We start from the raw sequence: 72089 nt of genomic DNA on the forward strand, positions 1-72089 counted from the left end.
ACATCTGGCTTTTCAACCTAAATTAGAAAACGAGGCTTCAACAGACGAACAGGTTCCTTAAGTGAGATTCTGGATATTCATCTTATTTAAAATTCAAGTGTTGGATGTGACCACCAGCAGGAAATGGCCCTCAAATCTAAATTTAAACTTAAGAGACAAACGGGACCTTGACCGAATGGCTTTTCTACATTTACTTTAAACTTGTTTTGATCTCCTTTCACTCTCATCGCTTTGCATTTAGTACGAGTCACAGCACATTCAGATTAGTGGATGTATGCACATGCTGTCAAGTTACATAACCTGTGGATATTCATGTCATGAAATTCAATCAGCTCCCTCTCCCCACTATTCAGAAATCCCCAAATATCACAGTGCTGCTGAAACATGAGAGAGATTACAAAAAAATAAAATATAAATTCTAATATACTGTAATAAACTACAAAATAACCTCTTGAATAAAAGGTTAATATATGAGATTTTGTCATTGCTTATTTTATGAGGGGTTAATGTAGTTCCAGCTCTCCAGATGTTTTCAGCTGCACCAAGATGATTATGTATTTATAGTATTGAGCGTCTAGACATGGGATGAGCTTTAGGGTCTTCAGGGACTTTGACTTTAGTGACTATCCCCCCACAGAAAAATATTGACCACCTAAGCAATGAATAATGTTGGACATACCTGAATAAAGTCCCAAGATTGCTTCTGAATAACTTATATTTCCCTATATTCCTGAAAGGAACTTCTTTTTACTTATTTATGTCTGAAAAACCAACTCATATCCACCATCTGAAGAAAATTCAAGCTGCATTTTGTATTTGTGTCCTTAAATACTCTTAGACGTCTTTTATCTCTCCACATTTCTCTCAGTGGTTTTTTCTTGTCCTTCCTTCTCACAGGGCAGAGAAGAAGGAGAGGTCGAGGTTAAAGACGGTCAGAGTGTCGAGGTCTCAGGATAGATCGGTGAGTAGCAACTTATCATATAAACCCTTAAAATCAGGACTGGGTCTCACAAAGGTCAGCAAAATGACAATTAAAGTACAACTTTCTCAACCTGACAAAAGAAATGTGGTACTAACCTGTTGGGTTCATTACAAATATCGCTCACAACTTTTTTGGAAAATCAGCAGTTTTTTACACCATGAAAGTAACACAAAACACATGATTAAAGTAAAAAAAGTCTCTGTCATGTTGTGTGTGTGTTTCTCTATGTTTGATCAGGGTAGACAACATCACAGTTAGAGGCAAAAGTCATCTGTAGATCTTTTTTTTTTTTGTTAGTTTGGAAAAACCGCTGACTACATCAACAAGCTCTGCAGGCGTGTCATCAATCCCTGCTGTTCAATATAACAGGACAGACGTCAGAAGAAATAACAAGTCTGTCTTTTCATCCAGAGCATCTGGACAAGACTAAAGGTTATTACTGGAAAAAATGATAAAACATTTATAAGAGAGTGCTCTTACTCAATGTGTGCCATAAATTGCAGGTACATGTTGGTAAAATTATAACAATCAACAATCTCACAACTATAATGTGTTGTCTCAAACCTCAAGACACTCTTAAGAAACTTTAATATTAGATTTTCAATGAACTTAACTTATCAGAGGAAAATTAATGAGAATGTGTTAAGATGTTGTTAAGGTGCAAAAGGAGGTGAGACATTGTGTTATTTGCAGTGGAAAGTCATTTTTCATCATGTAAATGTAAATGACTGTGTTATTAATCAATCATATTATGAGATCTCGAGAGCTTATTATGTTAAATATTCATTAAATCTAAATATAGCTTTATGAATACTTGATTTTTAATCCAATATTTAAAAGGTGTGACTAGAAAAGAAACACATTTAATTGTTTATTTGGCTGCAGCAAAAGAAGAAACCTTTATGCTGTGCTTTCTATATGCCACTGAGACTAAAACAACGGTAATTAAAAACCTTAAAAAAACAAACTAAAAGCCAAGCAATGAAATAATGAAGTTTGCAGCACAGACCCAAAAGCAAGTCAGTGTGTAATTAAGAACAGTGGTAGACAGATTACTTTGTTGAAATCACTGGAAATGTATTCCACAGTAGCACAAAAGCTAAAAGCATCTTTAATTGATTTGTTTTTAATCCTGCCAACAAAAATAAATCTAAAAACCCTGAGAGGTCAAGCTCGGATAGATTTTACTTCAAGTATTTATAAGCAGTATTTAAACAGGTAATAAATGGTTTATAACACACTATAATGTAGTTGTAAGCAGATATACGTGTGTATTAATATAATAGTCAACAGCTATAAGTCCTCCTGTTGGCACCTACAAATGGAGGTAACAGATAATGGATTACAGGTGTAATGATATAAGATATGTCCTCATAGAGCAGTATACATTAATGCCTGTATACTGCCCCTGAATGCTAAATGGGGGGATGTAAATTGTTTATCTGGTTTTATTATAGATGGGCAGCATTTAGTTATTTAAAAACTAAATCTTTGATAGACTGAAAGCCGGTGGTTGAGATTGTTGTCATGACTCATCAGCAATGTTTTAATTAGCTGTAAGTGTCTGAAGAGAGAGCCAGAGTTAAAGGTAAAAGGAAACTGGTATTAGGATAGTTATTCATCTTTCTTATTTGACAGGTGAATTAATCAGGATCCCTGTCAGCAAAGACATTTCTTTCAATTACTATTTTTTCCTTTTTTTTAATGAGGAATGAGTTCATAGTCACCAGTCACAGTAATATTATACTACTGTTTGGTCTCTGATTAGCAGTAAAAGTTGCCACAATAGCTGCAATAACAGATTTATGAGTTTAATAATGCTGAATAATAATAATGGCTATATGTTGACTAAACTCTTCATATCAAACTACTCGGAGAAGTGTAGATATTCTATAACTATTAATTCAAGAATTTAGTTATAATGAATTAAAAGTACATGAACTTAATATTTGCAATGTAGCGAGTTCCAGTCTGAGTTCACAGGCGAGGCGACAACGTGACTTTAATCACACCTCTAAGAGCGTGATGAAGAGAGCTGAGACACGAGTCTAACACAAGCTATTGATATCACTGTGTTGTCAGCTCCCTTTCTCACTCCCTCTCTGTTTTCCTCGCACCGTGTGAATCAGCAACTCTGCATTCAGCAACTCTGCATGGTGAAGAGCTGATAATTAAAAATGATCGTACACACGCACATATGCACACACACACAAACACACACACACACACACAGAATCACACACACACAGTATCCCCTGGCTCTATGCTTTGAAAGACAGTGCAATTACTCTTGTGCACTCGTAGCCTGTGTGTGTGTGTGTGTGTGTGTGTGTGTGTGTGTGTGTGTGTGTGTGAAGAATATAGGACCCATGAGCTTTCAAATAGGGCTTGTGCTGATAACCGTCAAGATACTGTTGTGATCATATTCGGTATGATGATTAATAGTCTCTCTCTCTCTCTCTCTCTCTCTCTCTCTCTCTCTCTCTCTCTCTCTCTCTCTCTCTCTCTCTCTCTGCAGGATCAGGATGATAAGGGTAAGTATTCTGCACATCAGTGACATCTACTGGTCAGAGTATGTAACTTCATACTGCTGGAAAACCTGACGTACAGTGTCCATTTCACTGTCACCCTCATCTTCTCTCAGTTTATCCTCTCCTCATCCTCCTCAGTTCAGAATAACGAGATGGAGAGAGGGGAGGTTGAGGATGTATTGAAATGGACTCTGTAAAGTTTGAATTCATGGCACCTCTGTCAAGGATAGGTCGGTTAAATCAGTTCATCATGTAAAAACATACATGTGGAAATACATTAATTTACTGACTTAGTGGAGCAGCTCAGTGGGTTGGTCAGAAGTATGTGGACACATCTGTCAACATATAGTTATTTTTACTTTTGGTCCATGTGTTGTCATAGTTTGGGATAAGCCTGGGAGGTGGTCCTCCATCTCTTATCAGTGAAGCATTGACCTGTGAGTCCTTGAGAGTCTGTAATATTCAGGTGTCCACATACTTTTGGTCATGAAGAGTAGGTTTTCAAGGTGATGTACAATGCATGCTGGGATATGCTCCAGCCTCCAAATACAGAACATGGATGGAAGAATGATATTGTGTGCTGGATGCTTTCTATAATTAAGTGAGAGTTTGTGTTTATTAATGTTGTGATATATGTGATGTGATATATAGAATGTGTGCATATATATATGTGTGTGTGTGTGTGTGTGTGTGTGTGTGTGTGTGTGTGTGTGTGTGTGTCTGTCTGTCTGTATATGTGCTTCTGTATGTGTGTGTGTTGCTGACTCTGACCTGTCTTGTCCTTCCAGAGCTGGTAACCTCTGGCACCAGTGATAGTGAAAGTAGTTCCTGTAAGTCTAGACCCTCCTCTCTCTCTTTCTCCCCCTCTCTCTCCTCCCTCTCTCTCTCTCTCTCTCTCTCTCTCTCTCTCTCTCTCTCTCTCTCTCTCTCTCTCTCTCTCTCTCTCTCTCTCAAATTCAAATTCCAATAAGCTTTATTGGCATGATAGATCAGAAATCCGTATTACCAAAGCAGTACAGATTACTGACGTTGACAGATGATAACAAGTAAATATACGATATGCAAATATCAACAAACATATTAAATGCAATATGGTAAAATACTTTTTTTAACAGATGTAATTGAACATATTTTGGTGCTATTGCTGTACATTGACTCCTCTCCCCACGTAGATAGGGCAGTGTCTGAAGGTCGGGGAGATGGAAAGACATATATTATTTATTTTATCAAAGAAAACCCTCCTCTCTCTCTTTCTCCCCCTCTCTCTCTCCCCCCCCCTCTCTCTCTGTCTCTCTCTCTCTCTCTCTCTCTCTCTCTCTCACACACACTTTTCTCTCTGTCTCTCTCTCTGTGTCTCTGTCTCTCTCTGTCTCTCTCTCTGTCTCTCTCTCTCTCTCTCTCTCTCTCTCTCTCTCTCTCTCTCTCTCTCTCTCTCTCTCTCTCTCTCTCTCTCTCTCTCTCTCACACACTCGTTAATTTTTTTATTTTATTTTCAAACCAGCAGCCACTTGCAATAGCTGCTGGTTTGAGCGTGTGTGTGTGTGTGTGTGTGTAACTGTGTGTGCCTGCCTATTGATGTTTCATGCACATGTGTGTTGTGATTATTGTGTTTTTTATGTGCATGTGAGTGTTTGAGTGTTTGTGTGTGTGTGCATGTGAGCATGTGAGTGTTTGAGTGTGTGTGTGTGTGTGTGTGTGTGTGTGTGTGTGTGTGTGTGTGTGTGTGTGTGTGTGTTTGAGTGTGTGTGTGTGTGTGTGTGTGTGTGTGTGTACGCGTGTGCAGGTTACCTCTCTCTGCTTCGCCAGCTCGCTTTTCCAAAGCTGTTGAAGAAGTTTAGTCCTTCAGTAGAAAATGATAAGGGGTTTGTGTTGCTGTCAATAATCCTACCCGCTGTGCCTCTAAATGTGTCCATGATTTCTGTTTATCCAATCAGCTGGCCAGGAGGAGACTCTCCTTACCTACCAACCAGTCATGCAGCAGGAAGGTCAGTGTTTAACTCCCAATCCTCACTTTATTTTAGTTTCTTAACAATTATGTATTGTTTGATATTGACTATAAAAGTTATTAATGTGGAGAACCTTGGTGGCAGCATCCCTGGTTCAATTCCAGCAAGGGACCTTTGCTGCAAGTCAATACCCTCTCTCTCTCCCTATTTCCTGTTAGCCTCTATGCCACCCACTGTTAAATAAAAGCCCAAAAATACATTTAAAAAAAAAGGAATGTTATCAATGCAAACTTACCTTACATAGTTGGTTATAAGAAAAATAATTAACTGCCTCATTAAAAGTGTCTACAGAGGGGGTTGAGCATAGCTCAGCGGGTAGCACTCCCGCCCCATGTGTTGAGGCTACAGTTCTTGTTTCCTGTCTCTCTCCACTGTCCTGTACATTAAAGGCAAAAAACCCCAAAAAAATATACTTAAAAAAAAAAAGTGTCTATAGCATGTTTAACCTCTTACATTGAAGTGGTTAGTGCTACTTCATCTTTTACATTAACATAATTAAAAGATCTGGATAAGATCTGGATTCTTGGCTTAATTCAACTTAGTTTGTTTCTTGTGTGTTTATCGATCTGGTTTTGCTGTTCTGTCATTTCCCAGTTAATTACACGCGGCCAGTCATCATTCTTGGACCAATGAAAGATCGAGTTAATGATGACCTCATCTCTGAGTTCCCTGACAAGTTTGGCTCCTGTGTCCCACGTGAGTGTTTGAACTTCAGGAACTCTGAAAGACACTAAACGATGCTGGAACTTTGCACACATTACAAAAAACTATAAAATCATGTTTATGATGCCATAATGAATACTGACACATCAGCTTAAAATGATAGTATGTTTCATCATATGGTTTTCAGTACATTTTTATGAACTCACTAGGAGTTGATGTTTAGCTCGCCAAACTGAAAGGAGTTTCCGTGATGTAACTTTTATCATACTCTGCACTCGTCACTGACAATTTAAAATGATGACTTGATAATTAGCCTGGAAATTAAAAAAAATATTTCAAATGTTAGCTGAGAGAGGTTGTGAATTAAAAATTGAAATAAGATGCCATTCTGTTAAAAAACTTCAACATTTAAAACCTGGAAAATCTTAAATGCCTTAAAAGTTTCTTTTACACAAGATGAATTGTGAAGATAAATTCTGTTCATTTACTGCAAAATAATACTTGAACTTGATCTAGAATTTAAGCCATTGCAGAGTTTGCTTTGTGTGTATAATCAGAGATAAAGTTTGAAACAAAGCTTACTGTGTATACGTCCGTGTTCCTCAGACACAACGCGGCCTCGGCGAGACTACGAGGTGGACGGCAGAGATTATCACTTCATGTCCTCCAGAGAACTCATGGAGCAAGAGATCCAGGAACACAAGTTCATCGAGGCCGGCCAGTATAACAACCATCTGTATGGAACCAGCATACAGTCTGTCAAAGAAGTCGCTGAGAAGGTGAGTCACACACACACAGAGACATGATGAGTGGAGGAGAGAACACGAGGAGACAGGAGATATAATACAGAGGACAGAGGAAATGGAGAGTAACGATCGATGGAGGATGGATGAGGAGGATGGGAAGAGCTGTCTAATTCTCTCTCTCTCTCTCTCTCTCTCTCTCTCTCTCTCCTAGGGTAAACATTGTATACTGGATGTATCAGGGAATGCGATAAAGCGCCTCCAGATGGCAGGCCTCCACCCCATTGCTATCTTCATTAGACCAAGCAATGTCAACAACATCCTGTGAGTAAAGTTAATAAACTATAAACGCAACATCCTGTAAATAAAATGAAGAAACTACATATACAACATCCTGTATGTATCAATGGTAGAATCCTGACAATAGTATCAACAATATCAAACAACTTCAGCAACATTATTGTTATAAGTTATTGTAAATGAATGTATTTTGCTGTGCTTAATTTGCTAAGATGAAGCAGCTCTAGCAGCTTCTTGCAGTTTGCTTTATTAGAAACAATAGTAACAGCAGTCAGCTCTGGCCTAGCTCTGGTTAAAATGTTTAACAAGCTGCCGGTCAACTTATCACGCTATGAAACCTTGAGGGCACACCAGTCTTTAACTGTGTCCATAAACAGATAAATATATCTTAACGATAAAGACACAAATATACATTTTGAATATAGGATACTACCCACAATGCTTAGCAACTAACAAACTCTATATAATTTAAAGTTGTAATGCCTAAGATTGATTTTGTGACACTATGTTTCTGTGGTGACAGCTAAGTGGTTCAAATGATAGATCTGACAAGTATATTTATTTTACACATTTACCAGGGTATCAAACCTTTATATGCAATGTGCAGTTTGTACATCTTTAGTGCTAAGTCATCACATTAATCTGATGCAGTTCCAGTGTAATAAAATATCATAAATAACAATCATAAGATCATAAATATATAATTTCACTTTGCACCTGTTGAACTTCACAGTGAGGTCAGGTCAGAGAAGCAATATGAAACAGCAGCATCTAAACCTTTTTACTGTTATATGTGGCAAAATGTACAAAATGTGGTATGAAGATAAATTCTGTTCATTTACTGTAAAATAATACTTGAACTTGATCTAGAATTTACAGTGAGGTCAGTTAGTTTGATGCTAATTTTAAATGAATGTAAAAGCTGGTTTATGTTGTTTTTCCTGCACCTTGACATCTGAAGTCTTCTGTGTGTCTCTAGAGAGATGAACAAGCGTTTTACTGAGGAGCAGGCGAGGAAGACTTACGACAGAGCTGTCAAACTGGAGCAGGAGTTCACGGAGTACTTTACAGGTTAGTTATGAGAAAGCACACACGTGTACTGTACATACACAGGCTAGCACTGGTTAGCCACATGCACCTGAACCCATTTATGACTCATAAATATACTGTAATGAGAGAGTTTACCACCACAACTCACATGTATCTGGAGGTAATGTAATATGGCCACCAATGTAGACATGGGAATGACATGTCCTGACTACAGAAGCAATCTAATTGCCCTGAAATACATAAAAATAAATAAATCGTAACATATACACATAATAGATACACACCCCCACATATATCCACACACAAATGTAATACATAATACACATACTCATACTTACATAAATACACATACACAAATGTAGATGTGTTAAATCAGAATATCTACAGATAGGTGAATGACTAGAACAAGTATTATTATTTTATTTGTATGACTCTCTCTCTTTCTTTCTCTCTCTCTCTCTCTCTCTCTCTCTCTCTCTTTCTCTCTCTCTCTCTCTCTCTGCAGCTATAGTCCAGGGCTCGTCTCTAGAGGAAGTGTATTCGCAGGTGAAGCAGATCATTGATGAGCAGTCTGGTCCATACATCTGGGTGCCCACCAAGGAGCGGCTCTGAATAAACACACATATAACTACATGTTCACACACGCACACACGAACACACACTTTACATTTTCAACACTTCCCACTTCTCTGATTTTCTATTATCAGCCTGCTTCCCTCTCTCTCTTTTCTCTATCTCTCTCGTACACACATAGAGGTTCACACACACATCTATATATTTACACACATAAGCACATAAAAGTCTGACGAGGCTGGGACTATCTGGGACTGCTACTTCCTAAAGTGGGAGGAGCTCATGTCTGTCCAGCAGCCTATTGGTGGATCTTCCTAAAGCTCAGTTCCTTAATGTTTAAGGAGGTGGTTCAAATCAAGGCGACATGTACCATCATCTGATTTGATTTCATTATTGTTCTTATTATTGTTGTTGTCGTTGTTGTTTTCATATTAACGAAGGGTAATGCATTCATGTATGGGTTTGTAATGATAATATTGTCACCAAGAGGCAGACTTTTGCACGCTGTAGCTTTAAGAGCATGTTTTTGGGACAAAATCTTGATCTCCTTCCCTGTCTGTCTGTCTGTCTGTCTTTCTTCATGGCATTGCTCCTGCTTAGAGTTTCTCTTTCTGTCTCTCTTGCTCTGTCTTTTTCTGTCTTTCTCTCATATTTCACCCCCCCCCCCGCCCCTTCCTCCTTTTAGATTATCGACAGGTTTTAAATATAAGGTGGAAGTTTAACAATGCGCCCGGGCATTTTGGCATGGCAGGCCAAAATTGAACTATAGTACAAATACTGTTTAGAAATATAGCAAGAGAATAATCAATAAACAATTTAGGATTTCTTGTGATTGAGGCACCGGTTAATATTTCTTGTAGAAATTCTCAATCAGAACTAAACTAGAAACCTAAATTAGATTGGGTTAAAATATATAAAGTCTATATTATTTTCTATCAAAATTTTGGTTCTCGTATATCAACATCATAATGGTGGTAGAGTGTAGTTGGAGCATTGGACCTGTATTTATCAAATTTCTGGGAATTACACACAATCTTTACAAATTTACGAGTAACAAATCTCATCACTAAAAGTAAAGATGAAGACACATTTATCAATATATCACACTTAGTTATTGCAAAGAGTAAGTGTGACCTTTAAAATCAGCTTTCAAGTGATCACATGATTAATTACATGTATGAGCATGTGTGATAATTCTAAAACATACTTAACATGAATTTTTTAAAAGTGCATTGTAATTGTATGAAATCCTTATTAAACCCCAGTAGTAATTCACATATGAAATTTACAATTTAATATATTTATAATATATAAAGGACATGCATGGAAAGCGATTGCAGCCAGAATGAGTTTCTTGTTTGATGAATGCAAAAAACAAAAGAAGGCTAAAACTGCCCTATTTTAAATTATACATTTTGGTTCAGCTGATGTATAACTCAACATGTCAAATCAAGTCAAAATCAATGTTATCAATGCAGTTTTTTTCTATAGAAATCAAATAACTTTACTTTTATCTTTCATTTACGTCCAAAATGTCTCTTTTGATAAATACAGGCCCAGACAGAATCTCAGTTTCAGAAACTTAGGTCTGAATTACCTGAGTCTTCATCTCATAAGGGCTTCTCTGCCTTTCCTTCTTCGTCTTCTTCCTCTTCATCTTAAGCCTTCATCTCTCTCGTCCCTCTCCTCTCTCACGTTCACGGTGTGACGTTTGTCGAGCACTCCCTGCATAAAGCTGTGTATCATCTTCTTCATCAACACTATCACCACGATCATAATCATCAGCATCATCGTTATAGCTTTTCCTTCTTACTGTAGTTGCACTAAAGAGGGCTTGTTTCTTAAAAGCATCTTAGCGTGACAGAGCTGATACCGTCCCAGTGTTTCTGGTATATGGACATGTGACACATTCGCTTTTCCTTCAGCTAAATCAATGATTATCATGCTAGTTTTGGAAGTGGTCAGGGAACACCTTTTGGTAATAATGTATTTGCAGTTATCTCATATTCTGTATGTCATGCTATTGTGGAGTATTTAAAGAAATGAGGTGAACCCCGTCAGAACTGATCAGTCAACCTCAGCTCTTCATATGTGACTTTTGGGTCCGACCGCAAACTTTTGGGGGTAAAATCAAAACGTTCTACTTTTATCTATTGTCCACCAACAAATTTTATTTTTAAAGGTATTTTCATGATCCTACAGATGTGTTTTGTTGGCTTAGAAAGAGAAAGTTAAAATCAGTAATCACTATATTATATTTCTGCATCAGCCACTGTGGACTTCAAGGTACCCTGTTGAGTTTTTGACCACTAGTGGCGCCATGGAGCAATGTTTCCACAAGTGGTGTTTTGTTGGTATCACGCACATGCACAAGGACGAGATCAAATTCACACCTTGCCTTCGGTCTCAGGATGTGCCAGTGGTCGACAGTTTTGGTGGCTGATGATCCAGCGAAAAAGAAAAGCTGAGTGTCACAGTCTATGGAAATGTTTGATTCCATTCACGCCTGGTAATAAAATGTGATATGCATCCACATCATGATCACATCTCAATAAATGATCTAGGCACTAGCTTGTGAGCTTGTCAACAAACAGGTTGCATCACAGTTGATGGAAACCGCTGCCATGAAAGGACATCTTTCATTTCTAAATAACTTTGTCAGGAAGAGGCGAAACTATTTGAAGTTTCAACTTAGGCCTACTGGGTTTTTGAATGCGGTCACACTGAACAGATTGTATTTATACCTGGCTGAGATCCGATCCTAAAAAATGTGTTCGGGCTAATCCGATCGCCTTTTGATCACGATGCTTTGTGAGGTCATTAATGTGCTTTTCCTTGTCCAGATAATGTGTCCAGATACAGATCACAACTGTGAGATCATGAAAATACATTTAAACATGTAACTCTTTGTTGGCTAAAAGGAAAAAATGAACATTAAAAATCTTTGCGTAAGGAGCTCTCTCACATACGGAGTGCTGATAACATGATTGGGGTTAACCTAAAACACACCGACAGCCTCGGTTATCAACCATAACGTTTGAAGTACGAAGATGCTTTTGGTAACACAGCCCCTGTATGGACCTTGTCAGCCATCCTCTTCCCATTTCCACCCTCAACCCCGAGGCGACTCCTCCAAGCTGACTGGAGACCAGAGACACACAGAGAAGCCTATCCTGCTAACAGAGAAGCTTAGACCCAAATGGTAAATAGTTTTGTGTATTGAATGCTTTAATACTTCCCACTTCTCACAGAATATTCAACTAAATTATATTTCTTTCCATGGATGATCTTCTGTGAAGTGAGTAGACGAGTGATGTTTGTCAGGTTGTGCAGAACTGGACTCTCTGTGTGACTCTGGCTGTGTGTCGTAACCAGGGGACCATGCCACTGTCTGTTAGAGTAAAGCACCGATGCAAAGAATCTATTACAGAGATTGATCTATATCTAACATATTATAATATTTATCCCTGCTCTAACTGCCTATTTTGGTACAAAAAAAATAAAAGTCTTTATTGAGATTTACTGAAATCCCTCTACCGATGTCCAGAGATGATTATTCTTGTTTGCGTTGTGGAATGTGAATGAATGTGAATATACTACAATGACCGTAAATATGAATATATTTTCCTTTACTTCCACCTCTACTGTATGTAGTGTGGTAGTGTGGTTTGTAGTGGTCTCTGTTGATGTCTGATGTTGTTCTCTGCAGCAGTGTCAACCACAGTCAGGATGGTGAAGAACACGCTGACGCCATCATTAAAATCAAAGATACTGCCTCTAGAACCTAAATACAGAAAAAAGTAAAAAAGGTTGCAGACATTTAGACTATATCCATAATGTTTACCATTTTCACCATCTTAGCATATAAAGATTTGTTAATTAGCACTAAGCACAAAGTATATCAGAGGTTTATAGGAAAATCATTAGTTTTGCCAGTATTTAGTTATAAACCAATGTACTGGATAAACGGAAAGTAAGGGGAAACGTCAAAGGATCATTATTGCAATTACAAAAATTCATAGACATTGGATGTTTAAACCAAATTCCTTTTATTTGTGATTTTTTTTCATTTAGTTTGTTGATAAGACACAACACAAATGAGACTGAATGCACAAATACAAGGAGCATAAACTATTTTTAAAAAAATGCAGACAGATGTGTCCACATCTCTGTCCACAATCCAAAAACAACAACAACACAAAAGTACTGACCAAATTTCATATCCATCTATCCAATAGTTGTTGAGATAATTTAGTCTGGACTAGTGAAGGACCAACTGACATTTCTGACTTTTTTTTTTTGTAATTTATTGTAATGTATTAATTTTGTCCCTCTTGAATCACAGTTATATAATTTATTTTTATGATTAGTGTTATTTCTACTGCAGCTAAAACACTTGAAACATGATACATTCAAGGTTGTGAACCCACTGCGGACATTGTCAATGAGCTAATATTTCAACTAAGAACATCTCATAACAGCTGTAACTTCAAATACAATGGAATTATAATCATAGTGAACTAAAATTGTGGGTTTAATTCTACTCATGATTTTCTTTTCCTTCTGTCAGTTTTATAAGTTTGATATGTGAGTCCAGTTTTCAAACTTCTCAGCTACTAAAAAGGATTCAACAACATTTCCAAGCTTAGTTCCTGCATTTCTAATTCCACTTTCTTTACAGGATTAAAAACTGCAGCAAAAAGTGAATGATTAAAAGTCTCTTTACACAAAGAATAATCACAAAGGATAATGAGACTAAAAACCTAAAGCTCCACTTGAGCCCCCCCGATGCTCCAGTGTTTATTTGTGTCTTTATAAACTCTCCCTTATCAACACTGACATTCCTGGGTGACACATGAACACACTAATCTTGTATTCGCAAATATTTTCAACAAGTTTTTCCCCAGCTTTGTCACTCTTGTAGTCTCTCTCTTACTCACATATATCACACTCTCACCCACAGTTGCTCTGGTTATCAGTCATTGTATTGCAGCAGAGCCAACAGGTTGTTGGTCAGTACGTGTGAATGAGGTCACCCGTCACTTCCAGTTACATAAACAAAGGTATAGCTCTACAAGTGAGCACCAAGATTTTAAAATGAATTTAAAAGTTAACAGGAAACCACTGCAGAGAAGTTAAAACAGGTGTTCTGTATGACCATCTGTTGGACCGTGTTAAAAGCCTAGTTGCAGCATTTTGGACAGTTATAAGCAGTCCAAAGAAGACTCATTAAGGTGGTAAAAAAGTCATAAAAGTGTATTAACATCTCCAGTTCAGCGAAATTCAGCCAGAATCATGTTAGATTCAGTGTCCGAATATAAGCATCAAAACATATGGATTGGTTAAAAATCACATCAAGATGACGCAGACCGGGCCGAAAAGACGAGGATAAGGCACGAATGTTCTGGTTGATCACTGAGTGAAGGTCAGTAGGAGCAAAAATCAGGACGGCAGTTTTATCTACATTTAACTGCAGGAAGTTATTTGCCACTACCAATAAAATAATCTGTCCTAGTTGAAGTATGTATGGAGATTAAATTAGGCCCCGGGATCGAGCCCTGTGGGACGCCACATGACAAAGCAGAATTACCTAACTCAAGTTAACCTGCAGATACTGAGAGAGTCCTATCAGTGAGATAGGAGAACCACTCTAATGCAGTCATAGAAATGCCCACTAGGTGTTTTTAGCCTGTGGGATAATATGTGGTGGTCACAGGAGTAGTGATTACAGCGAGCAAAGTTCATATGCACCTCACTGCTGCATGTCGTGTTGTACTGAAAAAAAATGTATCCAAGTGCTTGTAGGAAAATATTCAGAGCAAGTACATAATTCTAACAATATTTATTAGTATTTAGTTTGAGTTTTCCATTACGTAGTATTGTCAAATGGGATGAGATGAAGTGAACACAATGAAAGGATAATGATTTTCCTGATCTAAAAATGTTTAAGTTGTTTTTTGACCCTACAGAGGAAATCCTAAAGTTGCACAAGATTTTAGAAAATTCTCTTTTAGGACTTCAGTTGCTCCGCATTAACCTTGTTTTTCCATTCGTCATTCAAAAAGGTCTGTGGTTTCCCAACATTACTTCAGTTCATCCGGTCGTTGAGTTCAGGCAGCAGTATAAAGGTAATAACAGGCAAATTTCCTGCAGTAAACTACTGTCCAAGTGACAGAGAGAGGAGATTATGGGTGATTTAAAGTTGGCTGGTAAACAGCTTTAGGACACCTGATGTATAAACATTATCTTGTAAAACTCCAGTTTATAAGTCCTGTGGCTGCACTCAGAGCATGCTGTATATGTGACTTAAGAGAAGCTCACTTCTGTGTCTGTCAAACACGTGAGGGTTTCATTTTTTTAAGACAAGTTCATCCACATTATTTTTCACTTTATATTAAATGAATCACAAATTTCTTATTTAATACGTATTTCCAGTGGTGGCAGCAGATTCTCAGGTCAGCTGATGTTTTACGTGCTGACCGACGCTGAAATATCTGTAAATAAGCACGCTGTGGAGGGAAAATAACACCGACCTGACACCGGCTGTCACCTCCATGTCATCCTCACCCAGCTGCATGGCGGGTTGTGAATGCTGCAGCAGCATAAACGCAGCAGCAGCAGCAGCAATCTCCTTTCCTGCAACTGCAATCACATTTACTGTCTTGCAATGCAGAGTTTCACCTGCTTTGTTTTAACCATTCACCAAAACTAGAATTATTCGTCAAAGTTTTTATCATGAAAACACTGCAACTGATGAGATATTAGCACTGTTGCTGACTTCATTATGTAAGTCTAAGTTTTATTATTCTTATCACCCATTCTTGTTCACGTTCTTTGTGGAGAAACAATCAATGCAATAACACATTTTTATGGCTAAGCTGCTGTCTACGTGTGCCTGCAGCAATAATTTATGCCTATAATCATGCATCTTCACATCCTGTAATCCTGGTGTTATTTGGCAGATTGTAGTTTTCAGTAACATTGATGTAGGACATCACAAGAAAAGGGAGTGTCGTGAAGTTATTCTGTCTCTATAGTGACACTAATCTGCTTTTGTTTGTACTTCATGATGCTTGAGCCCAAATTAAATTCACATGACATTCACTTTCAAATAAAATACAACCGTCACATAGCAAGTTCAAGCACTGTTAAAAGCACTTTTAGTGATAAGGAGACACTGAAAAATGAGAAGACACACAGAGGAGACAGTGCAGTGTGGATGATAAAGAAGTAATCACCTCTGCATAGTATTAGAGTATTTCATTTCTATGTCATTTCTATTTCAACGTGAAAAGCGGCAGATTTAAAGAAGAATATCAAAGCAGCAGTCTGGGCACTGAATTCCACATTTCCCATAATGCAATTCAATAGCATATTTCAGTTTTCTTTGAACCCACCATGCCTCCCAAACCCTACATCTCCACTTTCTAATGAAGGCTGTCTGTTAGGAATTTGAAATCTTAAAGGAGCAGTTTGTAGAATTTAGTGGCATTTAGCAGAACAGACTTGCCAGAAATGGAATATAATACACATCATTATATTTTAATAAGTGTATAATCACATAAAAATAAGAATCATTATGTTTTTGTTACCTCAAAATGAGCAGTTCATATCTACATAGGGAGCAGGTCCTCTTCAATGGAGTCTGCCATGTTGTACTGTCATGTTTCTACAGTAGTCTAGAATAGACAAACACACACTGGGTCTTGAGAAAGCCTTTTTGAGTTTTTGGTGACTTATGCTGCCACCACAGGTTCTACATGCTGATGATACCACTAGGGTTTTATTATTTTTTCAATCTTGAAAAAGCTTTAGAGGACCTTGTAAAACTGGTTTCATGTCTAAAATCTACAGAGCACCTCTCAGAAAAGAATATTGAAAGAATAGAAACCTGTTAACCTGTCAATTAATCAAAAAACAACAATTAACTTGTGAAAAACAGAGACATAAATATAGAATAAGTAGTACACTATAAAATACAATTGTAGTGCTTTTTATACACAGTAGCCTAAAAGAAAAGTCAATGAATATTTCTGTTTAGGAATCATATCTTAAATTTGAGCAAAAGATTGAGACCTTTTGCCAAAGACATGAATTAGATGGAAAGATGTTGGAATGAGACACCGTTAGGTTTCCGGGCTGAAACCCAGAACATGAATGGTGAGTATTATATAGGCTACATTGGCCCTCTGAGCCAGAACACCCACTTCACTTCACTTTGCATTATAGACCATACGACCTGTCAGTGGGATCTCTTTGGGTACAGCATTGTAGTGAAGGATAAGAGCTTTCCTGTTCTGCACAAATACTAACATCAAATATTTTGTAAGAGGTAAAGGCCAAGTCAGTAACAAAAGCAGGTAAACATATTTTTGTCTAAGTGTTGCAGCAGTGAGTCACTGCATTGACATGAATCCCTTCTTCTCCTCTTGACCATCAGTGGAAAAGCACCATACGAGCAGAGCAGAGGAGGGAGAGGAAAGCAGAGGTGTGGCCCTGACTGTAAAAGACCTCACTGTCCGAGCTCTGGACTACAGCCAGGCAGCAGCAGCAGAGACGTGTCAGGCCAGGTATACCAGAGAGGAACACACTTTCTTTAACTCTACACCAAGCTTCAAATGCTCCAGCAGAAATAATGTGCTGTAGATGGGAGCTGTAAATCACTAAAAAATACAATCTGCTCTGAACTTCACACCAGGACTTTAAGCTGATTCCTAGTGATAGAAGTTGGACTTTGACTCGAGAGGTTTAGGGTTGTTAAGGGCATTCATATAAAAAGTAAGGGAGAAAGAAAAGGAGGCTATTTCACCAAAGAAGGCGGAGAGGAAAGAACGAAGCCATGGCCATGTGGAGGACAGTGGGAGCTCTGCTTCTAATTGTGAATGCTGGTAAGAAAAGCTTTTTTACACTGTGTACACAATGAGTTACACAAAACTATTATTTTTAATAAAATGTATCTGAATATCTTGATCATTATATTGACATACTAAATAATCTATGACAATTTAAAACCAAATGTATCTTGAATAAAATGCATGTGATACAAGTGTACAAGCAACAAACTGCATTACCACAGATGTGAATTTACAGAAGAAGAGCAACTTTTAAGATGATTGAAAGTGGAAGCATTTCTTTTTCCCAAATTAAAAGAAACAGTAATACATTTCAGAAGTATAGCACTTCAAAGTAACAAGTGTTTGATACTGAAAAGAAAAAAAATAATACAAAGCAGGTAAAAACTAGTAATTAAAATCATAAAGCACAAAGTGATATAAACACTGGCACTGTTACTGCAGCGGGATTACTGAAGTGTGTTATAAATCAACAAATCACTGTAGTTCAACCTTGTTGACCAAAGTGTTGCTTCAGTTAACTACTGCTTCTTGTTTCTGTATTATCAGCTCATATAAGAAGACACCTGCTTCTTTTCATGGGTCCTTCAATAAATCTACTTGACTCTTTGCATGTATTTAGCAGTTAATTTTAGGACATTTTACAGAAACGGTTGTAAAATTATAAGAAAATCAGGTTTAAAGTCTAAGTAAATAATTTGGGTTCATACTTGTTCATATTCAAAACTTCTTAATAAATTGAACTCTTGACAATTGTTTAACTAAAAACTTTATCATGAGTGCATTTACTATTAAATACCTACAAATTACAAAGAGGATTTCTGGGAAATTACTATCACATCAAGGAACCTGTAAATTAATGCATGGGCACTTTTTTCAGATATTTTCCACAAAGAGAACAAACACTTATAGGATGTTTTCATGAAGGACTTAATATCACTCTCTCTCCCTCAGTGTTTTGCCAGAGCAATATCAGATGGTGCACCATCTCAGACGCAGAGCAGAGGAAATGTCAGGATATGTCGAAGGCTTTCGCTGCCATCTCCATCCGTCCGTCCCTCAGCTGTGTCAGTGCATCCAGCGCCCAGGACTGCGTTGTGAAAATGCAGGTGGGATACTGATAACAAGAACCAATTTGAGTATGTCAGATTGGAATAACATCTCCCTTAATGACTTGTTTAGTTGATTTAATTAGAGGCCATAGAGCAAGTGGCAGGATCCACAATCAGGTATCAGATAACGAGGCAGAAAGTCATTGGAAAGTTGCAATAAACTTGTTAATGGTTCATGTAGTTATCAGGAGGCACAAAGCATGCTGGGTAAAGGTTTTTTTTATGACAACCAATGATGGGAAGATTTCCAATCAGAGAACAGCATATCTTAATTACCAGCAGCTGAACTCGATGACTCAATGACTGATGATACAAGCATTATGTATAATTTCAGGTAATAGCTCAGGAAATGCCTGATAAACTCGATATGCTGTGTTTTTCCATTTATTAAACTGCAAATACTAGTAGTATTACAGTACACACATTTCTTCTTTTTTTCTTTTCTCATCGTCAAGGACCACATACAAGCTTCGATGATCTACATTAAGCCAAAATTCTGTTATAAACAGTCCACCAAACTAGGTTTTTATGACAAAACTTTGATCAAGAAATGAATTAAAAGACTCAACAAAATACTTATTTTTTGTTAAATACGTAATGCTAATAAGAATTCTGAATTTATCTCAGTTCTGATTTGGCGTGAAATTGAATAAAATTGAATTGAATCTCATTATCTAGCATTAATTCAAAGTTTCCAAAAAGTGCTCAATTTCTCACACTCCTATAAAAGATGTACCAAAGTGCCATCTGCTGCTTAAAGGCATGTCGAATCTAGTGATGAATCTTAAAACCTCTTGTAGATTTGATATTGCTGAGACTTTTAGCCCCATTTTAAGAAGAACACATTTTTTGCTACAGTTATTTGCTTAATATTTTTCTTTGTTGTGTCTCTGCAGAATAAACAAGTCGATGCCCTGTCCATGTCTTCCTCTGACATCTACAAAATGGGCAAGACTGCCTCCCTCAAGATGGCTGCGGGTGAATCAAAGTCTGACGGTAAGTTTTAATAACTACCTACACAGAATTTAAAGTGCAGAGTCATCATCTGGTGGATGGAAATTGTGCTCATTGCAGTGAGATTAAAATGATTTACTATGTAAATAGTATGAAGAAAAAATACTCACGATGACTGATGACTAAGTTATTATTAAGTTTGGGCGGGCTATGATGGGGCAGGATTTATGATAGTGAACCTAAAATCATTATATGAAGTTGAAAGGTTAATCTCTCTATTATGAATCAGACAAAAGAAAATGAACACTTTTAGTTTTCTTAATCAGCTGGGTGTTTACAAAGTTATTCCACTGTAGACAGAAGTGGATTTAATTAATTGGGAGCTCACTGTGAACCTAAACACAGGGCCTCCATTGGGTCTTGACTACTGAACTATATCTTACATGAGAAGATGATTCTTAGACAATGACTAATTTAGTTCCTGTGATGCTGAAGACTGACATTTTACTTCTAGTCTTGGTGAACATATATTATTATTTCTACACTTGTGATCACACAATAAGTGTACTTTATTTTTCTTATTTAATTACACAGTTTTGTTGTAGCCTACTTGTGTATAATGACAAATAAAGATCATTCATTCATTGACGTTACCCTGATTATAATGTTTGTGCTGTACGTTGCATATTTCAAACAAGAGTAATGATCTGCCCTTCGAAGACAGTGCTCCTTTGTCATGTGTGTCTTAACACCTGTGCTGGCATCACCTCAGGTACCGGTGCCACCTACTATGCAGTTGCAGTGGTGAAGAAATCGAAGCCTGGCATCAACATCAACAACCTGCAAGGAAAAAATAGCTGCCACACCGGGAAACGCAGAACAGCCGGCTGGAACATGCCTTTGGGATATTTAATCGACCAGGGATACATATCTGTGATGGGCTGCAACATCCCACAGGGTAGGAAACATGTACATCTACTGTATACATGTACAGAAAGCTGGAGGGACAATAATCATTACTCAATTAGAGTCTAGTCAATGTATTTATAGAGCACATTTAAAAACAAATGTTGACCAAAGCAATTTACAGATATTGAGTATCAAATACAACATAGACATCATTTTGAGTATCAAGGAGAAAATTAAAGTGTAGAATAAAGTAAATAATAACATTTTGATATAATCCTAAAAACAGCATTGCACAGAGAACAAATTCATAACAAGGAGAAAACTGAGAAAATAAAAGTTTAACTGGTTGATTAATTGGAAACAGGTGAGATGATTATATCACAATTTTAAGGTTTTTATAATATTTCAAATATTTTGACAGTATTTATTCCCACAGTTTGATTATTCATTTCCCAATGTCTTTAAGACTTTATGTCTCCATTCTTACCTCAAATTGTTCATGCTAACTCACTGGCACACCAAAGTGTAATGGAGTCGTCATTAGTTACAGCTGTGATTTTTTTTTCTATTAGTGAAAATGGTCTGATAGGCAGGTAACAGGACTTTGTATATTTTACATTAAGACATGTGACATCCTGATGTGGTAAACATGAGGTCTGTTATTTAATGGATTTGCTGTATCAGCTGATGCAAAATGTTACAGGTGACAGCTGACAGAAATTACTTGATGTGACCTTCATTACACAATGTTGCTGTCAAGGATAGCAGAGCAGGTGGACCCAAATGCAGAGACTGAAGGCGAAAGCAGGGCTGCAAAAAAAAAATTTATTCTTGGAAAGTGCATACAAAAAAACAAAAGTAGGCCGAGATGAATAGAACCAAACAGACTCAAACAAAGGATCCAACAAAATAGAACTGAAAACCAAGACATACATACTATAGGGAAAAGCACAACGGACATCACACCCAGACTGGGAGGCAGAGGAAAAGATACAAGGAAAACAGAACAGACCAAACAATGAAAGGTAACCAAAGTAACAATTCAGTCTTTCCAAAACATGAAACTCAAAATCCTCAAGAGACAGTCGCATCCTTAGTTATGAAAAGGAGAACAGCAAGAAGTCTTGGACAAACAGCCTGGGGGCCAGACCAAGGGGAAGCTGAGTACCTTTGGTGGGAAACCAGAGGGCAGGGCTGAAGGCTGAAGCCACTCTGGAGGAGGACCAGAAAGCAGGACAGACAGTGTTGTTATTTGGGAAGAAAACTGGAAAGCAGGACAGATGACTGGTGCCACTCAGAACCTCCCTGTAGTCTGAACAGACCCTGAAGGCAGGACCACCGGTGATGTTGCAGACTCTGGGTGTGGAGTCACAGCGGATGCCGCAGTGCACACGGATTCACAGGGAATTCAGGAGGAGAACTGTCCTCTGTGGGAAAGATAGAACCAGGTGTACTCAGTATCCAAAGGAAACAGCCAAACAGGAACTCCAGGGATTATAAGAATACGGGCAGGCAGGGACAGGATCGTTGTGGCTCAGAGACAGGACATTGCTGCGATCCAGTCGGAACAGAAGATTACTGCGCGTACCCATCAGAACTGGGGGTTGCTGTACGGAAACCAGATCAGTTTTTTGGCTACAATTCAGCAAGATCAGGGCGTGGCTGCACATCAACCAGATCAGGGCGTGGCTACACATCAACCGGATCAGGGCGTGGTTACACATCAAATGGATCAGGGCGTGGCTACACATCAACCGGATCAGGGCGTGGACATCAGCGAGAACAGGATGTGGCTGCATGTAAGCCGGATACATTTTTTGGCTACAATTCAGCCAGATCAGGGCATGGCTGCATGTCAGCCAGAACAGCCTGTTAGTGGGGTAATGAGGTGAATGTTTGAGCTGATAGACGGGTACCAGAGGGTGAATCTTTGTGATGCTGGGGAGCAGAGGAGGACTGCCGGACTTTGTCTGCCATGAAGTCCTGAATTCTGGCTGTCAATAGGAGGACCACCAGAGCCAGGCATGTGCCCAAGAATTGGTTTGTCTTTGCTGAGTCCATAACTTGTTGGAACCTTCTATCAAGGATAGTGGAGCAGGTGGACCCAAATGCATAGACTGAAAATAAATAGCAGGGCTACGAAGAAGGTCTTTATCCTTGGAAAGTGCAAAGGTAGCCTGAGCAGAACCAAACCAACTTGAACAAGGAATCCAACAAAATGGAATATGAATACTAACTGAACTAATGAGGGATTGGGGACACAAGTGCAGGCTGGGAGTGACACTGAGGGCAGGGCTAATGAGGTAGATGCAGTGCAAGTGTGGAGGGAAAAAGCACAATGGAAACGGACATACCCACAGCATTCACAGACAGACTAGGAGGCAGAAGAAAAAACACCAGGGGCCTGTACTACGAAGCAAGTTCAACATACCCACAATATGTTTTTGTTATTTGACTTCACTTAACCTACCATTGGCCATCGATATAACCAAAGTATGAAACAGGCTATCAACCTGCTCAATCAACTCCAAGTTTTCCTATCCAGCTATGAGCATGTTCATGTCAACGTTGCACTATTAAAACACAGCTAAAATCATAATTACACATGTGGTGTCATGAACAATCTCTGCTTTTAAACAAGAAAGGAAATAGAAAGCCTTGGACAATAAAATGTTTCTACTAACCTACAAAAAATATATATATATTTGTCCTTTTTTATGATTGACTTGAGACTTTTGTCCATGTTGGGTTCCTTTAGGAATGATGACTCTTTCTATCCAGTGGCCAGCTGTGATTTTACCCTCTATAGTTAACCTGCTCCAGATTAGCTGTTCAGCATAAGTTACCATGGTGATGTACCTTGGTAAGAAGGGAACGACCGTTGTTGCACTGAAAACCCAGAGTTAAACCTGAAGTTACCTTGCTAACCCCAGATTCTGCAAACGATTCAGCGTTTCCACAAGTCCAAGTCAAAACCATGACAGTTTATTATGTCAAAAACAGAAATCATTTTTCTAATATAGAACTGTACTCACATGTACGAACAGCAACAGACACAATAAAAACTAATGTGTATGTGTTTTTGATCAGGTGTGGCCAACTTCTTCAATGCCAGCTGTATCCCCGGAGCAAACGAGCCCGGTGACCCTGCCTCCCTGTGTGAGCGGTGTGTGGGAGATGGTGCAGGACAACACAAATGTGAGTGGGGCAACAACGAGAGGTACTTCAGCTATCATGGAGCCTTCAGGTAACACAGTCATACTCTACATACTCTACATTCACACAATGAATGACATATATTAAGATCAGTTTTGTTTATTTGTAGCCCTTTTAAACCTGCTTACTTACTTCTACCAGCACCACTTTCAGTTAAGATTTTCATTAAGACTTATATTTAAATATATGGATAGATTGTTTATAAAAACAGATATATTCAGGATAGGAAGCAGGGCGACAATAAGGACAGCTTATAAATTGCCTTTGCGTCTAAACCAATGAGCAGACACTAGGCACCAGAAGGCTGCTTTCACATTAATCTGCTGAAAGGTTTTGAGGTTGTGGGCCTATGAGCATGATTTGTGACATCACAAATAGCTTGTGAGCAAATCCTGGTTCAGTACTTAATTTACACAAGTGTGATGTGGAAACTTGAAGCCCCCATTGTACCCACACTGAGAATAAACTTTTCAGTGAAGTCGGAGGCATCGTGTGTCCAACAATCAAACTTCTGAAATGAAATCATTTTGCATATTCACAGAATCTGGAATTTTTAATTAGGGAGAAGGAGTAGATGTCATTTCAAGGATTTTTAAAAGATTATTTCACTTCAACCACTTTCAATGTTACAAGTGTGAGAGTTCACAAGTAGCTTACACCTTTAAATCTTAACTTCTGCTATTGGTTTGGTTTCTTTAGGTGCATGGTAGAAAATGCTGGAGATGTGGCTTTCGTCAAACACACAACTGTCGAGGAAAACACTGATGGTAACAACTTGTTAGCCACATATTCATAAATAAGTTGTCTATGTGGTCTCTATGTATTGAGTAAGCCTGTCCGATAGCTAACTAGTTATTTTTTTCTACAGGTAAAGGCCCAGATTGGGCACAGACACTGAAGTCATCCGACTATGAGCTGCTGTGTCGTGACGGCACCAGAGCTTCTATTGATAGGTGGAGAACCTGCCATCTGGTCCGCGTCCCAGCTCGTGGTATTGTGGTCGGCAATCACGTTACTCCCTCTGTGGTGTACAGCATGCTGAAGCAGGGGCTGGTATGTCCAAACAACTCACAAACTATACATCAGTAACACACAGAAACAGGACCTATTCTCATGCATCAATTGTACCTTAGTCTAGGGCTGCAAGTAATGATTATTTTCATCCTCAATTAATTGTTTAGTTGAAGAAATGTTACAAAAATTGCTTGTTTTTTTCTGACAAACAGTCCAAAATCTTTAGATATTCAATATAATGCCAAACACCAAATGCCAAAAACAGCAAAGTCTAGTCTCAGTCGATGGACCCAAAGAACTTTTGGTAACTTTGCTTGAAAAACAACTGAATCAATAAATCCATTATCAGAATAATTGTCAATTAATTATCTTTCAATTGAGTAATTGTTGTCAAAGTGTCAAAATGTCAAAGTTGTACAGTATTTTTGACACAATGCAGTCAAGGAGATGCAGATTGACACCTTCCAACTGTGACTGTGCATATGTGTGACATTATTCATAAGTTATCGATTTCATTTCAAGTATTAGACACAACAAAGTGATCCATTTGGCCACATTGTCGGTTATGTGTGAATATTTTACAAAACATTTCCACTGTGAGATTTCATTTTATAAAAAAGTGTTTATTTCTGTCTGCAGGACAAGTCCGGCTTCAACATGTTTTCCTCTACTGCATATGGAGGAGGAACGGTGCTCTTCTCTGAGTCCTCCTCCATGTTTCAGCAGGCTGGGTCAGAGGACCCCAAAAAGTGGATGGGTCCGTACTATTATAATGCCCTGAGTGCCATGGACTGTACCATGACAGGTGAAGCATATTGATCTGTGATAATTATTCTATCCATCTATCCACTTCTATTTAGTCACTCACGCACTCATCCATCCGTCCATTCATCTCTCAATAGAAAACGTCCTGCGCTGGTGTGTTTTGTCCAACGGAGAGCAGTCAAAGTGCCAAGACATGGCCACTGCCTTCAAGTCGAAAGGCCTGGTTCCACAGATCCAGTGTGTCTATGGGGACTCTGTGACCCACTGCTTGAAGAGTATCAAGGTACCAGACAGATGTTTCTCACTGCCGGTTTCTCAATAGCAGCAGCAACAAACTACTGAAAGCATTAAATGTCAGTGATGTTTTTTTTAAGTGGCTATAAGAAAATGCTTTCTAATAAAAATGTATCAAGTGTCAATTTCATAGGAGTCACTCGTAGTGATGAACCCACAGAGAATTATCTGCTGTTCCACTCAGCTTCACTGAGCTTTATAGCGAGTTTAAACTCATTGTTTAACTGTCCGGCCACAGTTTTACTGTTGTGGTTCAGTCTCACTGCTCTCATAGTGTTGTTTTAGGTTGCAGCAGTTTTCACAGAAAAAGAGACTTGCTGGTGAACATAGTGGCACATTTAACAGCTAAAGAGTCAGATATTTCTCTCAGGATCTGGTAGAGAGCAAAAAAGAGATGAAAGGGAGTATATTGGATTTCCACTAGGCGGACTGAAGAAAATTGTTGGTGTATAACTGCTGGATGTGTAAATAGTTTGCCAACAAATTCGGCATATCAACTTAAAATATGATAATATGGCAGTGTTGTGTTTACAATGTGTTTCTGCTGCCCCCAAGTGGCCAGTAAAATTCTGGCTCACAGCAATCTGTGAAAGTAAAAAGACAAACTGGTATGTTGCTCATAGCAGTGTTTGAATCTCAATCTCTGTTCCTTCTGTTTGTATTTGTGCAGAACAACGAGGCTGATGCCATCACTCTGGATGGAGGCTACATCTACGATGCAGGCAAAGACTTTGGCTTGGTCCCTGCAACCGGCGAGAGCTACACAGGTAAAAACTCAAACGCACAAATTCATATGAACAAATATACACAGTCACACATTCTGGTTTTTAAGGATGTTTTCTCTTCTTTTTTCTGCAGAGGATCGCGACGGCTCTATTTACTATGCAGTTGCAGTGGTGAAGAAGACTAGCTCTGACATCAATAAAATTAGCGACCTACGAGGCCGTCGCTCCTGTCACACTGGAGTGGGCCGTACGGCAGGCTGGAATGTTCCTGTTGCAATGCTGATTGAGAGAGGCCTGATCAACCCCAAAAACTGCGAGATACCCCAAGGTCAGTGGGCTGTTACATTTTTCAGTTAATCATTAAGTTACTAAAATGTAAAGAAATTGTGCAAACCGGGAGGGCTTTGACTTTTTAGCTTCACTACTATCAGCATTGATTACACATTAGGGCACTATTAAAAACCTAATTAAAAAATACATTTTAAAACAATAAATAGATTAAATTAAAACCATAGCAGCAAGTCAGTACTTTGGGTGTGAAACAGGCATCCAATCATACAAAATTGACCAAAATTTGGTCATAATCGGCATAATGTGGATGTGTCACTTAAAAGTAATTTAGTATTGCACTTCCATTAACCTTGGGGGACTGGTAGAGATGATGACGAATAATTTTACAAATCAAAACAACAGAGACCAAAATGTTCGAATGAATGATCAATGTTCGATGTTTGAATGATTACCTCTAGCATGTACCCAACCTCTGCCTGGTTGATTTGTCTTTATACCACATACCTCCACTTCTCAGCACAGGCTTTCTGTGATAAATGATCTGTCTGCAGACCCAATCTGAGATTGCCCTGTTGACACCATCAAGGTCATTATGTCAGACTTGACAGAGCCACAGAAAACATTATACAACTGTATTAATACTCATGACAAGTAAAATTGGAGGAGTGCCCCTTTTAAAGTATTTATTTTCCTCTGGGTAGCAAAAGTAAAGTAAAATGCCTGAATTTTCTTTTGACCTCCTGTTTCCTTTTTCCAATGGTGCTTAGCGGTGGGAGGGTACTTCAAGGAGAGCTGCATACCAGGTGCCAACCAGCCCGGTTACCCAAGCAACCTGTGTGGTTTGTGTGTGGGTGACGACTCAGGGAGTAACAAATGTGAGAAGGGAAAAGACCGGTATGACGGATACGACGGCGCCTTCAGGTACTAAAAACTGCTTGTTTAAAGTGTGTTTAAACAAACAATTTATTTGAATGTAATACACTGCATCTTCCTGTTTGTCCATTCAGGTGTCTGGCAGCGGGAGACGGCGATGTGGCTTTCATCAAAGAAGCCACTATCTTTCAATACACTGATGGTATAACAAGTTATTCCAGGATACAGAATGCTCTCTTAAAGTCTCTTCTCAATCAAAGAGCTAGTTAACCACCTCTCTTTGTGTCTTTTATTCAGGTAACTCAACTGAGCCATGGGCAATGAATCTCCTGTCCAAAGATTTCCAGCTGCTCTGTTCCCAGGACAGCAAAGCCGAGGTCACGCAGTACAGACAATGTAACCTGGCCAGAGTCCCCTCTCACGCTGTGATGGTGCGTCCAGGAACCAACAGCTATGCTCTCTATGGACTCCTGGACAGCGCACAGGTACTGAATGTGCATATGTACATTTTGCATGTCTCATTTTAAAGGGGTGAGTCGGAGGAATTTGGGCATAAGCCAATGTGTGTAACATAAAACTGATTTAGTATTGCATTTTCTAAAGTTAAGAGACTTGCAATAGACAGATTTTTCAAAAGAAGTGAAAATGGAAGCAACAGAGGCAGAGATATCTTGCTCAACTTATTTTTAATATGGATCTCAAAAACTCTGGATCCTGAACTTTCTACAGCTCAACTCAGTAACATTGTTCACCCTAACTGTGTGGTGGATACTTCTCAAACTCCACACATCCAGAGTGTGCAAGCAAGCAAAGTACACTGGTCTAATATGAATATTGCTTCATATTATTGTGTGTGTGTGTGTGTGTGTGTTCTCTACTATCCACTGGTATTCATACAGTAATAGAAAAAATAGGTCCAGATATTGTTCAGTTTTGTTCTTCATGAAGCTTCTTTCTCTCCCTCGGTGCTTCTCTGCAGAAATATTTTGGCAGTGACACTGGTACTGCTTTCAAGATGTTTGACTCCACGAGCTACAACGGCAAAGATCTCATCTTCAAAGACTCCACCGTTCGTTTGGTGAGTGTTGCTGAAAGGAAGACCTACCAGGATTGGCTGGGCCAGGGCTACATAGACGCACTGGAGAACATGGAGTGTAAGGGTTCATCGACTGCAGGTAAAAACACATACTTCTTTATTTGTTCCTTACTATGTCATTTCAGGAGAAAGCTGTTTGAATTTCATCTTTTACCACACACACCACCTTTTAACATGTCAAATTATGGTTCTTAAATCAATATAAACCATAACAATTCACACTTATCTTAAACAAATACACCAACTTTAGAGAAGTTCTTAGATTCACGTAACACTGTGAAACTGCTCTGGTAGGAAGCTCAACACTATCTAATAATCAGTAAGGCTGTATTACAACATAGGCTGATGTTTAAGCTCACTGTGTGGGCAGTACAATCAGTAACAATGTATCCCCTTGTGATTAAAGCTGTTTAATTAAAAAAAATTGTAAGCTGTGGTACAACATGTTTTTTTCCAACACTGTTTCATTAAAGTGCAGCCAAAGGTGTTTAGGATATTAAACATGATGTCCTTTAGCGCCCCCTTGGGTTGATCAGTGTGATTTTGAAAATGCTGGACACTAATGTTTCTCCAAAATTTAATCCAAAACAACTCAGCCAGTTTTTGAAATTATGAATAGACAGAAAGATAGATAAAGGAAGAAAGACTGATCCATTGATTAAGGCATACAACACAAGCTATTCATTTCCACTTACTAAAAGCCAGTGCATACTTTGTGTACCATCATCACTAACATTTTTAAATTTCTTTCCCTCTCTCAGTGATCTCCTCTGCATGGTTGCTTCTGGTGGCGCTCCTCAGCACCATGATGACCACCCTCTGGATGTAAAGATCACCTCCTCCCTTCATCTTATCTTATTATTGCATCATATCCACCTAATTGTATGTTATTTCATTATATAGGGAGAGGGTGGCATGTTGAAACTGCCTTTGGATTTGAATGGTGTTATCGTTGAAGCAAATGAAGCACATTGACACTTACCGGTGCGGCAGAGAGGAGAGTTAGCTGCCATGTGACTTGCAGTCAGAAAATGACATGATGAGGTGCTGATTCCACTTTGTTTACGGAAGGTGAGCTGCCATATCAGTGCATATGCTGCCACCTGTTACATTGCTGTAGTGGGAAGCTGCTCTCTGTCTCTCTGAAGCTGGTTTTAGGTACACAGGAACAGACCATTTGATTTTTAACCTCACATCATTACAGATGATGTTATAGCTGATTTCAACCTCTTTTTTAAAGGGTCAGTTAACCTAAATTACAAAAATGTTCTCACTTAAACTTGGTGGTATGTGATCATGGAGATTTTGTTGTTATTTGGCCCAGTTTTGAGATATGTGTCTTTGATATTTTGCCTGCCACAGCACTGAAACAAAAATATGAGGCTGTAGATTTTGGGGTCAATTCAACTAATCCCTCCTATTACAATTCTGAAATTCTTTGTGGTACAAATAGCAGTAACATGGTGTGGAAGTATTTTTAATTTCTCACCAATATTACAATAAATACAGTTAGCCAATCTAAGCTTTCAAAACCACAGAAAAAACTGCAACTTTGACTTTTCTAAACACCCATTGTACCAACAATTAGCTTTACTAAGACTGGAATTGACCCCCAGATCAGCTCCAGACATTTGAAAGGCTTCATTTGAATGTAAAACTCAGATTTCTGTTCCACTCTGCGCCACTTGCTCTGTGAATACTACTAATGAAACATTGCCTTTAATTGACCATGTTTTCACTATAAGCTGATGCCATATCAGTGAATATGCACTAGTGTTTCCTTCCACACAGCTGTGCTTAGGATGGTGTGACGATGAGTGATTGAGTGTCCGTAGGCTGTTTGCTTCATGTGTTCTCCTCAGATACTTTAAAATCAAGGGAATAAATCATTTAATTCATATGGTTTCTCATTTGGGGCTAGCTGCATCTGCACATTCAGATCATTTTAAAGTCTTTAGCTGTATAATATTTTGGCTTTTCTCTTCTTAATTTTAGTAATCTAATGCTTTTTGGATGAAAACTGCTTCAGCATTCTTCCCAATTATCAGCCATTTTTCAAACCTTTTTAACATTTCATTCTGGACACAGTTGGAGTGAGACAGACTGACTCACTGGTCAAGTTTGGAGAAAACGTAAAGAAAATATCCTGTGGTTTATGTGAGAGAGTGAATGAGTTATTTGTTTGTCAAACCAGAGTTTATGTCAGTTGAATACAGACAATAATTTCTTATTGTCAACTGTTTCCATGTAAAAAAAAATTGCTGTCATATCCTCTAAATTCGACAACTCACTCCAGTGTAAGACTGAATGCAAATTAACCAGCTTTCGTCATGCTGCTTGATGCTGTATCTTGTTTTAAAATGTTGATTGGATGTGTATTTTCCTATGTTCAGAGATTTATTTTTATATGAAGTTCAGGTGCCATATCAGTGTATATGTACTGACTCATGCTGTCAGAAACTAATTCTCTTCCTTCTAACAGAGATTTATTTCTTTGTGAAATGATGTAATATGTAACTAATATTTAGTTGCCAGGCCAGTGAGTCTGCGCTAGTATTGCTACATGAAGCTGCTGACTAGAGCTGTTATCTGTGCTTGTTAAAATTAAATAAAGTTAAGGACCACAATTGTGTGAGAGTGATGGGTGTTAATTATTTCTGCAGTGTTAATGTCCGTAAACACACGCAGCAACTAGCAGAAACTCTGTATTTCCATCGCACTAGAACAGATGAATTTGTGGCTGCATTAAAGACAGATGTTTTGATTTTTAGCTTTTAGCTGTGGCAGAAAGGGGATCTCCTCTTATGCCTTTCTATACATGAAATTGGGTTTGTCCATTTGTTCCCCCAGAAAACAGTGAAAACTTAGTTATGCCCTCAAATGTCTTGTTTTGCCTGATCAACAGATATTCAAGGAGAAGTAGTAAATTTGCAGCTAAAACCATCAAATTCTTGTTTGAAAAATCATCAGAATAGTTGCATTACTTTTTTAAAGGTTTAGGTTTATTGGCAACACTCCAACACATTTATCACACATATCAGATGTCAGAGATACAATGATTAAGTAATGGACTAATTTCCACCATTTCCCTGATGTTTTCAAGTTGCATCAAACATTTACCGAAATGCAAACAGGCCTTCATAGTCTGATGTGCAGAAATGTTATAACATAAGCACAAACCATTGTTTCAATGTTTTCAGGGTATACCCAACTTTCTGTCAAATCATTGATTAATAGATTAATTAACTAAAAGCTGCAGCTCTAAGTGACAGTACTATATTACGTCAATGTGTTAAAGCCAAAGGATGGATGGTTTATTATCAGAGATATGAAGAAAGTCTTTGCACATGCTTCACTTCTGTGCATTTGTTGGACAAGCTGAATCATTCTGTATCTTCCAGAAAGCAGTAAACACCCTCTTATCTTCTAATCAGGCTGTAAATTCTTTTCTGGGTTTCATATCTCTGTCGTTATCCTGCTGAGTTGTGAAAGCAACGGGACAAGTTACAACCAGGAGGCAGTGAACTGTGAACTTGTGACTCTGCTGTGGCAGCAGAGAACAAACTGCAGGTCTGACACTGAAAACGTGCTTAAGACATTTAAGGCTGCAATTAATTATTATTTTCATTGTCAATTAATCTGGTAATTGTTTTGTCTATAAAATATCTGAAAGTAGTGAAACATTTCATTTATAATTTCCCACAGTACAAGACAACATCTTTTAACATCTCAAATGAGTCATTTTGTCTGACTAACACAAGACATTCAGTTTAACATCACAGAAGACCTAAACCACTGTAAAAATCATCATATTTGAAGAGCTGGAACCTGTAAATATTGGACATTCAATAGTTTTCTGTCAGTCTATTAATCAAATCGTCACCATAGCTCTCAATACATTAAAAAAAATATTAAACTTTAAACAAGTATTTATATCTGATTATAGTTTCCCTCATTCAAAATGACCTCATTCCTCCCTAATTGAAAAATCTATAAAAAAGAAAAATATTTTTACATGTCAAATGTATCAAAGACAAAATGTCTGCTTCACTCTTAAAGTATGTGTGCTGGAAGTTTCAAGTTTTTACATCATACTCATGTAAGTTGCATATTGGACCATGAATGCTTGTTGTGATTAAGTTAAAGTCTTCATCTCAGGTAAACTCAGAAAATTGTATAAACTTCACCAAAATGAATGTCAAGTTTCAAACTCTGCACGTCAGTCACTCTGCGAAGTCAAACACATTTTAAAGTGCATCTGTCAAGTTAAATAGATCGAGCAGCACAACTGAAAAACAAATCAATTCCTTTAAAATATCACCTGAATTCACATGAAGCAACACAGTTTATATCATAAATTATAATCTTTATTTATACAGTCACAGAAAAACAATGAATCCATTCTTTCTATACACCATTTATTTTATTTGTACACTTTAGGCCAATAAAATGATTTACACTGACAACTTAATCCTGTACAAATCCACAAACTAACTTTATGGCAGGATTGGTGTTTTGGTTTGGCTGGTGGAAAGGGAAATATCACTTAAACATATTAGAACTGAATCACCTGTTACTGATGCTTCTCTTAACTAATCCAGGGTACAAAAGTGCACTTTGATAGTTCAACTTCAACCAACCTCTGAAAAGTGCACTTAACCTTTCCAATCTGCCACTTATGTCAGTTTAGTCTTGTCCACACACTTTTCTCTACAAGGGATTTAACAGCATATGTCCATGTGTTCAGAGAAATGTGGGAATCCTGAATGTACTTATTTTAACAATTCTACTTATGATAAAATACTGGCCGCTGATTGTAGGTCAGAAGGAGTCACATGAGCTGATTGTGTCTGACATGAAGCCAGTTAAGTGATTAACCATCACATAAATAGCTGTCATCCATCACTGAAGCAAATTCATGCACAATTTCTCATTCAGTTTGAGCAGCTGGCAGTCTGGTGAGGTCAGTGAATCCATTATCGGACAGGTCGTTTAGTTCAGTTCATTCCCAGTCTCTGTTATCGTCCTACAGTCTGGCTCCTTTATTTCTTAATCTGTCTAGATCCATCCTTCCACCCTTCTTTCACTTCATCCACAAATGTCTTTCGGACCCTCTTGAGCCGGTTCCCCACATCTTGCAGATCACCCGGAACTCGTCCAGTCTCCTCACGAACCTGCCGAAACGTCTGCGACCGCATGACCCGCTTTGATGCGTCCTGGCCGGCTAGCTGAGCCTTGGTGATGGCGTAAGCTGTGATCTGTGCGGCCCTGCGGATCGGACGAGACTCTGCCAACTTCTCCACCACCTGGAGTCTGTTCAGCAGGGAGAATAACATGCGAGCCAGCATTTTGTCGGAGGTCCGTAGCTCAGCCTGCTAACTTCCAGTCCAATTCTTGTGTGTTTCAGCCCTGAAATAACACCAATATTCACAGTTAGCTGTAGATATATATTCGTCGATTACATACTGTCATGATGGTTGTATTTGTGGTGTACATTTCGATAAATATCAGTGAGAAAGGTGACTTACTTCAGCTGCTCTGTGTGACCGCTGAGAATGACACAACAAACTGAGGAGGAAGCCGGAAGTTAGTTTCAGGTTGGAAGAGAAAGATCCACACTTTTCTTATTCTGAATGGAGAGAAAAACAATAAAAGTGTACTTACAGTTAGTTTTTCCCCAACAAAACGGATCAAGGTTTTAACAGTCTCTAGAGTCTCTAATCTGCATTGTTTTTAAGTCATGATAGCAGTGTGATCAGTAGGTTATTTAAATCATTTTAGACTATTTAAAGGAGCAGTGTGTAGGATTACTGCCATCTAGCGGTGAAGTTGCAGATTGCATCCAACTGAGTATCCCTTGTAGTAGTCAAAATATATATGTGCTTGTGTTTTTTGTATTTGTTTGGGCTGCATTTATTGCGTTGATTGACACATAGGTGTCTTTTCCTCTTACTTCACCTGTTCGCTGGGGTGGCGCAGGGAGTTTTAGACAAAGTGGATTAGTAGGGCTCCTAGGCGTACTAAGTCTGTCAGCTGCCTTTTTATTTTTGGAGAGTAATCGCTACACGCCTCACCTCCCTGTACTCTTTTACATGAGTAAAACTGCCTCTGTAGTTTGCCAACTTTGCTTCATTCACCAGTTTGTTTTTCAGTCATGATATGGTGTACATCAGTAAGTTATTTAGATCATTTAGGCCAGTGGTCACCAAGGCTGCTCCTGGAGAGCTACTGCCCTGCATGTTGTAGGTATCTCCCAACTCTAAGACACCTAACTGTAGTAATGAACTCATTATCAAACCATTGACAAGCTTTAGCTGCTTGAGAATGAACTAATGTAAATCTAATATCACGTTGAACTCTGTCAGAATGTCTTTTTGACTTGTGAAGTTAATTTTTGTTTTTAATTGAAAATACATGTTGAGAAGTTTTTACTGGCCAAGCTGAAGTTTTTTTCTGCAACATATCCATGTAGTTAATGGTCACATTAACCACATAGATTCACTTCAATGATTGCTGACTTTATTGTTTGATGTACTGTTGTTGTTGTTTTTACATGTGTCTTGTAAGGTGTCTTTGAGTGCTTTGAAAGGTGCCTAAAATACATTATTATTATTATTATTATTATTATTATTATTATTATTATTACTATTATTAGACCACGTTAATTATTTTCATTTTGCACAATAATAAGACAAAAAGATAAAGAGATAACAACAAAAGAAAGGTGCAAGGTAGCGGCAAGAAACCCAAAAGTGCTTATACAGGGCCTCTACCTATATTATGCAGAATTCACAAGTTAGATTAAAAACACATTTTGAAATGTTCGTGAATTAATAATAATACAGAAGCTGTACAGTTTTAAATGGGTAAAACCAATAATTGGTCAATACTATCGAATCTGAAGCCAACTTCAGCACCATTAGCGGCTTTCTCCCGGAGGTTTTTAATGGTAACACCAGCCGGTTCAAGTCCCCTACGTATATCCGCTTTCTGCAACACGTACAGCTGCGCGTTTCCCCTGATTCATTCCGCTCACAGCTCTGATCTGCAGCTTATCCAAACTTAAACTTTTTAAACACCTGGAAACCGTCGTGCGGAAGCTGCGACCATGCGGGTGTTGTTGTTGATTGCGGTGACGGTGCTGGCGGTGGTCAACGGAGCCGAGAAGAAAAAGCTGCAGATTGGCATCAAGAAAAGGGTGGACAATTGCCCCATCAAGTCCCGGAAAGGAGACGTGCTGAATATGCATTACACGGGCAAGCTGGAGGATGGCACCGAATTTGACAGCAGCATCCCCCGCGACAGGCCTTTTACTTTCACCCTGGGAACCGGCCAGGTGATCAAAGGTTGGGATCAAGGCCTGCTGGGCATGTGTGAGGGCGAGAAGAGGAAGCTGGTGATCCCCTCTGAGTTGGGATATGGAGACAGAGGAGCCCCACCAAAGATCCCCGGTGGAGCCACACTCATATTCGAGGTTGAGCTGCTCAGCATCGAGAGGAGATCCGATCTTTGATGAAGGAGGTGATGTGATAAGCAAGCAAGCGACTTTAAATGTGAGTTATATATTGAGCTGATTCGATTAGGCGATTAATTGAAAGAAAAGCAGTGATTTTAATCGGTCAAACAGACAATACCATAAAATAATGTGGTTCCAGCTTTTGAAATGTGAGGATTTCCTGTCCGTTTATCTGTCATGTAATTTAAAAAAAAAACTGAATATCTTTTGATGTTTTATTTTGGGCAGTGGCGATTTTAGACCCTTTTTATGGATGCTCAAACACCCCTTAATTTAACCTCAGCACCCCTACAATTAAATAAATGATTGTTTTTTTCTCTAAAAAATATTTTATACAACAGTAATTATTTTGCGAGCCTGTCTGTTAGAGATGGGACAAAGAATTATGCTTCAGGTTTAAATGGTTTTATTTTAACAGGTTTAATGTACTTCTTCCCTCAGGGTTAATTAATTGACTATCCCAGGGTTTTTTCTGAACCATTATTATCATTATAGTAGACCATTCTACTGTGTATTCATATTTTTTTGCTGTAATTTACGTTATCTACTGAAATGAGTAATTTAGCAGGGGGTTTGAACACTTGTAAAATTCTCACTAGGAGCTGAGCCCCCCTAAAGGTCTGATCCTAGAATCGCCCCAGACTTTGGGCTTTGCAAAAATCTGTGGACAGTTTTTCCATTATTTTTTTTGACAAGACTAATTGAATAATCAAAAAAAATCTGTCTATTGTAATAAAAGTAATTGTTTCTTGCAATCATAGTAAGTTATCACAGTAATGGTAGTTTACACTGCTATGGATGACTTTCTATACCAAAGTCTGTATAGTTGTAAGTTGACAATTCATTGCTATATCACATAGAGCAGACTATTGATTTTGGTATGATTACATTTTCAGTGCTATCAGGTTCAGCTAACAGGCTATTGCTTTTTGCTTGTATATGACTCTATAAGAAACACTAACATTTACAATTAATATGAAACGTAATAATGACACAATGTATGAATGGACAATGTCTGATTTTTCATGTTTAAAATGTTTCATATTTTAAATGCTGAAAGGCAACAGTGCAATTGAAGTAAATGTAAGTGAAAACCTCTTTCTGAAGTGTAGCAGTGACTGTCTGTGATGTTATACTTTGATGTTTAATCACAGTCATAGAAGAACAGCATCTCCATGTTAATAAGGCATAACAGGAAACTGAATGTCCATAGATTATTGATATATATTGTGTATGCCTACCAAAATAGAAGAAGGAGGTCTGATACCCTAAAAAAGATGCTTCACAGTCACCTTTAGATTACCTACTGGCTCAGTAGTCACACCTGATAAACAGAATTCCTTTGAGGATCAAACACATGAGATTTATGTGCTATTTTATGAATGACGTGAATGTTGAATGTGAAATGTTAATTAGTGATCATTTTTCTTTCAGTTTCCAGGAGTTGCTGCAGGATTGAGAGGATACCGTCTGACCTCAGATGAAGATTATATGGCAAATCTGGGAGTACAGTAGCACCCCTCCCACCCCCCACCCCACCCTTCCCATGGCATAACCACTGCCATCCTTTCACTGGCTTTGCTTAAAATGGTCTGATTTAGTGGATTGAAGTTATTGATATAAGAACTGACAGTATGTCCTTGCTAAACAGTAGTAGAAACCAGTCCGCAGTTAAAACCCAGTATTTTTGTTGGAGGTTAAATCTGACTGTTTCATCTCATTTATATTGTGATTTTTTTTTTCTGTCATTAATAAGCGGGTACATTCATATCTCATCTTTCTTTTTTTCTAAATGATTTAGGTTATTAATGTTCTTAGTAATTAAGACAGGTGATAGATGAGGAAAATGTTTTTTCACTTCAATTATTTGAATTGTGATAATAAAATTTGGACCTTACAGGAACATTTGCAGTCTGGAGTGATTTTATTGAACAAGAAAATGCCCAAGTTTGTGCAGCTTTCTTTGGCATTAAATACATACGTGTTTCACAGATTGGTTTGAACATGATGTGACTCTTTCTCAAACTACAAAACTTCATCAACAAATAGGAGTTGTGTTTGTGTCCAATCTCTCTTTTATTAGCTCCAGGTTTGGTCTCCACCAGCTCCTGAAGGAAATATCTCACTATCTGACTCTAACATTTACCTTAATTCAAGCTGTAACAAAGAGCTCTGATCCTGACATTATTTTATATAATAATAGATCTGCTTTTCTCTTGCCGGGTTGTGCAGTCTGTGAAGGATGATTCACCGAAATATTCTGGTAAATACATATAAATTTGTCAAAGTCAAATATGTGACAAAAGATACAACAACCGCTCCACTGAAAGTATTTTGGCACATTTCCTGAAACAAGGTGACATGAAAGTTTATGTAAAAAGTTCAAACAAACTCTCAGGATGAAGAGCCAAGTCAAATAACACAGCAGCTGTCTCTCAGTTTCCAGTAATGTGTGACACAACATCACAGCAGCCAATCGCCTCGCACCACATCTCGCACTTGAACTTCCAGTTTCAGTAGTCATGTGATTTTTGGGCTTCTTTCACAAATGCTGAGTTTACAGAATTAGATTCAGTGGCACATGTATTTGCATATACAGTACTGAGCAAAGACAAGGCAGTTGGTAAAAAAAAAAAAAGTACATAGTAAAATGTTTGAATGAAAGAGAAATATCTGTTTCTTTGTTTCGAAGGTCAACGAATTTCACATTTGGTGAGTCATCAGTACAGTTCAGTTCCCACATTTCAAAACTCATCAAGCTCAAGGCCGCTTGTATATTTGTCTCCCTCAGCAGAAATTTGTCTTGGATAAAGTGAATTACTACAATAACAACATCATGAAAAGAAAATCAAATCAAAAACTCAGTAAATAAGAACATGTGCAAACACTGGCCTAGCCTAAGACACTTTCTCTAAGGCAAACTATCTGAAGCATACACACTGTAGTAAATAAATCACAGGACAGACTAATCTTATTTTACATGCTTATAAACAAGCATAAAATGGAGCAGCAGTTATCTGAGTGCCTCTCTGCCCTTCTGTTTGTCCTCTGGTTTGACATATAGAATTACATTAAAGTCTTTATCAGATTATGTGTGTGTAAATGGGTTTTAGAGATACGACTAAAAAAGTACTGCTATGATGTAGTACGGTTTAATTCTGGGCTCTGCTTACATCATTTCTCAAGTGCTTTTTATTTGTTATAAGAATTCTAATATTGCATGCATTTGTATTTCCTCGAAGTAACATATTTTACACTAGTTTAAGATGTTTTTTAATTCAATATGAATCTAACTGAATCACTATCATCAGTATTAAAAATCTCCATAGCTCCAAACTGCATATAAACTGAATATAACATGATCCCAACAGGGAGCAATGCAGAATAGAGTGAGTACTGAGAAAAATAGGGAAGGAGATAGAAAAGAGGTAGTAAGTAATAATGACCTTAAGAAAAGGACCCTGTAACTGGACTACAATTACCTCTGTTCTGTTCATAGAGACAGCCAAACCCATAGTAACACTATCAGGGTGCCTCCTGTTTTATCCAAAAGAAGCAGACCTACTGTCTACTACTGTCTCAAGGGGAAACAGCGTCTCACAGTTCAGATTTGGTGCGGCCTTACAATGACCTCAAGGCCTAGTTTGACCCAGTGTATGCCAATGTATGACAGGAGTTATGGAAAATCCCCTATAAGACATGATGTAGTGAATGAGGAGATCCGAGCTGACAGGAGCAGGGTTGAAGAGCATACTGGAGTGCGGTGAGAGCACGGACATAAACATTCAAAGATTAAATACATAAAATGAATAAATAAAAATCTAAAATGTATAGCACAATATAACTTTCAATTAATGACCATACCAGCCATGAGAGAAAGTATTAACATGATATAATAAACCAACTATTTGCCACTGAAAGGGCACCTATTTAACATGACCATAGTCAATATTTAAACAGCCTGATAACAGAAGGAATACAAGAATGAAAGTTGTGATTTGTAGGAGTTGACTAACTCCAGAAGATGGCAGTAATGCAATACCAGGGATACAAGCTGCCTTTAAACCAGGGGTGTCAAACATACTGCCGGAGAGCCAGAACCAGCCCACCAAAGAGTCAAATTTGGCCCACTGGATAAGTTTGCAAAGTATGAAAATGACATGAACGTAGTTTCAGTTTTTCTGCTGCATCAGAGAGTTTTCAGAGGTGGCGCTGAATTGCATTACACGTATTACGAAAATGAAATAGGAAATACCCCCCAAAATGGGATGTTTCATTATACAGTGTGAACAATGCAGATGAATTATACTTCCTATGTGGCCCTTTAACTAAAATACGTTTTACACCGGCTTTAAACCCTAAAGAAGAAGAAAAAAGAACCACTCATTTTTCTTTTGAGTACAATATCTAAACATTGTCTTCAGATTTAACAAAGAAACATCTCAGCAATTTCATAATGATATTAGGTGTTGATATAATGTGTTGGATTCATATGGTAATGAAAATATGGTGAATGAGTCAGAATTGCAAAAAGTGTCCCACATTACCTTGGTTCACCCTACAGGGAGGAACGTCAGGAGTTGATGTTGGAAAAAGAAAAACTGGACTTGGCATCAGTGAATCTGATAGTTAATTGAATATTTAAAGGACACGGGTATAGGACATAGGGTAACGGTTTTTTTTTTTGTTTGTTTGTTAATTTTATGTATAGTTCTGACCATCGCTAGTTCCACCTCCAGTCCAGTAGGTGGCGATAAATCAATATGTAAGCTGGTTTCCTCTCACTCGGGAATCATTCAAAGGACGGACACCGGAACCGGAAGCCGCGTCAGGCGTTAGCCGCAGCGCTAAACAATTGAATAATCGCAAACCGCGTCTTTTCTTCACGATGTCTGCTAAATTAAACGCTCTGACCAGCGACTCTCACATTGATATCAGTCAATACAGAGACCAGCATTTCAAGGTGAGTCTGAAAAGCAACACAGACGAACTAGATATCTGTAACTGTGTGTGTCTTTAGCTCACAGTTAGCTTCCGTCCACTAGCAGCAGCTCACATGTTTGAAAACCAACTTTACGTTTTATATTATTTCACTTAAAATATCTTTAAAACCAAGTGTTATGATGAGTTATGGTAGTTGGTTTGGAAAGAAACGATGTAAAACTCGAGCTGCTGCGACGATTAATCGATTATTTTGCCCGACTGTTAAAATATAGTTGATCTTAAAATTATTTAGATTTAAAAATATGTTCAAGCTTCTTTAATGTGAATAATGTCATGGTTCCTTTTAGTCTTTTGTGACAGTAGTAATATCTTTGGGTTGTGGATGATAACGTGAGGACATCAATTTGGGCTAAACTGAGGCTAATTAAGAAAATAATTGTCAGATTACGTTAATTGATAGTTAAACAATCAATAGTTGCAACTTCATATGAAACATAGCAGCTATCAGTTTCTGTGTAGTGTTGCCCTGAACTTATTGAGTGATATTATGTTCATGATTTAGTGTATTGTCATCAATACTGTTTCTCATCAGCTCCTGCATTTTCAAGTAATAAATATGTACCAAAAGTTATCATACCTGAAATAAAAGTATTTCAGACACATATAGAAAAAAAACACAACAGTTTAGCAGCAGTTCAGATTAGAGAAAAGGGTGCATTAATGTGTTTGGTGCTGTTGACAGTCTGTTTAAGATTTAATTTGCAGAAACAAGAATTCAAAGATAAACAAGAATAACTTAAAATGTGCTTTGAAGGGGATCCGAAGCATATATGAGGCTTCAACAGTCTGAGTTAGTCACATCAAGTGGATATCTGACACATTTACAGTCTAATCCCTTCTTTGTGTTTCCCTGTTGAGCTGAGCTGGAAGTATAGTAACAAAAAGAGGGACTTTGGTACTTAAATATCTAACATTGGAATATTTCAATTTGATTTGATTAATTTGGATGGCTGTGGCTTCATATTGTGGATTTTGGCCCTCATCACTTACACTGTAAAAACATTGTGAAGGGATTTTACCAATATAAACAGGAGGAATTATTGCAAGAAAACCCCTATTTTAGTGTTCATTTGGGCTCCTGAATGATGTTTAAGACATAAGTGAAATGTTGAGCCTGTCCTTTTTAATGATACAAAATATGTGTCAGCAGTTTAGGACAGACTCTTCCTGTGTCAACACAACAATGAACCTGTGCCCAAAGCCAGGTCCATAACGTATAGTGTGGAAGTACATGAATAGTCTGCTTAGAGCCCTGATCTCAACCTTATCTGACCTCATTAACGGCCTTATTTTAAGATGGGAGCAGATGCTTACAGCCAGGTTTTATAGAGCTCTTTATAGAGGTGTGAATAAATTCTAGCAGGAGATTAATGCCCAGATGGTTTTGTAATGACATGTAGAGTCTGCACACTCAGGTGAAATGTGATGTCCACATCTTTTTCGTCAGCCATCTATCTACTTTTGTATAAATTGCATCTTATGCTTACACCATTTGAGGAGCCAAAAATGAAAATAAATACAATTTTTATTTTATGTTAAAGCAGCAGCATAGATAAGATGCCCACCAACAGAAACTTAGACTCTGTTCTTTCTGAGCTTTACTGTTACTGAGTGAATAACATGCTCATATTTATGATGTTTTTTGTGTTTTCAGGGGAACCGCTATGAACAGGAGAAGCTGCTAAAGGGTAGCCACACACTGTATGTGGGAAACCTCTCCTTCTACACCACTGAGGAGCAGGTACGATCCACCGCTGTTACTGTCAGACTACACTAGTTAAAACCCTGCGCCAACTCCTTAGGATATTGGTTTGAAACCATTTGTATTACTTTTTTAAATTTAGATTTATTTTTGAACACTTTATTTGTAATGTTCCAATTATCATATAAAACAATCATATGTTCTGTTTTACAAATAACCATAGGAAAAAACAATCCCAACAAAAAACCAAAAAAAAACAAGGACAGACCAAACCCAAAATCAATTTAGATTTATTTTTGGGCATTTTTTTGCTTTTATTTTGAAAGTATTATGGCGTAGAGGCCAACAGGAAACAGGGAGAGAGAGGGGAATGACATGTGGTATGCGTGGTAACTACTCGGCTACCAAAGGACTCCCACTTGTATAACTTTTATAAGATTTTAAGAAAGAATCTGGTTCTGAGATACTTAAAGATTTGTTACTTGATTTAGTCTTTTATCAGAGTCGATGCATAAGTCAATAAATTCCTGTGTCGACTCACATTTCTTCAGTCAAATCTCTGCTTTTTTTAAGCTGTGCCATTATACGAAGTAATGCAGTGTGACAGCAAGACAGGCTGTAAACTTTTACAGATGATTGTCTCTAAATGACTTTAATAGCTTACATTACTGTGATGGAAACAGAGGACAGCACGACGCAAAGTGACTGCGTCTCCTGATCTGAACTCTTTGCTTTTAAATGCAGCAAAGTCGGCTAAATTCCTGTTTAAACAGACAGATACGAGTATCTCCACCGTCTCCTCCCCTACTGTTGGCTGTGTGCTGACTCTTTGGCTGACAGCGCTGTCAGCAGCCGGCAGGAGAGACACTCCGTGGTTCTGCTCAGATTTTATGACTGAACTAATACCAAGAAACACACTTTTTATTTCTCTGACTGAGTGGAAATCTGACATTTTCACAGCAGAGGAACAACAGCAACAACACAATGTATTCTCATTTACTTTAATACTTCTCTTACAGTAGATGAGAATACATGGCCCCACCTCTGCCCCTGTCATCGGTCTAAAATGCTGACTCTGAGTCAACTGTGAAAATGATTTTGGGACAGCCCCGTTCCGACCTGTGATTTTATTTTATGTCCCCCTCACTGGTTTAGCAATAGAAATAGTTGTCAAGTTGTGTGAATTTTCACTTTTTCACTTCTCTTTTTAAAAGCTTCACATACATTGAAATGATGACATTTTTCCAACCTATTCTGTCAAAAGAAGTTATTCCCAGAATATTCTCTTCTGCTAATACTTGTCACATATATTTCTTACAATGTCTTACACAATTGTCACTTTTGTATTTTTTTGTTTTTGTTTGTTTGTTTTTGATGAACAGGTACACGAGTTGTTTTCTAAAAGCGGAGACGTCAAGCGCATCATCATCGGCCTGGATAAAGTCAAGAAGACAGCCTGCGGGTTCTGCTTCGTCGAGTATCCTTTTAAACATGAAACCCCAATCACATTATAAATCTGTGTTTTAATAATACTAATATTTATGAACATGCTCAGCAAACACATCATGAAACTAAGTCAACTGTCACAAGCTCATGTTAGACAGACAGACCTTAACCCCAGCTGTTCCAGATATTACATACGTGCAGACGCAGAACACGCCATGCGCTTCATTAACGGCACTCGGCTGGACGACCGCATCATCAGGACAGACTGGGACACTGGCTTCAAGGAGGGACGGCAGTTCGGCCGCGGCAAGTCTGGAGGACAGGTGAGAAATTTCACAGTCACATGTTGTGAATGCTTATAGAGACCTGCCAACCTGTATGCACTTTATAGCAGCAACGCAACAGAGCTGTGCACATTTTTGGCTTGCATCAAAAGCCTTCCTGTGTCATTACGAGGGGTTTGGGGTCTACCGTCTACCCATTTGTCTCTTTCTTATTAAAAAAAGTTTCCGTACAGCATTTTTGGAAAACAATAAAACATAAAGCAGAATATGGCATTTGAGAAAAATGGCCTATACAGAAATGGCCTTCCAAAAATCAATACACTCTATCATGACATTTTAAGTCAACCGTATGATATTTAGAAAGTGATATAACTTCCAAGATAAATTATGCACGATTAAGCGTGGCCTTTTGAATGGACAGTATTACTATAGTATGGCATTTGAAAAATGAAAGTGCATGTTGTGCTGTTAACAAATAAAACATGCATAATCATGTCCTGTTTTCCTGTATAGCTGTTCACAGTGTGCTATCAGGAAGTGTAAATAAAAATCACACATTAATATTGGACTGGACAGTTGTGGGGAAAAGGTCTGACATGTTTGCTTCCAAAAAATACCCAGTCATTTACATTACTAAAATTGGTTAACCATGGGAGCATTTTATAGAATATGAAAAATACAGCATGTTTCAGTGGTGTTTGAATTTTGTACATTTGCATATATAAAATGTGTATCAGCTGCACACACACACAAAGACACATTTTATTTCCATTTTTGTATACTGTGAGTCACATTAGAACCTGACCTTGAACAGTATGTAAGGATTAAAAATGAATAATTAATTCAGTGTTTCCCACAGCCTGAGAATGTACATGTGGTTGTGGACTAGGGATGGGCATGATTAATCGATGATCGATAATTGATCGTTAAAAATGTTGTCGATCACGTGACATTTTTATCGATCAAACGCTGGTTTCAAATAGAAGTTGTGTTGCGTAGTGTGAGTCTTGAAGCAATGCAATGAATTTCACTATGTGGCAGAAATGAGACATCTTACCAACGGGGGGCGATATTTGACAGAAAACGGCTCAGCTACCTACTAGCTGCCATAGATATCAAACGTAAACATGAAGAGGTCAAGGCGAAGTTTGGCGTGGGACCTTTTCAAACTAAAGGCTACCCAGGATAGCACCACAATGCCTCTGCATCCCGGCTACTTCGGTCCCGTCAGAGCGTTTCAGCTGCTCAACTGACTGTCACCAGGCTGCGCTCACTGATCCCTGAGCATGCTAACATGCTAATCAACAAGAATCAGTAGGCTGGAGTTACTTTACTTTGTTAGCAGTGGACAGTCACCACTGTAGCCTTTAGGTGAGTCACTCTTGTTGTTTTATGAGGCTCTAGTTAAATAAGCATAATTGTGAAGTCACACTATCTCTGTCACTCACTCTTCCTCTTTCTCTCTCGGCTCGGCTGGGTGCATTTTGGAGTCCTTTAACTTTATATTTTGGTACAAACTGTCAGTCCGGAGTAATATTCTGTTTATTATGTTGTTGTTAGATTTGATTATTTTTTTGGAAGTGTTTCTAAAAGAGGCTCAATTGTGTTTAAGAGTGCTCTATTGATTGATATGTAAAGAGGTTGGGCTCAGCTGCTTTTACAAGCGTCCCATATCATGACAATTGTTTGTGTTTTTGTGTAGGTGAGAGACGAGTACAGGCAGGACTACGACCCAGCCCGAGGCGGCTATGGTAAGCTGGCTCAGCAGCATCGAGTCGGAGAGGTGCGCAACAGTTTTTAGACTGAATGCCACCGCCGCAGCAGTCTGTCTGGACTACACTGAGCTCGAACCTCACCCTTGGATCAGAAAAATGCTCTGACAATGCCACAAACAAACTACTACAGCATAATGTCTTCACCATATAATAGTCTACAGGTGGTCTGCACAGATCACTGGAACCTGGATACTAGCAGCTACTATTTATTTCTTTTTTCGGGGGGAGCTTATTGTCTTTTCCGACTGCCTCGTGACCTCCAGACTTCATCAGTTCACATGGTATCACAGGCCAAGCCACAAAGTTACTGTGATATTTTAGTGATGATTTCATCATCCTGCATATAGAAACATTGAATATTTCCCTACATGATGATATATATTATGTGTTCAAGAACAATGCAGTCTTGTCAGAATGTTCTCGGTGAGTCTTCATGTCAGATTCCAATAGTCAGCTGGAGTAGCAAAAAGGAAGCGTGCTGATGTCTTATCCATTTCCATGAATGAAACTTTGTCCTAAATTGTGTATACTTTTTTTTTTAAATAAAGCTTTGGCTTTTTTTTTTGACATTTGTTGTCATAGTGTTTGTTTTTTCTTAATGTCAGTGGTGATGTCTGTTCATCCAAAGATCTTTATTTTCTTTTGTGAATGTCATTCCACTCTGCTACACTTTTGTTTATGAGTGTAATGGAATTTAGTTCTCTTATTTTACTCCTGTGTTTTGTGTCTTTGCAAATGAAAGAAAAAGGTTAAGATAGTAGCTTAAACCTGTGCTTAATACTGAGATATCACCCTTTTAAGTTATTAAACGGGTTGAAGGTAGAGGCAAGAGTGAGTTATGCAGGCTATAAAACAAAAACGAGCTGCGATAAACGGCATTTTCAGGTGACAGTTTGTCATTCAGAGTGACTCCTTTCACATTTCATCCATCGCTAATATGAAGATATTGATTGCAGCAACCTAAAGGATAAAGTTGGACACTAAATCAGTTGAAGTCCCTTAATAGATTTGTATCCACACATCCATGTCTTTCATGTCAAGCTTAATACTCTGTGATGCTCACTTCCCAAAGCATAATTTTGTCTACAGAAAATATTTCTTTCACTGATCAAACCTACTAGAAACCAGTCATGTAGCCAAGGTTTATCTGCCCATTCCAGAAGGGAAATTATAATTTATATGAGCTTGAGGTTATCTCCATTTTTACGAGTACACTGAGCATTGACCACCAGCACTTTTAACGGTGATAGTTATATGTTCAGCTCATAATGTGCAGTCTTTAGCAATCCTACATCTGTGCACACATGCAAAGATCTTTAATGTGAGGGCTTGTCCGGGATTTGAACCCGGGACCTCTCGCACCCGAAGCGAGAATCATACCCCTAGACCAACAAGCCCTTGTCAATGAAACTTGCATTGGTTAATTTCCAGGCTTACAGAACAGTTTTGCAATGGCTAGGATCTGTTTACCTTCTAAAACTGGCATCTACAGACAGGTGATAAATTAAAAGAAAATATAAGGTGTTGGCCCACCAAATGCCGTCAGCTTCATTGTTTCGTGACATTGATTCTGCAAATCTATGAACTCTACTAGAGGGTTGGACAACGTTCTTCTAAAAGACATTCCATCATTTGGTGTGTTGATGATGGTGGTGGTGAGCACTGATGAACATGTTGGACCAAAATCTCCAATAGGTGTTCAGGTGGGTTGAAATCTGGGGATTGTGAAGGCCTCATCATTTCATACTCATCAAACCATTCAGTGACCCTTTGTACCCTTTGGATAGGGGGCATTGTCATCCTGGAAGAAACCACTCCCATCAGGATAGAAATGTTTCATTACAGGTTAATAGGTGATCACTCAGAACAAGTTTGTATTGATTTGCAGTGACCCTTCACTCTAAGTGGACCCCAATGCCAGCGAAATACCCCCCCCCCCAAAAAAAACAAACATATCAGAGCCACTCGGTCTCCTTTCTGTAGGGATCAACCATTCAGACCTGTACCAGTTTTTCCTTTAATTTGACACCCGTCAGTATCTCACGCCATGAAGGCTTTGCTGGTACAAAACACATTTAAACTATGCAAGGATTTCTGTGTACAGTCTCAAACTCAGTCAGCTATGAAGTCTGTAGTTTTTTATTTTGTGCACCAAAGCCCAATTATCTGCAGGGTTTCTCAACAACAAAACACAACAGCAACTCATAGCATTCTGCTGCTGTGACGTTAAGTTAGACTGAAATCCTGCAGACTTTTGACATGTCTCCTGAAGGCACAGTTGGAGGAAACGGCTAGTAGTGACGCTGTATTCAGTAAAAGAAAAATCCACCTACCATTGCCTCTAAAGCTCACTGATTAACAGATTAAACAAACTACATATATGTTATGTGCTGAGCTTATCATGCCATAGCCAAATAGTTTCCCTATTAATCATAAAGCATTATGGTTAAACTGGTGATCATCCTGCTGAGCAGTTAGTCAGGACTCAGCTGCTAAACGATCCCCATTCTGCCTGTAATAAAGAATATGATATCATGGCAGTCAGCTGGTCCTTTATCTCAAAGTGAGCTGTTACAGTGAAGCAGCTGAATTTTGCATTATATCCCCACCACTGATTACAGCCATCAGCCACTCTTAATTCTTTGTCGCTCTTTATCTTTTTAAGCAAGTTTCAAAAATGAACACTAGATGGCAGAAGAGGAGGTGAAGTTACTTATTGGGGACTGAAATATGTTACAGTTAACACAATACTCATACACTTTCAATGTAAGTCCAAGGTTCTTAATACAAGACAATATTAGAGAGTGACTACTTCCATTTCATTTAAGTGTAAATTGTTATGTCTTTGTACCACTGAATTGTCAATGTTTAGGTCAGTTCGGTCAAATTTGCATTTGTACTATCAATGGAATAATAGAGAAGCATGACTTTTAGTCAGTTACAGTTTATACATTGCTTTTAGCTAATTTTACCCATTAATTTTAGCTATTGTTCTCAATCATTTATCGATTATAATTAGCTATTTCAGCTTATCCATTACTACATTACTATCTAACCAATTATCCACTAATATACTTTCATCATCTGTCTCATCCATTTTTCTGCTAACAACTTGCATTTAACAAACCTGAACCTGTTTACTATCACATTTGAACCATTTATTCATTGTTTTTAGATATATACACCTTTCATTTATTATTTTTAGCTGGCTATTTAGACATCTGCCCACCATAAAGCACCTGTTAACGATCCATAAGAGATATGCATCCAAATGAAGTGTATTTACCATTTTGTGTGAGTCAGGGAATTCATCTCCTTTTCAGTGCTTCTGGAGTGAAAGAGGTGAAGATCGCTGAGGCCCGAAATTTGCCCCTCATGATAGGATTCTCACAGATTTGCAATATTGGCTGTTATTATAGTCAAGTTCAAGAAGTCAAGTTCAAATGGGGTCAAGTGAGAATTAGACAGTTGGCAAGGCCAGATTCAGAATTAATGAGGCATTATGGTGATGAGAGGGCTGTTTGGAAAAAAGGGGGCAAAATATCTTGAAATCCTCCACTTTGTCTCACAGAGAAACTCATTATAAAGGCAGCCTGTCATTGGCTGGTTACAGATAATGCCGTTAGATAATGATCCACCATTTCAATGAAGAACAACAGCTCTTAACACCAGACTGTAGCACAAGGGTATCTCCGGTTTGGTCATTAATTTATGATAAGGGCTATGGATAAGTAAACACATGAGCATGAACTCACTCATAACTTTAAAGATATAGCTGATTGTTTCTATATTTGTTCAGCAAATCTCCAAACCAACAATTAATTGAACTACTAACTCTTGTGAGTGTATCTAAAGACTGATATATTGTATTCCTCTGTGCCATAGACCTCTTTTTTCGTGCAATAACTATGAAATACACATCAGTGAGCAACAATGTAGTACATGCTCCTTCACCACACAGAGTTTGGACATGTTCATTTGTCCACGGCTGCAAAGACCAAGCATGTTTTCACTCTCTGGAGAGTAGTTGTGTGTGAGACTGACGCATCAGAGCATGTGCAGGAACGTGACTCTGTTTGCATCTTGACTTTTTACTCCATTGTAAATTTCCAGCACATAGTCAAGAGGTTGTGAGTAGGATCAATTAAGTTTTGGTTGACAATAAGAAAACCAACATATAAATAAATAATGCAGAATTCATAGCTTTTAGCAAATGTCCTTACATCTGTCTATGACTACATTATTGTGTGTTATCAATCCTTTTAAATGTTTCTATACTGTTTAAAAATACTAAGTAGTGACATAAAGTTAAGTCAGTTCAGACAACAGTGTTATTCCGACTTTATGGTAACAATTGTCACACAAAGCCTGGGCCATAAGGGAATGGATGTGGAAGAACTTGCCTGAGCACTGGGCTCAACCCTGTCCAACACATTTAAGAATGTCAACCGGGAGCCAGGACTCATTGGCCAACATCTGTGTCCAACTTCGCTTTGCTCTTGTGGCTCAATGGGACCGAATCTTGTTGAACACCTGTTGTTGTTCATGCATCATGAGATTTTTAACAAATGGATGTAATGTTCAGGTGTCCACAGGCACTTTACTTTCTTGCCATATGGTGTACATAATTTAGATTCGGATTTGATGTCTGATATTGCATAAGTTTTGTCTATAACCATAGCTACATACATGTGAACGACATCAATGCTTTTGGGACTGTGCAGGAGAATTGGCGAGATTATGATTTATATTCATTCACTCAGCTTATTTGACTCCCCAGGAAACTGGATGTTATGGTTTTTATTTTAAATACTGTTTTTATTAGTGTGTACAGTACACAATTAATCATCATTCACATTATGACCTGTCACCAGTTTTTATTTGAAATTTATTACAAAGGTTTTTTACCCCCAGGGAGGAGACAATGAGATGATTGTCTGAGATGCTTTCTGTCCAAGTTGGTTCATAAATGAACGCTGCAACTGGAAAATAATATTGAATGTGCAATTAGTCTTTGGGGAAATATAAATTAGCATTAAGAAACGAGCCACTGAAAGCTTTTTGCTACAGTATGTAATGCAGGTGTGAAGCACAGCAGAGAGAAGATGTTACACCGTCACTCGATCTGGAACTGCAGAAGTTCATTTAGAAAGGTTGGGAAACATAATTCATATTCATATATTTCAATATTCATGGTTAATAAAATTTGGAATGTATTAAGTCACAATTATGAGGTTGTGATGATTGACCACCTCATAATTTATATATATATTTAAGCATTTCTGGTAGAAACAGACTTGTATAGTAAGTGTATACGAGGAGGAAGACAAGTTCAGTGTAATTAAAACAATGAAGACACACACGGCCATGCATCTAAAACAGCATGAGACTGCTATACACTTCAAACGAGGTCACCGATGTACAAATTCTTCCATCACCATTGAAGGAGAAACATTAACCTCCTCATTATTTTATTTGCTCCAGGAGAATATCAGCAGGTGGCATTTCAAATAGTTCAGTGACTAAACATGCAGATTTCCTGTTACTGAAGGAAATCTAATTACAGCCAAGTAATTCCCTCACTCTAGTTTGGAAACAGAGCGACACTGAAGAGCTGCACTGAGCCCATAAAGAAGCTAAATTAGCAAATGGTTGCTTGACATTTTTGGCCATAGGGGAAGTATTTGTGGGAAATGAGGTGCTTTATTTATCCGGCGGCGTGCTTTACACACAGCCTTAATGTGAGCATTAGTGTTGGACTGAGCCGTGTTGTGTGATAAGACTGAAGAGGTGTCACCGAAAAGGATTTGACAGGTGCTCAGTGTCAAGACTTAAAAAGCCTGTCCACGGCAGATGCTGTTGTACAGTGTTTCATCATCTGCCGTTTCATTAAATCTGTTTCATCTGTCATCCAGTACACCATGAAGAGGTGATGCAGGGAACATAAAAATTTCACATCAGGGAAAATAATGGCAGAACACTATAAAATCAACATCAGGGAACTATCTTCTACTCTTTTATTTAGTCCTCAAGGAAATTTGAAACAGGTGGCCTTTGAATTGACAAATGTCCTATTGGATTATTTCCACCAGGTATGTTTATTCTCAATCTGTCTCTTGGTAGGTTACTGCGGCACTCAGCTCAGATCATCCTCCTATCCGTCAGCAGGTGATTGACTGAGAATGAAAAAGGTATCCACTGTAACCAATAGGTGCAGGGAGATGGGGAAGGGAAGGAAAAGAAAAAAAGATATCTGAGGAGGAAACCTCATTTGACTGGGTTAATGCAGCCTGAGGCATTATTAAATACCTTTAGAGGAAGTGAACAGCAGGAAGTTATGTTATTACTGAGATTTGTAGGGAAATTGTATTATTAGAAATTACTAATTATCAAAAATGCACAGAATTAATTTCCTCAGAATTCCCTTACCATTAATTATTAAACATAAGTTGATTAGACAAAAAAACCCTGCTCCTTTAAAATTGTGAGTTGACTGAACTAAACTTGAGCAATGTGTTCATTCTCCACTCATGATTTAGTGAAACATGTATTCAATGACACATAGCAACTTTCCATCATATACATTTTCTCAGTCTACAAGACAGAAGGATCTAAAGAGTCTTAAACTCAAATCATGTATGCTGACAAGTCTTCTTTTGTCCTTTAAAACCTTAATTTGAGTAGTTCAGTGAATGCTCAACAGTTTTCATTCAAATCATAATTTCAGGTGAGATGTGTCTAAGTTAGAAGAACTAGGTCTGAAAATAGAAGCTATACATTTTGGGCAACTTGAGGACCACTTGAATTGTAAATGGCATATCAACTTTCAATTTGATATGTTAACCTTATAGCAAACAATTGCTTATTAAAACATCCAGCAGCTGAAACTTTCTCCCAAGCTCTGTGAAACCAGCAAAGTCACTGATCACTATGAGCCATAACACATTACACACTGTCGTTAAAATGAGGAAATGAAGATCTATTACATTCCACAAATTTCTGTATGATGATATGTTTCATGGTGCATCAGTTTTGAACGATCTTCTTTTAGTCTGTCTCTATGAATTTTGGGCTATTGATAACATCTTGCCTTTGTGGCATAGTTTATTAGTGTCAACATGAAAACAAACAAGCTATCTGCAAACTGCAAAATGTTCAAAAGACCCAAAAGGAAGCAGTAAAAGCTATTTTTAAGGAACGTATTAGACTGTTGCTCTACTCCCCATGGTGTGACAAGAGCAACAACCACCATGTAGTTCTTAATTCTCCTCCATTGTGGTAGACTGATATTGATACAAATAATTTTCCTTCATTGACGCTGAATATACGCTAGTTAGTGTAAATCCCTTAATGCAGAATAGTTTCATATGAACATAATTAATAATAAAGCTGGTCTATTTGGACAGCAGCTATATCTCTCCACTCACTTTCTATGTCTTGTTCTGGCTGAAAGACCCTGTCCGTCATCGCTCCCGGGCTGGTGATGCTCATAGGTGGTTACAGCTCGGAGGCCTCTTGGTGGGAAGTGTGGCCCTAATATCACGCTCCACAACATTCTCAACACCCCGCAGCTTTCTGGAGAGCTTCACCTCATACTTGGTGCTCAAACAGCGGTGCAGTACATGTGTTCCTCTTGCTCACTCACTAAAGATCAGTGTCAACTGAGTGATAGACTTACTGGAGTGAAATTTGAACAGGCTTATACTTTTGAAACCTGTGCTTTTAGTTGCTACAAGTCCAGGGTTGCTGGAGACAGACTTCCTGGCAAGCCTGAGTCGCTGTGTTTTTCCTCTGATACCTTGGTGTCTTTAAACATGCTTCACTAAAGAGAAATCTATGTGTAGAAACAGCTGTCATGCTTGAGCTGCCCTTACTTGAACCACATAGCACCTGGTCCTTTCAGCAATCACGTTAAGGTTAGCTGAACACAGTTACAATTACAGGAGAAATTTTCAGTCTGTTTCAATTCAGTACAGTCCATTTACTGCCTCTGATCAATCCGCTTTCTTCATCCTGGTGGTGACGATGACTTTCTCTGAAAAGCAGAGGCATATACAGGAGCTCACAGATTTAAAAAAAAAAAGCAGGTAAACACTGCTTCATGACCCCTTCTAGCTTTCTCTCCCTTGACACTGAGTAGACACCAACAAACCATCCATCACCCTAAAAATAGATCACTGGACTATAAAAAATCGTTTCTTTTGGCAGAAATGGGATTTTACAGTAAATCTCAATAGGAATCCTTCAGAGGGATGGGATGGTGCAATATGTCAACGTGGGTTCAATTTCAGTTTTATTCTTTTCTTCTTAGAGCTGAAGAAAACACTTGATGGTCCAGCATTCACTGTGCTTTATGATTAGACGGCCAGTTCAACCAAATTACGTGTTTTTTTTCCACATACATTAAGTGGTAAATATGCAGATACTGTACTTTATCTGCTGGTTTTGAAATGTACATTTTTGAGAATTTGGCCCCAAAACAAGTGGAGGTGAAGCCCTCCATCCAGTCAAAACAGCCTCTAGAGTGTGAAAATCTGAAAACACTGGCTTGGCGGAGCTTTCTAGAAATTCCATCAAATCGGTGACAAAAACAGATGGTGACAGTAATGGAGCATTTCATTGGAAGAGGTAGAAGAAGAAGAAATAGCAAACGTAGCAATCTACCATCTTTCGCTCGCTGAAATTGTCAGGAAAGGATAACGCTGTACTGTTTCTTCTTTACTGTTGTTTTGGCTGATATGTGAGAGGAGAATTACCTGTTTTGCTGCCAATTTAGCCCAGGGGCCACTCACGGTATTGCAGCAACAGACAAAAAAAAGTTCTCCATAGACCAAAGACGTCTGAAAAACTGTTTATAGATCAACTCTTAAAGGGTCAGTGGGACATTTAACCCCTCAATTGGTCACATTTGTTTCAACCTTGTCATTATCTTGGTTACAAAAGTGTAATCTAATGTCTAAGTCTAACCCTGATGAGGGAGATTCATTATAATTTATATCTTCTTCTTTCTCAGCCAAAACCACCAACTGGGTCTAAGTTAAGGCAATAGATTATGTGAACCTGCCCTTTTTATCCAAATTAATCTAAAATATCAGATATTTTCAACAGAGATCATTTAATCCAGAGAAGACTGTGCTCACCAACAACAACAGAACCTCTTCATCATCTCCACAAGGATCATGTTATTTATTGCCCCCCGAACTTCTGCTCAACCACAGGAAAGATTAGATAAGACTGGAGCTGTTGGTGGGATGTTAACCAGCAGTAGCAGCCTCTCTCTGCGGGCTGGGGTCCTCCTTATCGTCCCCTCAGGTTTGCCTGTGATGGCCGGGTCGGGCTGCAGCTGACAAATGAGCAGAATCCTGCAAAGCCAGTGTCATGTGGGTTCATGTCAAATCCTGTCAGCCTCCATCTGCTCGGGATGCGAGACCTATATTTATCCTCCCTTGACATGTCTTTCTGGGTATCTGTCTTTCTGTCAGCTTGTGTGGGTGCGTTTGTGTTTGAATTTCAGACTATCTTCATGCATCTCACTGAGAATATACTGTACTATACCACCTTATAATACACACTAGCTGTGAGGGGTGAGACCCAGCTTTGTATTACAAATTGAACTTAAATAGTGACAGTTTGCAGATTGGTTTGTTACAAGTAGACACAAATCAAGCAAGCTGTGTGACAGGCTGTGCATATTTTAAGGATGGGGGGGTTATTTAAAGAGGGGCGCCCAGGGTCCAGATTTATGACAAAAATGATTTCATTCAATTGTGTGTATAGCTTCTGATTTACTAAAGGAGCTTTCAAATTTGTCTTGTTTAGAACTGTGGTTCAGGAATCATACTCGGATGTGGAACAAAGCAACCACACCGAGACCCTTTGAGGTCGGTGAAGTGATCTGGTCAGTTCAGTCACTCCAGTCCCAAACAAACTCTGGAGCAGTTTGTTTGGGACTCCCGTAACCAGGTGTGCTTTGCATACTGGGATGCGGATGAAAGAATTCAACAGACGGGCTGTGTGAGTGATTGCGTGATCGTGTGTGTGGGTTGCTCAAGGGAGATGATTGGTTCCAGCCAAAAAACTAGAGGTTTTTAAAGACACCTGGGTCTGTAAGGTTGGGTAACAATTCTATTTCATCTCTATTTTTATTTAAGGAGTGTTAGGTAAGAGATATGTTGTTGTTTGCTTTTTTGTTTTGTTTTTTACTTTTGTTTCCAGTAGGTTCTTTCAGGTTAATTTGGTTAGTTTCATTTGTTCATTGTTTTGCTGTTAGCCCACCTTGAAATCAAAATGTCCCTAAACAACAGCATGAAGTAAACACTAAGAAATTAAAAATGCTGTAATATTTGCTGCTGGTGGTTCTTGAGAGCTGGGAAGAAAGGAGTCTCATTTTCATGTTTCCCCAGAGTTTCCCTTAGGCCAGGTCATAACATGAATTACATGCTTACATTTGCTAATTAACACTAAACAAAAAGTACAGCTGAGGCTGGAAATGTTATTGGTTTTTTAGGTATTTAGTCATGAACCAAAGAACTGGACAAATTTCAATTTTAACCTGATGATAGCTCAAGATAGAACGTCAAGGGATCACCAAAGTTATTACAATTCATAGGGGGATATTAATTTCTGTGCCAAATCCATATAGTATTTCTTGAGATTAGAACTGTCAAAATTAACACATTTATTTTTGAATTAATTTGAAATATTTAACACATTAAAATAAGATTCATGCAACTAACACATTACTGTCTGGCTGAAGAGGACTCAGTGTTAAATGTAGAGTAAGATACTGGTATCATATTAAACTACATGACCTAAGGCATTGATACCAACTATGTTATAATAGCTTGTCAAGAAAGGGGTTGAATAAACTTTGGATACATAATAAAACTCCAAAATTAGGCTGAATATTGGGTTGCCTTTTATATCTTTCTCTCTCTCTCTCTCTCTCTCTCTCTCTCTCTGTCCTCCATGTGTGAATCACAATCTTTCCTTGTTCTTTTTTCCATATTTTTTATAGATTATTGAGGACCTTGTTGAAATTCAACTGGCACTTAAACATGAAACACATTTGTTGTTGTTAATTGGCTTTTATATTGGTGCATAAAAGAGTTTATTGTCTCTTAAACTGATATCTAATTTTATTGCCTGACACTTAACTGGTACTTTCAAGGCCTGAGTTTTGTTATTATTTCTGTTAGTGTATAATAATATAAATATGTCTTTCAAGCTTTATGGCCTTAATGGTTATTATGGTTTTATTGGAAATATAGTTCACAGGAGAGAATCTGTGTTCAAAGTTTTAAAAAGATGCTATTAAACATTTGTATTTGAACTGACTTCCTTGGTGTTGATTCTCCATTAATTCCATTATTTTACATTTTAATATCCATTATTACAAACCTGTAATACAAATATGTCTATTTTGCAATTCTCTCCTTGGAAACATCATGATGCCAACAGTTAGCCACCAGTACTTTATAATGTGTGAGACATAACATTGTCCTTCTGTCCCTTTAATGGTCAATTGAACTCAAACAGAGCTGCTGCTTTCCAGCAACACACTGCTAAGACTCTGATTAATTTCCTTTAAACAATCTTTTAATTAAGAAGGTGAAATGAAAATGAAATGCTATTTTTGGATTATTCATGCGCAAAAAAGACAAAATTACATTTTCAGCCAGAGTAAAAGCCAGGAGTGTGACAGTTACTGTGAGGATATTGTCTTACTCTTCTCTCTTAGATGGATGTAATGCCTCTCAGATTACATATAGTTATTACAGTAGTATAACACAGGCACTTATATATGGAATTAATACTAGCTTAATGGAAGGAAAATGGCTGTTTGTAAGAATCGCTGAAAGGCTGAAAGTCATATCAGCACCATTAACCGTCTCTGGAGGGGGAAAGTAAAATATTCAGATTCAACTGTTCAAGCTGATACAAAACACCACTTACTTTACATCGAAGACAATTGAAGAGCTACTTATTATCGCTGGGATTTCGCACAAGCAGGGTTATTTTTGGGGGGGTCGGGGGCATGAAATGTGTCTGAAGATATTAAAGCGAGATGATAATGATCATACTATCAGGCCGTGAATCAAACCAGCAATGTTTCTTCTGTCAGTCAGCCACACACAGTTTATAGCCTCATCTAAAATAGAGTTTTGCTTTAAAGTGATTAATCCTGATAATAATAATAATAATAATAAATTAGCCTATTGTGAATGAATCCAAGGAAGAAGATCACGCAGGAGAAAACCTGGAAGATGAACAAATGGGATTAAGCGAGGTGTTGTTTGTAAACCTGTAATATTAGACACAAAAGCCAGAGGAAACATGAATACTGATAACACTTTTATAGACTGTTGTTTTCTGTTCTCGTTTCTGACCTTGCTTTATAAATCCAGTCTCATAAGTAACAGCTTGAGGCTGTGTTTGTTTTCATTACAAGGGTGGCTGGGCAGAGACGTGAAGCAGCTCTCTCCGCCTGCTGACAAAAAACTTCACAGCCGTTCTGGTTAAAATATTTTTCCCAAAACTAGTTTACACCCAGTTTACTGTACATTGATAATATAATGTTAATAAATAATAACCGTCCATAGGTGAGCAATGTACATTATATCTTTTCCTTCCACCTGGTGTATGCTGGTGCTGGGATAGGCCTCCAGCTCCATGTGACCCTGAACAGGAGTAAGTAGATTTGGAAGATGAAATGAATAATACAATGAAGGCACGCTGAAGTTCTTTTAGGAACTTGAGACACTGAATATTTTTCCAGGCAAATGACCTGTCAAAATCCCAGAGAATCAGACGCAGCAGACGTCTGTGAACCTTAAAAGTTAGAGGAAAAACTGCAATGATCACTTTACATTTTTAGAGTGGATCAGAAGGAAGTGCAAAGCCAAGCGATTGATTTAATTTAGCAGCAAATTAAACCATCATATCAGGAGTAGTGGCTGGATAGGTCCACACTGCCCAGGAAACCTCACAATTATTCCCTCATCACCTGACACGGCCAGTTGATTTCGCCGTAGTAGAATATGAGCACAGTGGAAAAAATTGAAAAATGTTGATTATCAGATGTTATCTTCACCTTTAGATAACTGTGTTTGTGCAAGGAAGCTTTGCCTTTACCTTTTCAGCAGAAGCCACATACAATTACACCTGGTAGCAGTCCAATGCAGCCACACACTCTCACTATTTGCCCCTGAGCAAGTCCAATTATGATGATAGGCACGGTCACCATTATAAACTGATATGAAATTTCATCATTTCATATCGGCTGAACTCGACCATAAAGGACACCGAGGTGAAGAAACCTCCATTTTCTATCAATATTCAGATAGTGAATCAACTGACACGTAACTGCTGAAAATTCCTGAGTTAAATGTACTGTGTTCAAATGTTCAGCCATGAATATTACATTCTCGCTAACTCCATATCAAATATGTTCCAAAATTCACAGAGTGAAAAACCAAATGTAAATGAGGCCGCTAAAACTATACACTCTCAAACTAGAGATAAGAGACATAATTGAAATTGATGCAAACTGTATGCATCAGCAAAAACTACTTGTCTCTCTGGATTTTTAAACCCAAACCTGCATGAATATGTCACCCCCACTCTGCCAGCTTCCCTCCATCCACCCGCCCAAAACCCCCAACACCCAACCCCACCCAATCTTTTCCTCTTTTATGACGTTCATGATGTACAATATGGTGAAATGCACTCAAGAGCCATTAAAAAGCGACCTCTTGTTGCCTGATTCATAAAAAGAGCATCTTTCTGCTCTTCTCATCTATTGAAGGGATGTTATCAGGCGAGAAGAAGAAATAGAGTGCAGTCCTGAAAGGAAAGAGAAAAAAAATCAACAATAGTGATGTGAACTGCAAATGAAAAAGCAAGATGCCCAGTGGGGAGCTGACATTACTGGACTCACTGGCCTGACATCTAATGCTAGCTTTGACTGGATTACTGTTAGAGAGCAGAGTATTGTGCTGTTGAAGGACTCTTGTGTATATGTGTGTGTGTGTGTGTGTGTGTGTGTGTGTGTGTGATTGCATAGGGGAGTTTAAGTATGTGTGTGTGCGCATCTGTTTACATATTAATGTGCAAAAAATATTTCAATATCAAAGTGAAGCGGATGTCTGGATAAATGAGGCAATTATTTTCACAGAGGCTCATTTGCACAATATGCTAACGAATGCTAACGGCAGGTAAGAAAAGGAGTGGAGGAGTGGATTCCATCAGTCGATCCTTATTTCTGTCCCGACATAGATTTAGGGCACGGAGACTAAATTCAAACTTTATTGAGAAATTAAAGACGTTAAGTGCACTAAATTGGGAATAAACATGTTTCTTACAAGAAGAATAAATTTAAGAGTCTTTCAACTCATTGTTTTCGTTTTAAGGCCGGCGACTTTACTTTAGTTCACTTTCACTCCTCTCATCAGTTTAGTTTTCCAGATGCAGGAAGCTGCTATCAGCGAAAAAGCTTTGGCGATACCTGTCCAACACGAAACAGCAGGTAGACATAATTAGTGACTAGCTGGCGAGCATAGTGGATCATTTAGCAGTGAAAGAAAGAGACAAATGTTTCCCTCGAGAGTTTGATGAGACCAAAACAGAACTAAAAAGAGAGTGAATATTGGATTTACGTTTGTCAGGTGTCTTCTAGTGAATGTTAATGCTGCTCTGTATCTGCTGGATGTGGAAATAGGCAAATGTTTTCTAGCATGTTCACCACGCATGTCAAGGAATGACCATTTATAGCAAATGGTTATACATTTAGATTTGGTGGAGAAAAAAAGTAGTGCTGTTTGAGGAAGCTTTCAAAGAATCTGAGCAATAACAAGAGTTCAGTTTAGAGAGTTATTTGAACTTTACATCTTATTAATCTTGAAAATGAAATAAAAGATTTGGAGGAGGTTGGAGTGCTGGAGTGAAGAGTTGTCTTGTGATATAAATGACCCACATTTTCAACTTCTTTTAAAGCATTTATTTATAAAAAAGCTTTTACAAAAAATCGGTCTTGTCTCCCGTAACGATCCTCCCTTTTCTCTCACTTTTTTACTTTATTTTGTTTTACGATTTTGTAAATAATTTTTGTTTCTTCCCTTCTTCCCTTCAAAGCACTTTATTACTTTGTGAAGACTGTGCTATGCAAATACAGTTTCATTTTATTCCAGAGCAGCTCTGCTTCTGAGAACTTTAGCATGACTAAAAACTCCAATCTGCAGAACAGAAACCTGTACAAACGTGTTAATTCAGACATGATCACCAATCTGATACGAACCAAGCACTACTTACTGTCTCTACAAATGCAGATCAAGCTTGCAGCCTGCTTCCTCCTGTCACCAGGGATACACTCTGCACTCGGCCCGTGTGAAAGCGAACCAGACGAGCATACAGAGAGGGGAATCTTTTAAAAGGGGCGAACCCTTTTCTTGAGAGAAAATGTTTGTTTTTGGGGTTTTTTGTGCAAATGACTTACACTGACTGACTTTCTTGTAACTACATTGGTTTGTATTCCTCACGGCTATTGTTAAGCATTTTCAGTTTAATTTTTAATTAAAAACTGCATTTGAAACAGGTGAAACAATAAGTACAACTGTTAAAAAAACAACAACAAAAATATGTTTGTATTCAAAGTAGAATGGGGGATATTTTCATGGTAATATTTAAACACGTCGCTGCGAGTGAACAAGTCAGCCGGCTGAGATGAGAAGATGCAATTGCACAATGTGCGAGAAATTACTTTCCTCACACCTCCGCTGCAGAATGGTTTCACATTCTCTGCTATTGTAAGGCAATTTCAACAGATCTCTCAGATATGGCAACAAATAATCAAGAGGACAAATAGCATCAATCCAATTTTCAATTTCGCTTTTCACAGGAGGAGGTTGATGAGGGCGGCTTTATGTTCCTCTCTATGATACAATGTCGTACTGAGGGAGAGCTTGTCTTTGCATTGTTTCCACTGTGTTTTCTCAACCTCACGAGTGTTTTGTAGCATGAGCAAAGTCCTTGAGGGGCCAATGTTGGTGAGTGAAGAGGAATAAAAAGAGATTGACAGGCAGAGAGAGAGAGAGAGAGAGAGAGAGAGAGAGAGAGATAGGGGGATGGGGGAGAGAGCATTAACAGCTAATTAACCTTCAGGCTATAGAAGTTCTTTCTGTCAATATTTTATTGTTATTAATTGTACATTTACATTCACCAGAGACTGTTTATGATTCACTCTGCAAATACTTTATGTACTTCATGACCTTTTTCAAATTGAAGTTACAAATTATTGGTCACAAGCATCTTCCACAATAATCAAGCCTCGAATCATATGAGGATTCACAATCATGCTATAAAGATGTTTGATAGGAAGCTGAGAAGATTAAACCTCGGCCATGTTCTCAAGAAGCTAAATGTTGATGAAAAGCAGTTTAGCAGCAGTTGCAGTGACTTGTACTTCTTTCCTGTACTTTGTACTTCATTTCATGATGTGCCAGCTCAATATTACTGTGATTACAGGTGAAACCGACTTCACACTTTTACAAACAGAGTGCAGTGGATAACTTCTTCTCTATGTTTGGATCATATAATTTAATTTCTATATATACTTGTGGCAACTTCTACCACCACCACCAGACTGCTCAGAGATGTAGGGTTCAAAGGCCATAACCTGCAACAGACCATGAAGGCTGCTTCAGAGGTAGCAGGAAGGAAAGAGACCCTGAAGTAACTTACCAACACGTCAGGAAGACACAGATTTTAGTTGAAGCCGAGATAGCAGAATTTGCTGTTGAACTCTGATGTTGTGGGATAATCAACAAAAGGTCAATGGAGTGAAACTTTTTTTTTTGGTGTCATCCATCCACTACAACCATCTACGTTCTCCTCATCCTGTGTTTAATGAACATGATCAGATAGATACTGACATAATTTAGTCCTATCACCAGGCAAGACAGGCAGAAAGATTTAGCAAAACTCTAAATTATATTCTATGTAATCTTTTCAATTTACTCTTGGTAAAAAAAAGAACATAATTGTACTTGTAAATGGACTGTACTTATATAGCGCCTTTCTAGTCTTTGTGACCACTCAAAGCACTTTACATTACACGTCATTCACCCATTCACACACATTCATACACTGATGGCAGGAGCTACCACGCAGGGTGCCATTCATTCACTGTTGGCGCAGCAACGGGAGCAATTTTAAGTGTCTTGCCCAAGGACACATCGACTGGAGGAGCCGGGAATCGAACCAATCGCCAATCTTCCAATTGGAGGACGACCGCTCTACCTCCTGAGCCACAGCCCCCAATTGTTGTTGTTGACAATTTAATATGTGATTGAAAAGATTTTGTTAATTTAAAATAGACTCTGAGTTGTATAAAGATCAGGAAACATTTGTGGTTATGGTTAAAAAAAAACAGTTTGTGACAGGAAGTGAACTCCCAACCCTACATTGGATGCCAGTTTAGCATTGCAGAAATGTATGAGCATAATTCCTAGGGATATACTAATCTGACATAACCAGGATCCTAAGGTGCTTATAGAGAAACCTCTCAGGGTTTCTGGCTCAGTGCTTTTTAAGGTGTCTTTCTGTAAAAAAAGAAGGAAAAAAAAGAATCTCTTTTGGACAGACGTCTTGCTCTATTTGGGGATTGATATGTGGAACTCCTTAACCACAGGACTCTAAATGGATCATGAATAGAGTCATTTAAAGCTTTTTACCTAAGGATCACACATGTTGCCATGATCAGGTGTCTTTCTTTAGGATTTTATTGTATTTTAGTTAACTTTTTGTTTTTTGTTTCTTGGTTTTTCTTTTATATTTAAATTGAGCTACATAAAGGATAGGTGTTGTAAGTTCATTAGATCGCTTTGATGTTCTGCCCTATTTTAGATGTTTCTTGTAAGATTACTGTTATTGGCCTACCATCACCTTAATAAACCCTAACCAGACCCTGGTAATGTTATTATTAAGATATTATCAGGTTATGTCATGGTATTACCTCTATATTATCCTGCTGTTCCAAATGTGTTACCCCTGATCAGTTTGTTATTACTGAATCAGAAAGTAAAGTAGTGTATGCTGCATTGGTGAACTCATGAACTCGTCACTTTAACATGAACATTAAAGTGAAGAACTACTAATAAACTACTCTTCTAATGCTGTGAAATTGGAAGACATTGGGAGAAATTCATCAGGTTTGTATTTTTGGGATATGTCTGCTGTGGATGTGCACATCTTCCTCCTTTTTTTTTTTGGCAAATATTACCATTACATAGTCCACTGATTCCTTTATGTGCTGTCAGTTGGTGAGGCACTGAGAGGTAACAGCATGTGTGTGTGTGTGTGCATGTGTAAACCCCGGTCCCTCCTGCATTCTTCCCTGTACTGTGTGTTGATATCACCTCCTGTCTCACATCACAGTGCGTCCTCTCATCTATCACCTCTTTCCTGTCCCTCCTTTACTGCATATGAACATGTGCCGCCTCTCATTTCTGCTGCCAGTTATCATTCCTTACCGTGCATGCTTTGTTGAATATGATCATGCAGCAGCTTCATCAGCGTTGGCAGTACACTGTATCAGTGGGGAAATGAACCGGGCGGCGTGCAGCTCATTCTGGCTCAGTGCTGAAGTCTTGTTAGTGTTCATTTCAGGGGTACAGTAGAGCAGCAGCATGGAGCCATGCAGAGTGGATTTAAGCCAAAATCAGCCTCTCTGCACCTGTAGGTTCATGCATATGGAAATTATATGTAAATCTCTTTGCCCACATTATGCTATTTTATTTAGGTGAGATGAGACTAAACTCACTTTACTAATGCTTCAAAAACATAAACTCTCCCTCATTACTTTAACACATACACCACTTCAAAGGTAGTGGTCATTCAGCGGAGCAACTATTACTGCTGTTAGTTGGATCTTGTGTTTAATACACGGCACCATAGTGAGACACTCATCAAAAACTAACAGCATGAATTGATTGTTTGAAGCTCACAGTAAAAAAAAAACCTTTTTCAACCACAAATCATTTTTAGTTACCTAAACTGATCCAAACTTCAACAATAAAGGCGTCAGAAAACATTCAAATGACTAATTATGGTTTTAAGACACTGACAAATGATCTGTTTGGTGGTTTTCCTACGAATAGCCGTGCCAGATCAGGAAACATGCAGGTATAAAGATTTATTAAGGTGAGGGTATGCTCAAAAATACATTCATACATGTTGTCCAACAAAAGTGTTAATGAGCTTACATGATGTGCCCAGCAGTTTGAATATTTATCTTGGACATGAAGCCAAATTTCCCCGTAAGGCTGGCAGTGAAGTGGCTATTAGAATTGCAGTTGTTTTCTATAGGGGCAGGTTGTGCCATAATTACTATATACTGTATGTTCACAAAATCCCTTACCTAATGCTTTCTGGTCCGGGGTTGTGACCTGTTGGTTGCCTCGTGTATAAAAAAAACTCATCACATCTGAATTTTTACACAGGATTAGAATGAAGTCCTACTTATATTACTGCATCCACCTCTGAATAGGCCTTCATCAAGGAGAGATGGTGCTAGCAGCCAGCAACACCATGACCTCTATGAGAAGCAGCAAGGATCAAAGGTTGTGTGGGTAGAACACAAGCAAGGCTAAGCTACTGCTGCCTCCACGGATGGATTCATGGGGAACAACAAAAGCTCAGCTGCTCTTTTTCACCGGTTTGAAGGTCAGTGTATCAACATATCTGACTCTGTGTTTCCAGAGGTATTTTTGAATGACTGACATTTGTGGGTATTTGTCCAAAGTTGACTGCATGTGCACGTGTGACCCCTGGAGGGAAGTGTACTGTAGAACTGATTGATTATGGACATCTCATGTTGAATTTAAAGTTCCCTTGCATTTGAGATCTCACTGTGAATATATGTGGAAAAGTACATGAATAATTATAAAAGTGTTTTTTAGTTACTTTGTGCCAAACAACCTAATTTGCATTTCACCTCTGTCTACATATCAAAATGACTGATGAGGTGTGTCAGACTGGAATATTCATCATCTGAGGTTTTACTAAATATTCATACTCTGTGTGCCCACTGAGAGGTGACAGTTTCTCCGGTTGTCAAAAATTGTCTTTATTTGGCTGAGGTGCATTGAAGCTGCAAGGTCTCTGGGTCAAATCCAACCTGCACTCTCGTGTCCATCAGCTTTCTCATCTCTCTTTACTATGAATTTTCTATGAAGGCAGAAACATTTAAGGAATACTATTCAAAAAGGTACTTCTCTATAATGAGGACAAGATCCACTCCAGTAAAGATGTTATTTGTGGAGAAAAATCAGCCTTTCAAAGTGAATTTTATTTGCAAGGAAGAAGAGAAGGAAATACAGTGCCTCTCATTGAGATGAATATGTATTCACTCTGCTTTTCAACACATATTCTGTGCTGCGCGTTTCTAATACTAAATGATTGTTTTTGTATTTTTAGTATTTTAGTATATTTTTTCTAAACTGAATGTTTGATAGGTCTGTTTATTCTGTTATGGCTTTTATATTACAGCTCTTCTAACTCTAATATATTCTTTATGACCTTCAGGTAATTTAGAATCAAATCAAATTTAGAGCCAAATACATTTAAGTGACCACAATTTTTTGAAACAAATAACAAACTATACTTATTGTTCACACAAAACAATGATTCATGAGCCACTCTGCTCAAGTGCTCTGCTTTGTGTGAAAATGAAGCCCTCCACTCAATAATGTGTTTTGCTCATAGTTACTTCACTTGGTTGTTTGGCCTTCATCGTTCACAGTAGGTTTATGCAGTGTTTACCACTTGAAGACTGTTTTCACACGTTTCTCTGTGCTCACCTTAAATCTGTGTTGAAGATGTGCACTGTGATATCACAACTGGTATGGTATGGAGGCCAATTTTGGTCCAATATGCAATTTACAAGTGTTAATTGGAAACTAAGGGTGCAACTAATAATTATTAGGTTATCATTATTAATTCATTTAATAAACATTTTGTCCATAAAATATTTTAATAAAATGCTTCTAATCATTTCTTAGATCCCAGGGTAGTGTGTTCAAATGTCTTGTTTTGTCAACTCAACAGTCCAAAATCCAAAGAGATTCAGTTTGCTATCATGCATGATACACAAATGTTTCTTCCATCAAAATCTCACATCACACACGAAACATGTAGGGCAGAAATTATTATGCAAAGCAGATGTAATGTCTGGAGGGGATCTTGACTCCAGTGTCAGTGGTAGTCCCCATGAGGCATCACAGCTGTCAGTTAAAATTATCCACTGATACAATATTTATTCAAATAGTTTTAGTTGATACCTCAAAGAAAAGCTGCACATACTAAACTGAATGTAATAGTTTATCCGCTGCATCTCTGGTCCCATGCAAGAAATGTGAGAATACAATTTATTTGACCTGATTGAGACTTACAACTTCACAACAGCAGTCACACACACACACACACACACACACACACACACTGCTCTCACTGCGCTAAAATGAAACTAAACAGTGTGGGAACTCCGTGCGTCTTCAGGAACTCAGTGAGGGAGGCGGTGCGCTGGACTCGGACCTCAGACAGTTTAGTAAAAAGCCCTCCTCCTCCTCTTCTCTCCATCACTTGACGGAGGGCAGCCGGCGTGAGAGCATCCTCCTCCTCCCCACTGGGTACCGGCCGGCCCCTCCACACTGTGGCAGCCAGCAGGGCTACTGCAGCTCAGCGCAGCGCACTGGAGCGGAGCTGGAGGAGAGAAGAGGAGAGAAGCGAACAGGAGAGGCGAGGAGGAGGAGGACGGACTGTCTCCCCTCCGACAGGCGGGATTATACTCTGCAGCATCCCGTCGCTTCAACATGCCCCTGGGGAGTAAAAGATTCGCTGGGATTACCGCGCTGATCGCCTCGCTGCTGCTTGGCTCCTGTGGGACAGGTGCAGAAGGTGAGCAGTTCCTTTCAGGCTGTTGTTCAGAGTTGTTTGGTTGAGAGGGACCCCCATGGTTACTATTGCATTAAGATATCACTCAGCTGCATGGGCTAACTATGGGGGGGCATTTTGCCTGCTTGGCTGGATTAAGACACGTATGGGTGTTGATGAAACTCTTCCAAGTGAAGTATCAGCTCATTACAAAGAAAGCATATTGAAACACTAACATTCATTGAAGGTGTAGGTTAAATATGTTGAATCATTAAGATGATTTAAACTCTAAACACGATCAATTAACTTGTCTAATATTTTCTCGATCAATTGATTAACTGTAAAGTCCAAAGGGATTCATTAAAATGTTCTGTTTTGTCCCTAAAAGAAAAGAAAAGAAAGAAAGAAAGAAAAGAAGAAAAAGACAGAAAGAAAGAAAGAAAGGAAGAAAAGCAATAAATCCACGCGTATTTGGTAACGTTGCTTGAAAAATGACTTAATTGATTACCAAATAGTTGCAGTTGATAAATTGTTTCAGCTCTAACCTTTTCATTCATTTGTAAGAGCTCTCACTTTTTTCCTGAAAAGACGAGGGGAAGTTAAGGTTGCAGCTTCAAGCAAATTTTGATCTGTTCCGCGACTTATTTCTGCATTTTTGGGGACGAAGTAGCCCAGATCATGCGGTTTATTCTGTGAATTTATAGTGAATTAAACAGTTGGCACCGCAGGGGCTTGTTGTTGAAAGGGAGCGTACATCCTCCAGGGGATTTATGGCTGTCAAGTTTTAAGAGATAGCGAATCCCAGAAGTTGCGTTCTTATTTTAGCTATTGGTGTTTGATGTTTTCTCATGAGAGAGAGAGAGAGAGAGAGAGAGAGAGAGAGACAGAGAGAGAGACAGAGAGAGAGACTGTGGTCTATCCATTGAGATGTGGGAGAGCCACACAGGAGGATGCTGCTGCTGCTGTTGCATATTGGTGTTTTGGCTCCAGTTTTGCATTCAGATAAGGTTCAAGAAAAAAATATCCTAAAAAGTGAGTTCTTGGGTAAAGGATGATTTAAAAAGTGAAGTCACTGAAAAAGTTGCTTTGATTAATAGTTGTGTGGCAGAACTGATTTTAAGGAATGAGAGAGTTTACCTCCGTACAAGAAGTGTCACAGATGAAAAATTTATTTCCTCTCATTCGTTTTTTAATGAATAGTTGAAGTAGTGGCTTAGAAAAATCCGGTGACCCTTCCTTCTCACTGTAATTACTGTACTCCCTTGGAGCGAGATCAGTCTTTTTACGTGACATCCTGTTGGCAGAATGACAAAAAACATCACTAATAAGCCTGATGGATCAGAAAGTTTTCACACGCACATTTTTAATCAGAGCAGAGAGATTTTTGTGTCGTGAAATCGATGGTTGAATGGGAAGATGGATGGATGGATGATGGAGGAGAGAGAGGAGGGATGTGCGCATTGATAGGCATTGTGGCTTCGCAACTGTATTGATTGTTTGGAGAGGCAAGGGCTGTAAAAAAAAAAAAAAAAAAAAAAAAAAAAGGAGGTATTGATAGTATTGACTGACATAGACCCAAATTCAGCTAAATACACTGTCTGTCTTGGCTCAGACACAACAATTTCTTCAGTCAACGGAGACCAAGACCTAGATACAAATCACAAAACCTTTATGGCATTATGTTTCATATCAGTCATGTATCAGTCAGAGCCTTTATCATCCATTTAAATATATGTTTTCTGTCCAGATTATGTTTCTCAGGTAATGAAAAGGTTTCTGCTCAGTAAGGAACTCACACATCATTCATCATATTTTGTACAAGAAGGACAAGAGATCTCCGTCACTGTCACAGTCATCATCTTTAGGGATTCTGTCTTTCTCACTTTGATACATGTCTCTTTGTCAAACACACACACACACTCGGTTACACTTAGACTTGTAATCTGGTCACACAGGATTCTCAGCTTCTCAGTGCAAACCTTATAGGTAATACAAAGTCATTTTTTTGCTGTTATCTGACAGCGGTTTGCATCTTCTAAGGTATTTTTGTGTTTGCATGTATGTTTACAGTCTACCTGGGTTGGGAACATCTTTGCCTGGAGCGAAAGCAAAGTTTAAATCCAGTATTTCCACAAACTGTGCCCAGCTTTTCAGAAATAGAGATACAAACATGTACAAAACAAAGATGCTTATCTGGGGACCGCTGCCCAGATAACAGCTACAAAAATAATTCTTGTGTTTCCCCCATAAGGTTTTGCAATGAGAAGCTTGTGTCACCAAGCCAAGGTCACATATCACCTCAATTGAACCTATAAGCATAAAGTACACAGATAAACACAGTTGTTTCCAGGTTTCCGTCACTTAGAAGGACATTGCATGGACTTACATTCATTTCCTGAAGACTTACCCTATCAAGTTGTAACCGTGTATAATGTTCACATCTGTGGTCCAACAGCTTTTATGTTTTAGTTCAACTCTCCATAGTTTCTAAGTGCCTTAGTTGTGTTTTTTTTTTAGGTTTTTAAAGAAATGTACTATTTTTTCGCACTTTTATGCATTTTATGCCTTAACCACACTTTTCCTCTGACCTTCTCTGGACTACCTTGACTCCTTTAAAGTCTAGCTAGGTTTGTTTTAAGCCTGGGGCTAGGCTCAGTTATTTACCAGGCTTGTTGCAATCTCTTGTAACCAAGCTTGCTTAACTCCATCAATCCCAGTGCCTTGGGTTCAGGTAAAGAACAGTGAGAACAGCTGCAGTAAACCCACTCCAACTGCTCTCACAGGAGGTTCCCCAGCTTGGCAATAAATGTCAGGTTTTTGGAAAATTTGACCTGACCACCTTCCCTTGTGCATCTTGATCCGGTTGGCTGTCCTTCCTCCTTTTCGACTGCTTCCCCTGACCAGCAAATGGATTTAATATTCTGCTTACCCCCCGGATCCTGAAAGGAAACCTCAACCTCACGATGTAGGTTGTTGAATGAGGCAGTGTCCAGACACTCAGCCAACTCTGAACTAGCATGCCCCCAATGCTGTGTCATCTGCATTGGGTAGGAAGCCTAAACCACCAATACATGATAGTCAGGAGTGGTCTTCTACTGGACTCCCTCCACAGCCACCTTCTGTACTAATTGTGGGTGATTGCAGGGACATCAGGTCCAGCAGGACTCACATTCTGGCAGAAATTCCTACTTTTCTGCCTCAGTATATCCCATATCACTCCCCATTCTCGGCCGTGGTGGTGGTTCTGTTAGCATACTTTTGCATCTTCAAACCTGGCGTCAGTTGCAGTGCTTCCATTTACAGTTTCATTTTATCAACAATTTTAATCTGTTTTGGGAATACACTTCTATTTTTTTACACGCTGGACTCCATCCAAATTGAGCCGACTCATGAATGTTATTTGCAAAATGTGTTTTATTCCATCCTCTCCCACTCCAACCTGTGACAACAGGACAACAACATGTGGTGGATAGCATTGTCACTAAT

At 38.5% G+C, this 72089-nt stretch overlaps 5 protein-coding genes and 1 non-coding gene across 7 annotated transcripts in view; 4 read left to right on the forward strand and 2 right to left on the reverse strand.

Moving 5' to 3' along the window:
• The window catches only part of LOC128362404 (disks large homolog 1-like), a 110656-nt gene extending 101769 nt beyond the window's left edge, over positions 1–8887 (forward strand). Inside the window, exons 18-26 of the mRNA XM_053323149.1 lie at positions 898–961; positions 3501–3516; positions 4302–4343; positions 5448–5498; positions 6114–6215; positions 6789–6961; positions 7140–7249; positions 8205–8296; positions 8781–8887. Of these exons, the coding sequence (XP_053179124.1) occupies positions 898–961; positions 3501–3516; positions 4302–4343; positions 5448–5498; positions 6114–6215; positions 6789–6961; positions 7140–7249; positions 8205–8296; positions 8781–8887 (757 nt within the window). The remainder of the gene's footprint in view (positions 1–897; positions 962–3500; positions 3517–4301; positions 4344–5447; positions 5499–6113; positions 6216–6788; positions 6962–7139; positions 7250–8204; positions 8297–8780) is intronic.
• An 8800-nt stretch (positions 8888–17687) lies between these two features.
• On the forward strand, positions 17688–29778 carry meltf (melanotransferrin). Its single transcript, XM_053322408.1, has 16 exons — positions 17688–17736; positions 18655–18809; positions 19709–19808; positions 20539–20724; positions 23766–23922; positions 24591–24658; positions 24760–24944; positions 25545–25710; positions 25808–25953; positions 26635–26731; positions 26823–27017; positions 27748–27901; positions 27988–28055; positions 28151–28338; positions 28833–29028; positions 29711–29778. Exons 1-16 carry the CDS (start codon positions 17688–17690, stop codon positions 29776–29778), a joined length of 2178 nt encoding a protein of 725 aa, XP_053178383.1.
• Positions 29779–33303: 3525 nt separating this feature from the next.
• On the reverse strand, positions 33304–34564 carry ncbp2as2 (NCBP2 antisense 2 (head to head)). Its single transcript, XM_053322292.1, has 2 exons — positions 34478–34564; positions 33304–34358 (listed from the first exon to the last, which is right to left on the reverse strand). Exon 2 carries the CDS (start codon positions 34295–34297, stop codon positions 33992–33994), a length of 306 nt encoding a protein of 101 aa, XP_053178267.1. The 5' UTR covers positions 34298–34358; positions 34478–34564; the 3' UTR covers positions 33304–33991.
• A 1362-nt stretch (positions 34565–35926) lies between these two features.
• On the forward strand, positions 35927–38368 carry fkbp2 (FKBP prolyl isomerase 2). Of its 2 annotated transcripts, none has more exons than XM_053322291.1 (2): positions 35927–36470; positions 37900–38368. In XM_053322291.1, exon 1 carries the CDS (start codon positions 36058–36060, stop codon positions 36460–36462), a length of 405 nt encoding a protein of 134 aa, XP_053178266.1. In that variant the 5' UTR covers positions 35927–36057; the 3' UTR covers positions 36463–36470; positions 37900–38368. The 2 variants fall into 2 exon arrangements, with proteins under 2 accessions (XP_053178266.1, XP_053178265.1); XM_053322290.1 differs by having other exon boundaries at positions 35928–36502.
• A 2914-nt stretch (positions 38369–41282) lies between these two features.
• On the forward strand, positions 41283–47237 carry ncbp2 (nuclear cap binding protein subunit 2). Its single transcript, XM_053322087.1, has 5 exons — positions 41283–41428; positions 43124–43210; positions 44554–44648; positions 44802–44940; positions 46604–47237. The coding sequence occupies exons 1-5, from the start codon at positions 41354–41356 to the stop codon at positions 46700–46702; spliced, it is 495 nt and encodes a 164-aa protein (XP_053178062.1). The 5' UTR covers positions 41283–41353; the 3' UTR covers positions 46703–47237.
• Positions 47238–48001: 764 nt separating this feature from the next.
• Positions 48002–48073, reverse strand: trnap-cgg (transfer RNA proline (anticodon CGG)). The gene has a single exon. It is a non-coding gene; the product is annotated as a tRNA-Pro (tRNA).
• Between the last annotated feature and the right edge of the window lie 24016 nt (positions 48074–72089).

Source organism: Scomber japonicus, chromosome 7 (assembly GCF_027409825.1).
Source record: "Scomber japonicus isolate fScoJap1 chromosome 7, fScoJap1.pri, whole genome shotgun sequence".
Lineage (NCBI taxonomy): Eukaryota > Metazoa > Chordata > Actinopteri > Scombriformes > Scombridae > Scomber > Scomber japonicus.

What these genes read in the sequence shown, in the direction of transcription:
- fkbp2 (XM_053322291.1), top strand. Translation starts at nt 36,058, where the DNA reads ATGCGGGTGTTGTTGTTGATTGCGGTGACGGTGCTGGCGGTGGTCAAC.
- ncbp2as2 (XM_053322292.1), bottom strand. Translation starts at nt 34,297, where the DNA reads ATGCTGGCTCGCATGTTATTCTCCCTGCTGAACAGACTCCAGGTGGTG.
- ncbp2 (XM_053322087.1), top strand. Translation starts at nt 41,354, where the DNA reads ATGTCTGCTAAATTAAACGCTCTGACCAGCGACTCTCACATTGATATC. An exon ending in ACAGAGACCAGCATTTCAAG is followed by an intron (nt 41,429 to 43,123) that starts GTGAGTCTGAAA and finishes TTGTGTTTTCAG; the next exon opens with GGGAACCGCTATGAACAGGA. An exon ending in TGCGGGTTCTGCTTCGTCGA is followed by an intron (nt 44,649 to 44,801) that starts GTATCCTTTTAA and finishes CAGCTGTTCCAG; the next exon opens with ATATTACATACGTGCAGACG.
- meltf (XM_053322408.1), top strand. Translation starts at nt 17,688, where the DNA reads ATGGCCATGTGGAGGACAGTGGGAGCTCTGCTTCTAATTGTGAATGCT. An exon ending in GCATGCTGAAGCAGGGGCTG is followed by an intron (nt 24,945 to 25,544) that starts GTATGTCCAAAC and finishes TTCTGTCTGCAG; the next exon opens with GACAAGTCCGGCTTCAACAT. An exon ending in TATCTTTCAATACACTGATG is followed by an intron (nt 28,056 to 28,150) that starts GTATAACAAGTT and finishes TCTTTTATTCAG; the next exon opens with GTAACTCAACTGAGCCATGG.